Genomic DNA, 56564 nt, shown 5'->3' on the forward strand with positions numbered 1-56564 from the left:
AAATAAATAAAAATCTTTTTTAAAAAAATAGAAATAAAAAAAAGTTAAAATCTACTTGTAAATACCAAAATAAAAACTAGCAAGTTCAAATCAAGGTTTAATTTAGTGTCATTTAGAGTTATTTTTGGCACATACTTCTATTCTTACATCGTAGAGGAAGTTACAACTTTTAATAGCACATAAATGTACATAGGTATCAGCCTGGCAGAACAAAAAAAGTAGCATATACTTGAAAAAAATCAGAATCTCATATATCCTTTTGGACCAAATGGCAACTACATGTGGACACACATACATACACAAGTCAAGTACTGGTACATCAGTGGTACCAAAACACCTTTAACTATCAGATTGGTAGCTTAACTTCAGATTGGTAGCTTTAAGCAACTTTAAAGTTTCAGCTCCTTCAAAATTTCCCAAAGAGTTTCTGCACTCTTTTTCAAAAGGGCCGCCTCTGCAGGGATCAGCTTCACCTTAATGAGGTGTGTGATACCATTCTCTGCCCAGGTACAAGGGACACTAAGGGAATACTTCCTCATTTATTCCATAAAGGTCCTGAAAGTAAAAACTTAAAAATGATTCCTTTTTATTTCTCATTTATACAAAGGTCTACATTACAAGAAAGAGCACTTGCTGGATGAATGAGTATTTAATAGATCTGTACTATGAACTGTGGCAGAAAAATAGACCACCAAGACAATATAAAATTGACAGACAATAATTCATCAGCTGTCTTTCCACATGGGCCCCAGCCTCTTGCCATGTGTGCTGGGACTCTTCCCTCCTTACCCCCAAACCACTTTGGAATTTCTAGTTATTCCCAATGACAAGTCCATTGTGCTTTCATCTCTCCCATTCAGACTAAGGACCTTATTCAGTCTCCACTTTCCCCTCCCAGAAGACTAACTGCTGATACTTCTGTGACTAGGTGCTTCTATCTTAGGTCTCTGTCAAACATAATTGGGACTGTTGGAGAACTCAGAATGTAGCAAGACCTACCCACAGTGATTCCTAATGTTAATAGATGTTTGTAGAGTTAAAGATGCAAGAAGGCTGGCTTCTATCTAATTGATTGTGATAAATACCACACCAAACCAGGGCAAAGGTCCACAAAGACAGGCCCCTCCATCTGCCTCACCCCCACCTCCATCCCTGTCTCTCTCCCTTTAGCAGCAACGAAGAGCAGGCTTTTTAGGAAGAGGTACTTTGACAAGAGCAACCTCAAAAATTGCGCCTCATAAATGTCCTTTTACCTCTATGTGAAGTTAATGTTAAATTTTTCAAACAAACATGCTAACCTTACTTAAAGTAGAAACTGGATGTACTCTCCTGAAATTCTTCAAACTAATTTCCATCATCAGCTACTGACAGGGCAACACCTGTCAGTAGCTGATGACGGAAATTATATCCTTTCATTTTAAGCATCTCATAGCCATTGTGGAGTTAGAAGAAATCACAAACATAAATTTAGAAGAAACTTGTCACTGAACATCCATTGTGTGGGAACCTATTTGACAGTATCACAAAACTGAAATGTTTCCATCAATAATTTCTCCTAGAAGTTTCTTACAGGGTTTGGTTGGTTACTTAAAATTATGAGGGTAAGTACAGAGATCTGGAAATTAATATGAAATCAGTTTTACTACTACGAGTAAAGTCTATACAGCAACAGTTTAAGAGATACCGTCAGTCACCAGTAAGTGCCACTTACGTGCTCAGCAATGAGAGAGACACACTCATACTTCACTGTTTGAGAATGTATAATCTGATGAATATGATCACACAATAAAAGAAGGGCTACTGAAAGAGAAATACAAGAAATGTTAACATATTTGAGGGACCTAATCTCAGCCCTCTGGTAGAATTCAGGACTCACTTCCAAGATACTGCAAATGCAAAAAACTGACATCTCACCTGGCCACTACTCTCTAAACACGCTTCCACTGCTCGGGATCTTTGTCTGTTCCTATGACTGAGTTCAGATCCTTCAGAGGGACCCCAGCAATGTTCACACAGGAACAAAGAAGAAGGTAACAAAAAACCTGTTTATTGGTATTATATAACAGGATTTTTTTTTTTTAAACCTTAGGAAAACTGTTACAGTTGCCCTGAGTGGTTTTCAACTTGGATTGCTGAACAGAACTATGAAAAAATTCAGATGACCAAGTGCCACCTCATATCTGCTGAATCAAAGTTTCTAGGGATGGGGCCCACAATTCTAGTATCTTGACAGAGATTTCTTCAAACAAGAGAGTGACAGTTTTGAACTTTGAGCTGTTGATGTTTTAACTTTTATCACTTCAAATCCTTTTCCATAGCCAGGGTTTATATTAGGTGGATGTCAAAGGTTCTTAGAAGAAACTGAGAAAAAAAGGACTGCTATGACCACATTACCCCTCTTCTTCTCTTTAATATTTTTTCAATTAATATGAGGAATTCATGCTACTCTTCTGAACTAGACTGGCCCAAATTAAATATAAACTACATCATGTTACTTAGTGCTGTAATTATTTTAACCACACATATAGAATTATAGTAACATTCTGTTTTTTCACATTTGTGTTAGATTATTGTAAAAGTAATAACCGTCCCAAAAATTAAAACACTAATAATAGGACCTAAAGGGCAATAAAAGTCCTTTCTCTCCACCCAGAAGATATCCTACTTCATGATTAAATAGTCATATGATCAATACAGTCCAGACATGTTCCAGAGTATGAACGGCTCAAAGGCGCTTTAAGGCTTACTGCTGATTCTCCCCTCCCTCCAGGGGTCGGCCCATCACAGCCGTCAGAGTGGATTCCAAGCCTCTGCCCAAGCAGGAAACGAAAGCGGGCTGTGTCCAGGCTACGGCCACTCCCCACCACACGGCTCTTGGGAAATGCACTCAACTTCCAGCCTGTGTAACTTAAGATATCCCACTAAGAAGAAGAAAATTCGTATCAGAAACTTCTCATCCAAAATGCCTTTTAAAAGATCTAAATTAAAACTGGTCAATCTGATGGGCTTTTTATTTTCTGGCGGTGAGAGACATGGTTCCCTACCTAACTCCAGCCGTACCACAATTCCAACAGTATCTGCCCATAGAAATAATGTAAAACTTCTTTGTTGCTACTCTGCATAGTCTATTTTGCAGAAACACAGGTTTTAACTCCATCAAAAATTTGAGAAACATGAATAAATGGATAACCCCTTATCAAGTCTTTGAAATAATTTTTCTCAGAGAGTACCTATTTAGAGCACTGAAGCTTAAGTGGGAACAGAAACAAGTAAAGATAGAATGTAACTGTCACACAAAACACAATCAGGCAAGGGAAAAAATTTCAGCATAGTCTGCTGTTTTAGGTATGTGAACTATTTAAACAGCATTAGCTTTATTAGGATTTTGTTCTTACTGAATTTAAAAAGTAGTAACTGTTAGCCTAAAGAAGGGCAGTGTAGCTGTAGTAATAGCAAACAAAACAATTTCCAACAACAAAAAAGCATAAATAGGGATAAACCAAAATACCATGTGATATGAAACAATCCTATAATATATAATAATTATAAACTTAGGTGCAGCTAAGATAGCCTCAAAATATATGAAGAAAAATTGGAAATTGCAAGGTATATTTGATTCATAATCATAGTGGACAATTACAACATAGCTTTATCAGAATTTATATAGATCAGAAAAAATTAAAAATTAGTAATTTAGTAAAACTAAACAACAAAATGTCAGTGAATAAATATACAAAGATCATCATACCCAGTATAAACCATTTTTCCCCACAAACATAAGGAACATTTACACTTTGTATTGACTAGGTCAGAAAGTAAGCATTACTCAGTGGACTTCAAAGAGCTAAAGTTTATCAAGCCACATTTCTCTGATTCAACTGAGCTAAGTTAGAATCAACCACAAATTTTTAAATTTTCCAAAGCAAAAAAAAAAATACTGTTAAATCACTCACTGAATTAAAGAGAAAATAAAACTAGGAATTAAAAATATTTAGAACAGAATGACAAGGTACCACAAAACCCAAAAAAAGTGGTACTCACTGGTAAATGTATATTCTTAAATGCATTTTTAAAAACAAAGTTTAAAAATAACAAAGACTTATTGATCATAAAGTAAAAGAGAGTAAAGGTAAGAGTAGAAGGTAGTAAGATAAAAAAAAATAGTATCAGTAAAATAGAAAGCTAATTTGTAGGGAAAAGGAAACTGATAGATTAGAAAACTAGCAAAACTGGGGGGTTAAAAGGCTGCATCCCAAACAAATAATATTAGAAAATAGGAGAGGAAACCATAGATACAGTAAAAGTTTAAAAAGTCATAAAATATGAAACATGCCAGTACATTTAAAAACTTGGATGAAATGGACTTCAGAAAACTTCCTAAAATGACTTATGAATGGAAAATTTGAATAAATGTATACATACATAAGCTATCAAAAATCCCTTCACCATTTCAAACTTTTTATTAAGTTTGTAAATGATTATTTTTATTGTTCAAGTACAGTTGTCTCCGTTTTCCCCCGACTACGCCCCTCCCCGCCCATGCCCCGACCCTACCCCCCTTCGGTTTTGTTCCCGTGTCCTTCATACGTGCTCCGTGACAGCCCCTCCCCTTCTTTCCCATGTTATTCTCCTCCCCCGTTCCCTCTGGTCACCTTCAGTTTGTTCTTTATTTCAATGTATCTGGTTATATTTTTCTTGCTTGTTTGTTTTGTTGATTAGGTTCCACTTATAGGTGAGATCATATGGTATTTTTCTTTTAACTCCTGGCTTATTTTGCTTAGCATAACGCTCTCCAGTTCCATCCATGCTGTTGTGAAGGGTAGGAGTTCATTCTTTCTTTGTGCCACATAGTATTCCATTGTGTAAATGTACCACAGTTTTTTGATCCACTCATTTACTGATGGGCACTTAGGTTGCTTCCAGCACTTGGCTATTATAAACTGTGCTTCTATGAACATTGTGGTGCACAGGTTCTTTTGCATTGGTGTTTCAGGATTCTTAGGGTATAATCTCAGCAGTGGAATTGCTAGGTCAAAAGGCAGTTCTATTTTTAGTTTTCTGAGGAAATTCCATACTGTTTTCCACAGTATGGCATTTCAAACGTTTACAGATGAGTTTTATCAAAACTTAAAGAACAGTTCATTCTTATACAACCTATATTATTATAGGAAAAAGATTTTGGTGGGGATAGTAAAACTCTGATACCAAAACTGAGCAAAAATAGCATGAAAAATAATAAACCCATGTCACTTATTTACATAGATGTACAAGTACTACATACTACAAGTACTACATACTTGTACATCTTGTATTATATTAGCAAATATAATTAAGTGGGGTTTTTGAAAAATAACTTCATGATATAGAAATGCAAAGACGGTTCAATGTCACGTGAGATTTAAAGAAAAAGATGATTGTTTGAATTTTAGAAAAATCTAATAAAATTTCAAACCCATTTAAGGTTTTAAGAAATAAACTCAACAATCTAGGAAAAGAAGGACACTTCCATAACCTCAAAATAGTATCAAAATTCAAAACAAATATACATAATGAAGAAAAATTAGGATTTTCATTACAGTCAGGAGACAAAGATGCCCACTGTCTCCACTTAATAATCGTGCTGGAGAGATCCTAGTTAATACAGCAGAACAGCTGAAAGATAAAGGTCTTAAGAGTAGACAAAATTTCTTATTGGGGATGATAGGATTGTCCAATAAAATGCTTTACAACCTACAAACTTTAAAGAATGGAAAAAAAAAAAGAACAGAGACTTGTAGGACACCAGTAAATACACCAACATATTCATTGTAGTAACTAAAAGGAAAAAAAGTAACTAAAAGAGAGAAAGGAGCAGAAAAATTATTTGAAGAAATAATGGCTAAAACTTCCCAAATGTGAAAAATATTAACCTACAGAGTCAAGAAATGTAAGGAGCTCCAAAGGAGATAAGATCAAAGAGATTCTCACTTAGATACATCAAAAGCCAAAGAGAAAATAGTGGAAACAGCAAGAGAAAACAGACACCGCATTCAAGGGAACCCAAGTAAATTTAGAGCTGACTTCTAATCTGAAGCGATGGAGGTTAGAGGACAGTGGAATGACATTCAAAGAAAGGGGAGAGAAACTCAACAATCATATACACAGCCAATCTTATTGCAGAATGAAGGCAAAGTAAGACATTCCCAAGTAAACAAATACAGAACTTTACTGCTACATTCAGACCTGCCTTACAAAAAGGTCTTTGAAAAAAGTTCTGCATTTAAGGAAGTGACATGATGCTGCAATTCAAATTGACATAAAGATATGAAAAATCTCTGGTAATAGTGATTAAGTAACAACTATAAAAAAGTATGATTTATATGTACATATAATTTTATAATATGTACTTTATATATAAATTGTAAGTACTATAAATGTAATTTATATATATAAATGTATATATACACACACACATGCACACCTCCTTTATTTAAACACAGCTGCATAGAGATATAAGGTATTTAATAACAACCCTGAGGAGAAAGAAAGGCAAGAAGCTAGAGTACAGCAAAGAAGTGACACCAGACTAACTCAAATCTAGACAAAGACAGAATACCAGAATTTAAAAACAAGGTTAACAAAAAAAACCCAAAAACTTTATAAACATATTTTTTTCCTCCTTTATTCTCTTAGCTTCTACAAATGACAACCTGATAATGTAACCCCAAGAACAACCATTTAAACACTCAAAAAATATACTTAAATTACTTAAGGAATTAAAATGGTATTCAATACTTTAGAAAATATCCCTTTAATGCCAAAAAAAAGTAAAAGAGGAAAAAAGGAACAAAAACACCGTAAGACATATAGAAACAGCAGATGGCATGCACAGATCCAAACGTATCAATAAGAACAGAATAAACTATGCAAAAGACAGATTTTCAAACTGGACAAAACAAAATCTAACTCTATTGCTCTGTAGAAAGGACACGTTCTAGATTTAAAAAGTTATAAATAGGTTGAAAGTAAAAGGGTGGAAAATGATACATCATAAAAACAACAACCACAAGGGAACCTGAGTAGCTCTAATTATCAGGCAAAATTTAACACAAAGTTATTAGAAACAAACAGGGATATTTTGTAATAAAGAGTTAATTCATCAGGAAGACATAACAATTATATACCTCGGCCCTAAAATACATGAAGCAAAAACTAAAGGTAGAAGTAGAAAATTTAATAATAATAACTGAAAACCAACACCATGCCATGGCTGGTGTGGCTCAGTTGGTTCAGCATCGGCCTGTAAACCAACAGTTCGCAGGTTTGATTCCTTCCTAGTCAGGGCACGTGCCTGGTTTGCAGGTTTGGTCCCAGGTGGGGTGTACACCAGAGGCAACTGATCAATGTTTCTCTCACACTGATGTTTCTCTCCCTCTCTCCCTCCCTTCTCCTCTAAAACCAATAAATATAAATTAAAAAAAAAAGAAACCACCACACTCTTTGATTATGGATAGAACTACTACTTAGATAATCAGCAAGCATACAGAAGATTTGAACAATATTATCAACCAATTAGAGTTAGGTGGAATCTTACAGAACATCCAACGACAGAAAATACATTATCAGGTGTGCGTGGAATGTTTTCCTTAATTTTTTTTTTAATCCTTACCAGAGGATATGTTTTTATTGACTCTAGAGAGAGAAAAAGGGAGAGAGAGAAACATCAATGTGAGAGAGAAATATTGATTGGCTGCCTCCCGTATGTGCCCCAACCAGGGGCTGAAACTGCAACTGTTTTTGGTGCACGGGACAACGCTCCAGCTGAGCCAGAGACGGAATGTTTTCCATGATAGACCATCTGTGAAACAACAAAATATATCTAATGTAAATCATAACAAAGCATAGTCTCACAACCACAACAGAACGAAATGAGAAATAACAACATAAGGAAATCTGAGATATTCACAAATACTTGAAAATTAGAGCATTCCCCTAAGCCAGCGATTTTCCACTGGCATGCTGCAAATAGCCAGACTGGTAAGCCGCAAAAAATTTTAAAACATGCATATCTGACTTTTAGTCAGGGGCACTGATCTCTTTTTCCTTAGACTGTCAAAAAAAGACACCAACAAAACAATAGCCGTCTGTGTGAATGAAATCAAAATTACACTTATTTTTTGTCAGATCAGCAAATAATACATTTTTTGGTGTGCTGCAGAATTTTAGTAATTATTTTATGAGTGTCATGAGATCAAAAGATTGAAAATTGCTGCCTTAAGTAACCAAGGGGGTCACACAGAGGCAGAGGCAGAGGCTCGGGCACAATCAAGGCCTGGCTCTACCTTAACCCGCCCTGCTGGCTGGAGGTGCAATGGACATTATACTGCTTTACAAAAGGTGCCGAAGACTGCCTTCAATCCATAAATATTTTATAAAATTATGAAACAAAATTTAAATAATTTTAATATCAAAATTAAAATGAATAAACATAATCATGTAGTCTTGGCCTACCCATGGAGAAAAACTATCCCAAATGATCTTAAAATACGGTGATTGGACTGAATATCCCCGCCTAGATTTCCAAGTTCCAAATTCGGTCAGCTACCTGTCTGACATTGCCTCTTGAATATCTTTTCAAATTGTCTCAAATTTAACATGTCCCAAGTGGAAACCTTGGTTTTTCTCCCCTAAACACAACACCCCCTCCTACTTCCCTCACAGACTCCCACCCCCTTGAAAGCGTCCTAACCCAGGGAAATGGAACCACCATCCAATCAGTTGTTCAAGGTGAGAAAATCTAAAAGTCATTTTTATTCCTCCCTGCCCCTCACTCACACAATCTATCAGTAGTCCTGAATATTTTATCGCCAAAGTGTATCTTGAATTTGTCTACTTTGCGTTTCAGCAATGAAAAGTCTGGTACAATTTTGGAGGGTCAGGCAATAAACTATAGTGTTACTTTCACTTCTGTACCCATAGAAATCTGAAAAATGGCTCAGTTAGGATTTTAGAATGTAAACCTTGAAAGTCACATGATTAAACAAATTATCTTTTCATACACACCAGTGTTAAAAAAAAATCTTCATTATAAGCAACCCAAGTGCCCATCAATAGGCAAGTGGATAAAAGAGCTATAGTATACAATGGTATATTACTCAGCTACAATAAAGAATGAAATCTTAATTTTTTGCAAAAGCATGGACAGACCTAGAGGGTATTATACTAAGTGAAATAAGTCAGGCAAAAAAGACAAATACCATATGGTTTCACTTATATGTGGAATCTAAAGAACAAAATAAACAAGCAAAATAGAAATAGACTCATAGATACAGAAAACAGACTGACAGTCAACAGAAGGGAGGAGGTTTGCGGGGCTGGGTCAAAAAGGTGAAGGGCTTAGGAAACAGAAATCGTCAGTTGCCGGACAGTCACAGAGACGGAAACTACAGCATAGGGAATAGAGTCAACAGTACAGTAATAACTGCGTATGGGGCCAGGTGGGTACTTGAAATATTGGGAGGACCGCTCTGTAAAGTACATGATTATCTACTATGCTATACATTTGAAACTAATACAGAATAATACTGAATGTAGGGGAAAAAACCTAAGGAATTTCCCCACACACAAAAAAATCTTCTTTATGGTACATACACATTGATTACAACTGTGCAAAATACATCTACATTAAAAACACAGGAAAAGATCCTGGTTACATTGGTAGTTTAAAATTTAATATTCACTTTTTTCCTACCAAGTTACTAAAACCACGACCAACCCCCCCCGCCAAAAAAAAAAGAAAACAAAAACTATTCACTGAACAGTTAAAGCTCACTTGGATGGGAAACAATAATCAGTTTGCAGAGAGGACTGTATTGGATAATACTGGGAATCACTGACTTGAATAGGGACACCTCGCGATGGACTAAATCCAGGAGTGTTTCTCCTTTTATCTGGCATGCATCTGTTGTGATGATCACAACATTGGAGTTTGCAGTGAAAAGGTAATCTGGGGGAAGATTTGATTAGAAAACAGATTATGGGAGGAAATATCTTACATTTAAGTACCCATTTCCTGTTCAGTTCAATCACCACACTATATTTACTAAGGAGTGGGCTATGCTAGATCTTCTACTATGCTCATAGCACTCTTTGAATTTCAGGAAATCAGTATTAAGTTTTCCTTGTACATTTTTTAAGTCTCCTAACATATACCTTTTGTGCTTTATAGAGTTATAGGTCAAATGTACCTAAGACTGATGAACGAGAATGTTTACTTAGAGACAGACGCGGTGAAAAGACCCTCAAACAGGGAGATCTTAGTTCATTCATTTGTTCAAATAATTATCTCCTGGGTGCCTAGTAAATAAAGTACAGTAGTTAAGAGCTTCAGCTTTTGAGTCAAATAAAACTGGGTTCAAATCCTTACTCCATCACTTTTATTTAATCTCAGTTTGCAGATGCATCATCTGTCAAACAGTTGTGCTGAGAAATGAATAACATGTAAAGTGCTTAGCTCAGTGTCTAGCATAAAGTGGATAATCAGTTAATCATAACTGTCATGAAAACAATTATTACTGCTGTTCCTAGGAACTTATCAGTGTAGTAAGAAATGTCGTAAACAAATGCAGTACAAGCTAATGAAATCTGAACATGCTATGAGAGTACAGAGTAGGGAACAACTAGCTTTTCAAGAACTGGGGAAGTCTTTATAAAAGGAAATCAAGACATGCTATCTTAGATATTCATGTAGTATTAGAGTATTTATAGTATTTAATTATGACATTAACCTTTGCTAGAAACAATGTTTGGTATTTGCATGAAAGGGCTGCCATATTGAAGATCCATTGTCTCACCCATCAATTTGCCTTCATCAGCATCCACAAAGGCAAGTTCATCACTCAAGCCCTAAAAGATATTAGCTAGGGGTGGGGAGGCAACTCTTGATTCATTGGAGAATAAAAAAAATTCTTATTAGAAGACATAGTAAATCTGTTCAACCTTTCTTCATGATATAAAAGTCAGAAAAGAAGTACAAGTAAGAAAGAGGAACGTTTCAGTTCCTAATTAGGAAAACAAAACCAGAACAGTCTCTGAAGGTAGTGGACATCTCCTCAGTTTAAGCTGAGGCTGCATAGTGACCAATCGTAAAACAGGGATTCTGTAGGAGAAATCTCTCATCAGACTATGAGCTCCTTGAAAATGGGCAATTTTATTCATCTCCACTCATCCAAGGATTGGCATCTACCTGGCACAGAGGAGCTCAATAAAGGTTTTCTGAAAAAAGTGGATTAAAATATAAGGTCCCTTCCAACTCCAAAATTTTATAGTTGTGTAATCAAGCAATGTTACCTGCAAAAACTAGTCCAATAATATACCTTTCTAGCAAGCTACTTTATATGTACGAAAGAAGGGAAAATAGTATATTTGTATTTGCAAAAGAAACACTAGAGGATTCCACACAAGAAACTAATTTAATGGTGGACTAAGGCAGCTGCTGAGGGAAAGGGTGGATGGAAACTGGACAACAGAGTGACTTCTCCATGTACAGCTTTTTATGTTTTATTTTTTAACCATGTGGATGTATTATTTTTTAAACAAATGTTTTAAATAACTACATATTCTTTAATCTATATATTAAATTTTTTACTAAAAATGAGTTTGTGTTAGTATTTAGAAATATTCAAATAGCTATAATTTAAGTGCATGTCCAACTTAATATTATTGGATCTTTTTACTTTATTCTAATTAATGGAAATCCAAAGCCAAGCACTTTAAAGTTTAAACTAGATTATAACTGATTAGCCTAGAAGTCTAAGCTGCATCACAAGGAAAAGGCTGTTGCATACAAGATGGCAATGCTTTCTGGGTACTCTGAATTATTCACAGAGATTGCAGTAATATGGAACAGAATTAAGCAGTATTGATAATATTATCTTTGAAAGATTGTTTTAAAGATGTAATTTAACCCTGGTAAAAACGAGCACACCTAGCATCCGGACCTCGGTTTATAACACAATTCCTCAATAAAAAGAACTACAGCTCCTTGGGAAAAAGGCTGATTTAAGACTGGAGCAGAAAATATACAAGATGAAGAAGCCAAAACATCTTACAGTGCCAGAAACTAAAGAAGTGCACAAAACAAAACCCTGCATTAATGGGGTATGTCAAAGAGACACATGAGCCAACTGAATGAGCTATGAATGGTTCAAGCTGGAACAATTTGAGATGGAAAATAAATATGAATTGTATTATAACCCAAAATATAAAAATAAAATCCATGAGTTCATACTGATATTAATAAATGATTGGATTAGTCCTGGCTGGTGTGGCTCAGTTGGTTGCAGTGCTGTCCTGTAAACTACAAAATCACAGGTTCACTATCTGATCAGGGCACATATCTAGGTTGCGGGTTCAGTCCCTAGTCACGGCATATGCAGGAGGCAACTGATCAATGTTACTCTCTCACATTAATGTTTTTCACCCTCTTTTTCTCCCTCCCTTCCCCTCTCTCTAAAATCAACAAGCATGTCCTCAGGCGAGGGATAAATACATAAATGCACACATAAATACAAAGAAAGATAAAGAAAGCAAGGAAGAAATGAAGGGAGGGAGGAAGGGAGGGACCGACAAATCTCCCATGCTGAAGAATCCCAAATAATTTATGTAGCTACTCCAGCCTCAAGGAGAGGAAGCATAACTCCCCACTCTTTAAGTGTGGGCTGGACTTCCTTCCAAAGAACATAATACGGGAAGGGGAAAAAAACAAAGACTAACTTTACAGTAGAGAAACCTAACACTACCTCAGCCAGATGAGTGAGGTCAACATCAACCATGAGCAAGCATGTTGACCATACACATACTCTGGATATGATGTGATGAAAACAGCACTTTACCTTTGTGTCTTCCTTCCAAAAATCCATAACCCCAGTATAACCATGAAGAAAACACAAGAAAAAATTCTAGTGGAGGGGCATTCTACAAAATTACCAGTATTCCTCACAACTATCAAAGCCATCAAGAACAAGGAACATCTAACAACCTGCCACAATCTAGAGGAGCCAAAGGAGACAGGACAACTAAAGGTACTGTGGCGTCCTAGCTGGGAACCTAGCACAGAAAAAAGTCACTGGATAAAAACTAAGGAAATCTGAGTGACGTATGGGCTTCAGTTAAAGATAATGCATTAATATTGCTCATTAATTGTGACCAATATACCATCCTAAGGTATGATGTTAACTGGATATGACGTATAGACAGAACTCTCTGTATTATCTATTCAATTTTGGGGTAAATCTAAATAAAATTTTTCTGAAAAATAAAGTCTATTAAAAATGTATCTGAATTCAATCTCTCTGGACCCTCCTTCCTTATTTATAAAAATGAAAATGGGTAGAATACCCATTCTCTTTGCTATCCAGTGTTTTTTCCCTTTTAACATGCATTTGGCTTTTAGCAGTTCTTTCATTTAGCTAAGTGTCTACTCTAGTAGGCACTGTTCTAGGCACTAGATACAACACTGAATGAAATAACAATTCATGGATAGCATACTATAGTGATAGAAGTTTATGTATTAATTATGATATGTAATTCAGTAACTTTCAAAGACATTACTGTTCTTTAGTAGGTTAGCACCATAAACTTCTGCCACTAAATTACTAAACAATTCCTATGAAGAATTCCTTCTTCTTCAGCAAGGAGCTTTTAAGATTTCATAAACTCCTTGAACAAAAGAAATTACAAAGTCAGTCACAGGAGAGGGAGAGACTAAGGTAAGCCTTAACGGGGGGCTTTGTAGAAAGACTGTGCACCACATTTTCTAGGATATATACAATGCTATAGTTTGCAACATCATAAAATTCAACCTCTAGGAGCTTGTGGCTATTATCTTTAGGGTTAGAGCTCTATCCCCCTCAGAAAGGCCCTTCAAAACAGAGATGATAAATACTATATGTACATATTATCTGTATACTTATCTGTTCATACAACTTGAGATAGTCTTTTTTCTCTATAAAACATATCTAATAATTACTTTTGTGGCTTATATTAATGTACATAAAGCATATTGGAGGAAAACGGGGACAATTGTAACTGAACAATAAAAAAATTTAAAAGCATATTGTTATCATTATTATTGACGTTGAAAACAAATGTACTGGTTTTCATGTATGAGTATTCATCCACATTGATAAAAAGCATTAGTTCATAGGACAAAGATGAGTCGTGGAGAATTCATATGATTACCACGGGCAGCACTTGACAACAGCTGATGTGCCCTAAAGATACTGTCACCTCTGAGTGAAACCCAGTGCCAATCCTTTAGGTCCAATAAGTCATGCCAAGACTAAAGGCTACAGCTTGAAGAAACTTTCTAGATATTCCACTGAAAAAGCAAAGCATAGCTCGTAGTTTATTTTGATTTACTAAACCATTATGGGTTCCGATGAGGGTTAATATTCTTAGAAAGGTTCAGAATCTTCTTAGTTCTGTGTCTAGCCATTGAATTGGGAGCTAACTTTATCAACTACATCAATACTAAGAACTTCTAAACACTAAAATCAACCTAACATGAACAAGGAATGAAAGGAAATAAAGATATAGACCAAGAAATGGGAGAGAGACTTTTATAGGAAAGACTATGGTGTTTGGCACTAGTAGGACTGCCAGCACAGCTGAAATTTTTTTCTGCCACCTATTTCTCCAGTTTTTCAAATTATTTGTGAGCTGAGTTTCTTAGTCAAGCAAATGAGTGAAAGTCAAATGTCAACATGCTTTCACGCAGATGCTTTTAACACATGTAATACCATCACTACTAGATAAAAGCATTAGAAAGAGCAGCCCACTCTGGGCAGAGAGCTTAAAAATGGCACCTGTTCCTCCGGATTAAGCCAGATAGGGCTCCCACTCAACCCTTGAACTGGACACAACCTGCACAACCATATGCTGTGCCTCCAACCGGGAAACCGTGGTTAATCACATAACTTACTTTAATAAGATGCTGATTGCACAGGCCATACAAACCGATCCAGTGCCTATAATGGAGATTTTATTGTGATGAATGGCCTCCTCTGAAGTGAAATTTATAAGTTCACGCTTGACAGTCGCTATCTTGGAAACCTAAGTGAGAAAAAACTGCAAAGCCACTTCCAGGTTAGGAACGGGTCTGCAGAGAACTTCTGGGCGCCTGTGGGGAAGGAGATGCTTCACACACACTTGGAATAACAAGGGTTGACTGTCAAAGCCGGGTAGTTTCTGGCCAGCAGTCCAGCACCCAGGAGGCAAGCCAGGAGGAGGGGGAAGGTGTGGAAAGTCAGGAGGGCATGAAGGAAGGAAAAGGGGCTGCTCCACCGAAGATGAGCCTACAGCCAGGACAGCCCCTCCTCGCCTCCCAGCCTGGCTCTCCCCCTCCCCCAGCTGTCAGTGCCAGAGCGGAGCCCAGAGTCCACGGGCCCAGGGCCAAGCACATCCAGCTGCGAGGTACCTCTGGCCACGCTTACACAGGTCAAGGGCCAGCATCCCTGAGTGGGGCGTGTGCCACCAGGAAGGGAGCCAGAGCCATCCCTGGGCAAAAGAAGTTCGCTCCCGCCATGTGCACCCTCCGGCTTGTCCGCAGGACTCCCGCTGCCCAGCTCATGGCCACTCACGTGAGAAGCAGAGGACGGGAGTGAAGGAAAGCTAGTTGAGGTCCCAGGAGGAGGAACCGTTGACTGAACAGGCCGCGCCCTGCTCGTGCGGCCTCGTGGGGCCCAGCACACCTGGAGCAGGCACGAGGCTGGACACGGGACTCAAGCACTGCGACTGCGCCTGCTGCCTATCGCCTGCACGCAATTGGCAGGTTGAGGTTACTTGCAGCTGGCAGTGTTCAAAAAGGCTCCTAGGGTTCCAGTGGCAGGAGGTGCAGCAGGCACATTGACCTATGGGGCCTCTGCTATCAAAAGGAGGGCTGCTTTCCTAGAACCCATCTACAGAGGAGCCCAAGAACCGTGTTTGGATGTATCTAATAAGGGCTTTTGACACCTCATTGGGAATTCTTCACTGGGGCTGTAGGAGGAAGAGGCCTCAGGGCTACATTTTCCCACCAACAATGTGAACTGAAGTAGAAAAAATAAAAAATTTAAAACCCTCTGTGCAACAGGAATTTTTAAATGAGATATGAAACCCTAAGAATTTGATCATTACAGTGTTGATAACCATTTCTACAAATGGAAGGGAAAATCAATTCATTATCTAAGTATAGAATCCAAAATTCCCCTCCCATCCCTAAGTCTAAAATAAACCAAGATATCCACATCCCTTCTCCTGCCTTGTTCTACCTAATTAACTGTTTTCTAACTAATTTGTGAATTGTAATACATAATACACATCTGACAAATTATTTTATAAAATGTAGGGCCGCGTTCCTCAACCTTTTTTTAAACTCTCTTTCCCTCAAGAGCTTTTTAAGGCATTTTCCCCAAGTCATTCTATCCTCCCCACTTTATAAAATTAATTATTAAAATTTTTCAGGTAAGGGTGAACTTCACAGAGTAAAACCCTTGTGATATCTAAGATTTTCACACACACACATTTTTTCCACCATCTTGGGGGTCATTCTGCCACCACTGAGAAAACATGATGTAGAGCAGTTGTACTTCCTAGAATAATCACTGTAGAAACTGTAACTAGGCTTTTCAATCTCTGCCAGGATTTCCTAAAATGAATTATAATTTGGTGTACAAAAGGGGCTTTTTAAAAAATTTATGTATTTAGAGAGAAGAAAAGGGAGGGAGAGAAAGGGAGACATTGATGTGTAAGAGAAACATCAATCAGTTGCCTCTTGCACACCCCCAACTGGGCACCTGGCCTACAACCCAGGCGCCTGCCCTGACTTGGAATGGGACTGGCAACCCTTGGTTTGCAGGATGATGCCCAACCCACTGAGACACACCAATCAGGGCAAGAGCGGCTTTTTAAAGAAGGCAAAATTCACAGAAGATTCCCCTTTCCCATATTTTGTGCATTCAAGGAAAGTATTTTTTAAAAAAAGGGAAAAAGAACAAAACAGGAAACTAATCATGTTCAGTAGGTAACTAGAATGAGGACTATTACAACAGCAAAAATAAGAGTGTGTGAACTGTGACTCTCATCAAATGGATGCACCTGCACTAGAGCCATACGGGTCCTCAGGGCTGGCATATCTGCCTTCTAATTTTTCCCACTAGTCTAGTTTAATTTGTAAGTTACTTTGGTCCTGATTTCTTAGCTTTTGTTCCATTGATATTTCCTATACCTGCCTTAACTTTTAGGGGAATCAAGGAAATATATGTGTTATGTATGTACATATATTTGTATACATAAATCAAAAGAAGCACATTCACTCCTACCTTGGACACAAAAAGGGAGCTACCAATTGACTATTATCAAGCATTCATTAATAATCAATAAGGTGATATACCTTAAATACTCACTGTGAGATACTTGAGGGCAGAAATCATGTCATATAGACCTTACAACCATAACACAGCAAGAATAGTAGTATTTTATTGAATGAATTGGAAAGAAATGTAATCCAGATTTCCAAATTGAAAGTTGGAAGTCAGAGGTTCCAGGTTTCACATTAGTCTGAGTTAATCACACAAACCAAGACAAATTTCCTTCTATTTATTTTCCACAATGCATTATTTTCACTTATATCTGATGGTCCAACCTCCTTGTATTTCAACAGAGACATCAAATCAACAATTTAAATTTATATGAATTGGTATAATACTTGCAGTGTTGAAGATATTTCATTTATATTTTTTACATGAAAAAATATTTATATTTTTCTTCTGATATACATGGTCTTGAAAATAAGTAGTTATTAAAGATTGTATGTAGACACATGAAACTAACAAAGTAGTATAAAGTGAATAGGTTGGTTCCCTAAGGGAAGAAAGCACAAGATGAAATTTCAATACTAGAAAAAGTAGTAGTTGTTTTGTGAGAAAAATCTTAAGTCCTATATTGTAATGGATTGTTACATATATTCTACTAAACCTGAAGACAACTCTTATATTTGTACAAGTTATCATTGTATCATTAGCATAGTATCTTTGCCATTATTAGCATCATTAGCATAGAGCTCTAAGAAATTTATAGAAGAGGAGAAATCTCTCTACCATGTCCTTTACTAGCCCTGAGAGACGGGAAGTATGCTGTAGGTCTTCAATGTCTTGGTTTGTTTGGGGTTTTTTTCAGATTAGATGAAAATACTTTAAAAAGGTAAAATATACAGTTTGTTATTTTCTTTTCTATAAAACAGTGGAACATTAAAAGGCTTTAAAATACCAGGTCTTTTTGGATATTCCAAAGTGTGTTGGCACTCTTCTTGAAAAGGACCTCCTCCTCAGAATTCAAGTTAACTTTCACAATATCTGAGATACCATTTTGCCCCAAGATACAAGGGACACTGAGGAATATTTCTTCTTTTATTCCATATAAGCCCTAAAAGGCAAAATTAGATTACTGTTCAGTGTCCTGATATGGGAAAGCAGCTATGCAAGAGAGCTTCAGAGTAAGAATGTACTAGTCAGACTGTGGAGCACAAGAATCACCCAGGGTGGTTAAGTGATTTGTCGATGATACCAAGAGCATCATGTCCTATGACCACGTGGAATTTGTGTTCGGTAACATGAAAAACGTGAGAGAGGCCTCAAAGGGACCAAGAAAAGCACTGTCTACTTGACCCCTTCCTGGGTCATCCTTCCATCTAAGGGAAGGGATGCCATGCACTCCTTCATGATGCCATTTTATCTGATAAAGAACTGTCAGATCAAGCAGTCTGTGTGTGGTATAAACTACATCAAGAGAACAGTGAATCTGGAAGCAGGAAGTGGCTGAGAAGGTTCTGTTTGGTTTGGATAACGGATGCCACAGGCGGCTTCGCAAGTCTCCAGAGGAGAAGCCTCCAATGGAGCCTATGGGTGTGGGTACTCTCTCAGACCTTGCAGAGCCCCCACCAGTTGCCAACAGAAGGTACCCCTGCCCTTCTCGCTACCTCTAGCAATTGCCCCCACCTTACCTCTATCCTGAACCTTCCATAATGTACAGGATCCATGAAATAGGGGCAGTCATGGCTGCTGCCCTTTCCTGGGCCTATTGAAACTCTGGTCAACAGCCCTAAAATTCCCTCCACTCCTATACCTGAATTCAAGGCCATAGAAGCAGCTGCCAGAGAGAGTCTATTAAAACCTGCACGACCCACACAATGCCTCCATGCCCATAAATAAGCCTCTGCTTCCTCCCTACTAGCCCTAGAAAGTAAGAAAACCCAGTAAATCCCCGATATCTCCCTGCTTCTTACCATTCATTGTTCTTTCCTAACCCACCCCTTGGGGTTGAGTTTAGGGTCCGAGGAGGTGAGATCTTGTCCTTCCTCCAGGTCTGATTATAAGCAGTCACCAGGCACTAGCATTCAGGGAAGGGAGAAGCCCCTTGCCGCTGGAGTGGTGCCTCCCCGCGTCCCCCAATAGCTCAGAGCCCACAGGCACTGCTCAGCCAAGCTTCCCTCTCACCATCTCTGGGGCTCTTCTCAGGAGTTCAAGATAAACCCCTGGTTCCTGTCCTGCTCTAGGCACCCACAGAGGGACTCTGAGGCCACTTCCTCCACTGAAGTCAGCTCCCTCATTTTGGTAGCCACTTTATAGTCAACCTCATGAGCTCCATCAGAGCGATGACATGTCTTCCTGTAAGGGCCCCCTGCCAGGCTGTACTCACAATTCACTCCCCTCTGGTCAGTGCCGATAGCCATGGAAGGCCACTGCCCCACCAGACTGTCAGCCCACATTCCATTCCCAGCCAGGCACCAGCTCCAGTAAAACTCACCTTCCCTTCCTTTCCCTTTCCTTGGTCTTTCTATTGCCACCTCTGTGTAACTTCTGAAGTTTTAAAATGAGCTTCCAGAGGTCGGGTGATAGCAGGAAGATGGCGCTGTGGCTGGGGAAGACCTCTGCTACCCTGCCAGTGTTCCAGGAATTTGTTTTATTCTACTTTCTCTGTCACTCTTCCTTCTAGAAGGGGGTTCTCCAAGTAGCACTGGACAATTCATGTCCATCCCATGGTGCCATTTGGGGGACTACTGGGTGGGCTGAAAACAAGGGCCCCGACTCCTGGGGCCTGGCCTGGCCCCGTGTGTTGACCATGACCTGCTGCCACATCCCGCTCCCCTCTTCCTTTCAGTGGCCTGACCCTGCTTGCTTTCCCCTTCACCGTGCACTCCCTTTGGCTCCCTTTGCTCTCTGTATTTCAACTGGCCTTTTTTCCACATCCTCAAGTCTTCTCTCTCTGTATCTACCTCAGAACATCTTGCACATGCATTTCCTCTGCTTGGAATATCAGTCCAGCATTCCAAATTAACTCCTACTTGCCCTGGATGGTGTGGCTTAGTGGGTTGAGCACAGGCCCAGGAATCGAAAGGTCACTGGTCTGATTCCCAATCAGGGCACATGCCTGGGTCTGTGGGCCAGGACCCCAGTTGGGGGGTGTGCAAGAGGCAACCAGTCAATGTATCTCTCACACATTGATGTTTCTCTCACTCTCTCCCTCCCTCTCTCTCTAAAAATAAATAAATAAAATCTTTTAAAAACTGCTACTCATTACTTGGATTAGGCTACATTTTACTTCCTCAGGAAGACTTCCCTAAACACCACCCATGCCTCCTTCTCAGAGCAGTTAAATTCTATTCTTGTATACTCTTAGCATTTTTTAGTTTTTCATCATAGCACTAAGCATAATATGTTACTATGTATTTTCTTTGCAATTGTTTTTATTTTTGGTTTTACAGATTTATTTTCAAAGGGCAAAAACACTTAGACAATTTAAATACAAGTCTAAACAGAATTACTCTGTCAATGTAGGCAGTAATGCCAAAATGTGTTCTTCTGTATATTCCAAATCTTCTATCCGTGGAGAAAAGGAATCTGCTACTTTATTCATACACATCCTTCTTATCTACAATGTAATCTACAATTTCTTGTGGACACACCAACTTCTCCACATCCATATCAGGAATTTCAAACCCAAACTCGTCCTCCATGGCCATGATAATCTCCGCTTGGCCAAACAGTCTAAACCCAGGTCTTTCGTAAAATGGGAATTTACCAAGAGCTTATCTGGGTCAATCTTGTCACACAGTTTCAAGACATAAAGAACATGGCCCCCAATGCCCTCTAATGTCAGAGAGGGCGTGTCACTATATGGGTGGCATAGCTGTGTAACTGCCTGGTAACTGCAAGAGCATCAGGGCTGGAACCCGGGGCCTCATCTGGGTCCCCGTGGGGCACAGCAAGATGCTGAGGACAGCAGCCAGCATGGGAACCTGGGGCAATGACCCCAAGGCCACAGGCAGTCAGTGGACACAGGAGCAAAAGACACGAGCCGCCATGGCTACGCCGACCCAGGCTGCATCTGTAATTGTTTTATTAGGTCCATTTTTTCATTAACTTATACGATGTCAGGGTCTGTCTTTTTGTTCAAAATTATATACTTAACATCCTGCATAATGCTCAGAACATAGTAAGGACTCGAGAACTATTAAAGATGATAAATAAAGATCAATTTAAGCCTACCTTAACCATAGTGGAAACTGGATGTACTCTCCTAAGATTTTTCAAAATTGATCCTACCAGATCTGTCGCAGATAGGCCAATAGCCCAAGAGGTATACCCCTTCAGCTTGATAATCTCATAGGCACTACAGTTGCAGAAGGTAAAAAAAACAAACAAATGAGGAGTCAACTTAGAAAAGATATTGCAAGCATTCATTTTGAAGCAATTTAGATGTCAAGGCCACTCCATTAAAATTTTCTCAGAGATTTCTTCAAGAAATTATTTATAAATAAGCTATACAGGTTTCTTATTTTATTGATTATGCTATTACAGCTGTCCTGATATTTTCCCCTTTGTCTCCTCTCCACCCAGCACCTCGACTCCCTCAAGCAATCCCCACACCACTGTTTATATCCACAGGTTATGTGTTTAAGTTCTTTGGCTACTCCATTTCCTATACTGTACTTCACACCTCCATAGCTATTTTGCACTTCTTAATACCCTCAGCTCTTCACCCATTCACCATGGTCCCTCCCATCTGGCAACTATCAAAACACTCTCTATATGCATGATTCCATCTCTGTTTTTCTTGTTTGCTTAATTTCTTTTTTAGATTCAATTGTGAATAGATTTGTATTTTCTGCCATTTTACTGTTCATAGTTTCAATCTTCTTTTTCTTAAATAAGTCCCTTTAACATTTCATATAATAATGGTTTGGTGATGATGAACCCCTTTAGTTTTTCTTGTCTGGGAAGCTCTTTATCTGCTCTTCAATTTTAAATGATAGCTTTGTATGGGGCACAGCAATCTTGGCTGGAGGTCCCTGCTTTTCATGACTTTGAATATTTCTTGCCAATTCCCTCTAGCCTGCGAAGTTTATTTTGAGAAATCAGCTGACAGTCTAATGGGAATTCTTCTGTAGGTAACTAACTTCTTTTCTCTTGTTGCTTTTAATATTCTCTCTTTATCTTTAACCTTTGGCATTTTAATTATGATGTGTCTTGGAGTGGGCCTCTTTGCATCCACCTTGTCTGAGAGCCTCTGTGCTTCCTGGACTTGCATGTCTATTGCATGTTCTAGTCACTTGATGAACAAAGTTCTAGGTGCTGTTTTAAGCATTTTACATATACTAACTCATTTACTTTTCTAACAGGCCTCTAAGTTGGGCTCTATTATTAGCCCCATTTTAAAAACTTGCAAACTGAGCTTTTAAATTTTTAAATAACTTCCCAATATCACACCACTAATAAATGGTGAAGCCACAATTAAGACCTGGGCAACCTGGCTCCAAAGTCCATGCTCATAATCATTTGGTAAATTACCCTCTAAGTCTAACACACATGTGCTTCTTTTAAAGCACATTTTCTTTGTGAAAAATGCCCCCGAAATAAAGCTATACATAATATAAGTCTGAATGCAAGGATTTTCACAAGGTTAGAATTATTTCTCTTACAAAACACAAAGATCAACTATATTTTTTTCTGTGACCTTTGTTCTTATGACTAATTATTAATGCATTAAGAAAATGAATGAATACTTTACCTCTGAATAACTTGTCGATGGATATTTTTCCAATGATCCTTCTCTGAATCAGTTCCTAATTTAGGATCTAGAGTCTTCAGAGCAACACCAGCAACATTCACCCCACTCCATAAGGGCACTAAAAGAAATATGTCTCAGAATGAATTCTTCTTCTTAGTAAAGTATGAGTTGTTTGAGTTTAGTAATTTTTTGGTTTTATTTTATTGTTTATGCGATTACAGTTGTCCCAGCTTTCTCCCCCCTTCACCTCCCTCTACTAAGCCCCGCCCCACAACTCCCTCAGGCAATCCCCACAGTGCTGTCCATACCCACAGAACATGCATATATGTTCTTTGGCTACGCTGTTCCCAATGCTGTACTTTGATCTCCATGAGTGTTCTATAACAACCAATTTGTACTTCTTAATCCCTTCACCTCTTTCACCTGTCCCGCTGACCCTCTCCCGTCTGGCAACCATGAAAACATTCTCTGTATCTATGATTCTGTTTCTGTTCTGCTTGTATATTTAGTTTTTAGGAATCAATTGTTGATAGATATGTATTTATTGTCATTTTATTGTTCATGTTTTTTATCTTATTCTTAAAGAATACCCTTAACATTTCACATAATACGGGTTTGGTGATGATGAACTCCTTTAACTGCTTCTTGTCTGAGAAGCTCTTTTTCTGTCTTTTGATTCTAAAAAATAGCTTTGCTGGGTAGAATAATCTTAATTGTAGTTTCTTGCTCCCAATCAATTTGAAAAATTCTTGCCACTCCTTTCTAGCCTGCAAAGTTTCTTTTGAGAAATCAACTGTTATATATAAATATACTTATAATTGGAATTAGTGAAAAAGCAAATTAAGAATTGGAAGTTGTCATTTAAAACAGCCTTCTAATAAAGTTGTTTTAAAGCTGACAAAAAAAAGTCTTATGAGGGCTCCCTTGTAGGTAACTAACTGCTCTTCTCTTGATGCTTTTTTTTAATTATGATGAGCACTGGCTGGTGTGGCTCAGTGGATGGAGTGCCAGCAAGCGTACCAAAGGTTGCCACTTTGATTCCTGTCAGGGCATATGCCTGGGTTATGGGCCAGGTCCCCAGTTTGGGGAGTGTGAGAGGCAATGGATTGATGTTTCTCTCACGTATCAGTGTTTCTTTCCTGCTCTTTGTCCCTCCCTTCCTCTAAAAATAAATAAATAAATTTTTTTAATTATGATGTGTCTTGGTGTGAGACTCTTTGGGTTCATCTTGTTTGGGACTCTATGTGATACTGGACTGGCACATCTACTACCTTCACCAAGTTAGAAAAGTTTTCTGTCATTACTTTTTCAAAAGGGTTTCCAATTTTTTGCTCTCTTTTTCTTCTGGCACACCCATCATGTGAATGATAGTATGCTGGAAGTTGTCCCAGAGGCTCTTTACATGACCTTCATTTTTTTGGACTCTTTTTTTCCTTCTTGCTGTTCTGACTGGTTGTTTCTTGCTTCCATATATTCCAAATCACTGATTTGATTCTCAGCTTTATCCACTCTACTCTTGATTCCCTCTAATTGTTCTTTACTTCAATTAGTGTATCCTTCATTTCTGATTGGTTTTCTTGATGCTGTTGAGGTCTTCACTAATTTCCATAAGCATCCTTATAACCACTGTTTTGAATGCTACATCTAATAGATAGCTTGTCTCTATTTTATTTAGTTCTTTTTCTGGATTTTTTTTTTTTTTGTTCTTTCATTTGGGCCTTATTTGTCTCCTCATTTTGGCAGCCTCCCTGTGTTTGTTTCTATGTTTTAGGTAGAGCTATTACATCTCCCAGGCTTGGTAGAGTGGCCTAATGTAGTAGGTGTCCTGTAGATCCAGTGGCACAGCCTCCCTTATTACCCAAGCTGGATATTCAAGGGGGGCCTACCATATGGCTGTGTACACCCTCCTGATATAGTAGAGCCTTGACTGCTGTTGGTATGTCCAAGGTCAGCCACCAACTGAGTTCTCTCCCAGGCCTTACAGCATAAGTGCAAAGTGATCTTAAGATGGCTACTACTTGTGCTGGGCTTGGAGGTGCCCAGGCAAGACCTAGCTGTGAACCAAAGCCAGCTGCTGCTAGTGCCAGGCCGGGGACAACTTAGCAAGAGGTATGGGGCATGCTAGGACCAGACGCTGCTTGTGTGAGAGAATCTGGGAAAATCTGAAGCATGGGCCAGGACAAGCCATATGTATGGAAAAGCCAATGGAAACCGCTTGGGTGGGCCCTAAAGTTGGGTGGGGCAGGCCTGAGTAGGGCAAACAGTAATAGTTAAATTGATGGAGTCCCATATACGGTGCCTGCCTGCCATCTCTGTGGCTCTGTCGGGGGGAGGGCTCAGAAAAGGAACAATGGCCTCTGCCAGCACTTCTGTCTGGGAAAAAGCTGCCCTCCAGCTCTCAACCTGGTGCCAGACAATTCATTTCCTCCCCATATGTCTTTGATGCCTTTCAATCTGCTACCATCATGCAGGGACTCAGAGGGAATGAGTCTAAGTAAGTCTCTGCATGGGCCCTTTAAGAGGAATTGCATGAGGAACTCCCTGAGAGAGGGAGACAAACACTGATGTGCGAAAGAAACATTTATCAATTGCCTCTGATGGGCCCCCAACTGGGGACCTGGCCCACAACGCAGGGGTGTGCCCTGACAGGGAAATGAACCAGTGAACTTTCAGTCCACATGCTGGTGCTCAATCTACTGTGTCACACCAGCGAGGGCCAATTCCAGTAAGTTTTTAATGAACTAAGACTACTACCTTATACCATATATAAAAATAAGTTTCAAATGAACAAAAAAGGGAAATGAAATATAATGTGTTAGAGAAGTATGTAGTAAAATTTATTTATAATTATGTGATATGGGAGACATTTTAAAGCAAGGTACAAGTACAGAATCCACAAAGAAAAGAATGGTTAAAAACATAAAATATTACAAGCAATGAGAGAGAAGAGCAAAAAATTAACACCATACTTCTCAACGAAAACATAGAACTGCGGGGAATAACTGTCAATCTAGAATCTCATATCCAATTAAGTTGTCGTTCAAGAATGAGGTGAAATCCCTGGTCAGGTAGCTCAGTTGGCTAGAGTATTGTCCCAATAAGCCAAGATTTGGGTTCAATTCCTGGTCAGGACACATACAAAAATGAACCAATGAATGCACAAATAAAGGAGAACAAGAAATCAGTATTTTTCTTGCTCTCTCTAATTCTTCAATTCTCTCTCTCCCTCCTTCCCTCTAAAATCAATAAATAAAAATATGAAAAAAAGAACATGTGAGGCTAAAACACTTTCATATAAGCAATACTGACAGGATATACTTTAGGAAGAAAGAAATGAAGGAGTTACATGCAAAAAATAAAGACAAGCAATAAAATTGGCAAATATATTCATCAATCAAAACAGTAGCATTGCTCTGCCTGGTGTTGCTCAGTGGGTTGAGTGCCATCCTGTAGACTGAAATGTTGCTGGTTCAATTCCTGGTCAGGGCACATGCATGGGTTGTGGGTCAGGTCCCCAGTTGTGGGGCATGAAAGAGCCAACTGATCAATGTTTCTCTCACACCTCAATGTTTCTCTCCCTCTCCCTCTCCTTCCTTTCCCCTCTCTCTAAAATATACATAAAATCCTTTAAAAATACAGTTGTATTGACTACCCAATAATGATTATAAAAAAGAGATGAACTAGAAAAGTGGTTAATAGTTGCATATATGACAGAAAGAGGGTGATCAAACTTAAAGCATTCCAAGGTCTTTGTATTGTTCCAAAGAAGAATAAAGACACTAATTATTTTGAGGTCAAGTATGAATACTAAAAATTTATAGGTAACCATTTACCAAGTTATTGTATAATGCAAAGTAATGAAGGAAATTAAAGAAAGTTTAATTGATTCAACAGAAAAAGACAAAAGAAACAAAAGAAATCTCACTGAAAATAATGGTTATATATTCAAATTAATAGCAATCAGAATACACTGCTTTGTTTTTAAAAAATGGAATATTACATATGAAAAATTAAAACATCTAGGAAAATTAATGACTTTTGGGAGAAAGAGCTGAGTTAAGACAATGACACAAGCTGACAGATCAAATTAAGTATTTGTCTAAGTCATAGCAGAAGTATTTATTATACTATAATGGTTGTAGTAAAAAAATGAAAAATGAGAAGGGCTCTTTAAATGCTTTGAATAAACAAACGAATGACCAAGTTACTGGCCTCTGTTCTCAACAGACTTATTGCCACTGTGCAAAGAAGATTTACACATATGACACAGAAAACACTGTAAGAAGTACAGAGTTCTAATTGTGCTGCCAAGCTTAAATGTGTAAGTTCAAAAAAGAAAAAGGCTGGTGTGGCCTAACTAATGGTTTAAATTACATATAATATAAATTTATTTATATGAAAAGTCTGAAATAAACAAACCTATAGAGTAAAAAAGTAGATGAGTGCTTGCTTGGAGCTTGGGTAGGGGTGAGTTCAGGAGCAGAAGTTTCTGGGGTGATGAAATAGATAGTGGTGATGACTGTACAACTCTGTGAATATGCTAAAAACCAGTGAATATATAATTTAAATAGGTGAATTTTATGGTATATGAATCATACCTTAATAATGCTGTGAAAAAAATAACAACAGGCCCTGGCTGGGTAGCTCAGTTGGTTAGAGTATAGTCCCAACAAGCCAAGGTTGCAGGTTCGATCCCTGGTTAGGGTACGTACAAGAAGCAACCAAATGTATGAGTAAGAGGAATAACAAATCAATGTTTCCCATTCTCCCCCTTCTTCTCTTTCCCTAAAATTGATAAATTTAAAAAAAATTTAAAGAATAAATGAAAGTGCTCTGGAAAAACACTCATAAGAGACACATTCACTAACTTTAATTTCTGTTATTATTTTTTTATCCTCACTCAAGGACATTTTTTTTCATTGCTTTTAGAGAGAGAAGGGAGAGAAACAACAATGTAAGAGAGAAGCATTGATTTGTTGCCTCCTGTTGATACCCAGGATGGGGATCCTATATGCCCAGACCCAGGATTGTATGAGTCCAGAGCAGGGATAGTACGTGCCCACATCCAAACCAGATATCAAACCCGCAACCTAGGTATGTGCCCTGAACAGGAAGTGAACCTGCAAACTTTCAGTTATGTAATGATGCTCCAACCAACTGAGACCCACCAGCCAGGGCAAAGAAACACTCACTGACTTTTAAAACAGCTATCTGCTCTATGCACAATTTTATGAGTGGTAATTAAATCAATGGTGCAAAAGACTGAAGGTAACAGAATAAAATAGTGATACCAGGAAAATACTGATAAAACAAAAGTTACAGAGAGACATTAATATCAGGGAAAAAACAGACTAAAGAAAACAAGCATCATTACAGATAAGAAGTATAATTACATAATACGAATAGGTTTATACTTACCACTAGAATCACCATGTTCTCCAATAATCCAACCATGGCAGCTAGTGGGATGGACACCCAACTTGTCTCCAATTAGGTAACGGAAACGGGCAGAGTCTAGATTACAACCACTTCCAATTATGCGAGTGGCAGGTAACCCACTTAGTTTCCAGACCACATATGTCAAAATATCCACTAGAAGGAACAATTTCTTATTAGAAAAAAAGTTTACAATAACTTCTTTTACAATTTGCTTTTCTGAATAGATAAATCAATTGTCTTAGAGTCAAATATAGATTTATTACAGAGTTTGAGGTGAAGCAAATCAATAAAGAAATATTCATAATCTCTTATGTAGGTTTTAGAAGTTTAAATTATTAACTATCAGAATTTTTTTAATTCTCTTTTGAGATAATATATGTGCCTCTGTATATTTAATAACCAGTCAGTTAATTCCACTTCCTTAAGATTGCCTAGATTTTTCTTCTCTATCACCACAGCCTCTTCTAAACTATCAGCATCTCCTACCTAGACTAAGACCACATGCATAGCTAGGGCAATGTGCAGCGCTGTTCAAGCTCAGGAAAAACATGACAAGATCCTAAGCTTAAGCTCTGCCTGCCCTTGGGGCTCTGTGCAAGCAGGAAGAGAAGGGCACATTTATAAATCGGCTGGCCAAGTGTTGAAGGCATGCTCCAGCGTGGGTGTCCATGCACACTGAGCCCCCCAGCAAAGACTAGGAGATACTTTTGGTTCCACATTTAAAGTAAGTTCTGTCTAGGGCTGCCAGTCAAGATGGTGACACAGGCAAACATGGGTCACCCCTTTGCACAACCACATAAAAATTACAACTAAAATATAGAATAACCACCACTCAGAACCATCAGAAATAGAGTTGAATAGAAGTCTGACAACTATGGAATTAAAGAAACCATATCCATCCAGACTGGTGGGAGGATCGCAGATGTGGGATGGACAGATCCCACACCCGTGTGAAGTAGATAAAAATTTGGGAGGGATATCTCAGGAATGAGGAGTCCCAGTCCCACACCAGATCTCCCAACCCAGGGTTCCAGTGCCAGGAAGATAAGTCCCCACAACTTCTGGTTGCAAAGACCAGCAGGAATTGAGTCGGTGGAAGAAACTTCTGGAGCCCCAAGCAGTTCCTCTTAAAGAACCCACACATGGACTCACGTACTCAGACTCATGCCCCCTGAGCTCCAGCACTGGGGTAGCAGCTTGAAAGGCACCAGTGGCTTCCAGGGAGGAACTGAAGTGTCTGGCATCAAAGCGAGCAGAGGCCACTCTCTCTTTTCTAAACCCTCTCCCCAAGGAGCCACAGAGCCAGCAAGCTGGTGCCAAATCTGAGACTCCAGCAACCTGGCTAACTATTGGACCTGCTGCAGATCCCCAGAGACTCCACCCCATCCAACTTTTGGGCCCACCCAAGCTGCTTTACCGTATGAATGGCTGGTCTTGGCTCACACTTCCACACTTCCTAAATCCTCTCAAACAAGCAACAGCTGGCCTCAGTGAGCCCCAGGCCTGGCACTGGCAGCAGCCAGCCTAGATTCACAGCTTAGCTTCATCTGGGAATCTCCAAGCCCAGCACAAGTAGCAGTCATCTCAGGATGCTTTATAGATCATGCAGGGTGGTCCCAGGCAAAACACAGGTCGGATATGACCTTGGCCTGCACCACGGGGAAACCCCAAGGCCAGAGCACCTAGTGGACAGCTACAGACCACATCAGAGCACCACCATCCAGCCCCCGCACAGCTGATCTTCCATGCAGGGCAGAGGATGGTGGTAGGTGGTCACAGCCAATCCTTGCAGCTGATTGGCCTGGGTAAATCTCTCCTATTGATCTGCCAAAAGCAACCAAGGCCCAACTACAAAAGGAGGTTATACTCAGCCCACACAAAAGGTGCACCTTGAGTACCCAGCTTGGGTAATAGGGGAGGCTATGCCACTGGACCCTATAGGGCACCTACTACATTAGTCCATACAAGACAGAGTCAAAGCAGATCTACCTAATACATAGAAACAAATACAGGGAGGTTGCCAAAATGAATAGATAAGAAGCATGGCCCAAATGAAAGAACATGTCAAAACTCCAGAAAAAGACCTTTACGAAAGGGAGATAAGCAATCTACCAGATGCAGAATTCAAAACACTGTTTATAAGAAAGCTCAAGGAACTTTGTGAGGACTTGAAGAGCATAAAAAAGATCCAGTCAGAAACAAAGCCTATGCTAATTGAAATAAAGAACAATTTACAGGGAATCAACAGTAGATTGCAAGTAGATTTGGAAGAAGCCAAAAATCAAGTCAATGATTTGGAACATAAGGTAGGAAAAAACAACCAATCAGAACGACAAGAAGAAAAAAAATTCCAAAAAAATGAGGATAGTATAAGTAGCCTCTGGGACAACTTCAAGAGGTCCAACATTCACAACATAGGGATGCCAGAGAAGAGGAAGAGAAAGAAATTGGAAATCTATTTGAAAAAATAATGAAAGGAAACTCTCCTAATTTGGTGAAGGAAACAGACATGCCAGTCCAGGGAGCACAAGAGAGTCCCAAATAAGATGGATGCAAAGGCCCACTCCAAGACACATCATAATTAAAATGCCAAAAGTTAAAGATAAAGAGAGAATCTTAAAAGCAGCAAGAGAAAAGTTAGTTACCCACAGGGGAGTTCTCATAAGACTATGAGCTGATTTCTCAAAAGAAACATTGCAGGCTAGAAGGGAATGGCAAGAAATATTAAGTCATGAAAAGCGAGGACCTCCAGCCAAGACTGCTGTACCCCACACAAAGCTATCATTTAGAATTGGACGGCAGATAAACAGCTTCCCAGACAAGAAAAAACTAAAGGGGTTCATCACCACCAAACCATTATTATATGAAATGTGAAAAGGACTTATTTAAGAAAAAGATCAAAACCATGAACAATTAAATGGCAACAAATACATATGTATCAACAAGACAAATACCATATGATCTCACCTATAATTGGAACTTAATTAATAAAACAAACAAGTGAACAAAACAGAACCAGAGACATGAAAATAAAGAACAAACTGAGAGTGACCAGAGGGGTAAGGGGAGGGGGATTATGGGACAAAAGGAGAGGGGTCAAGTCAAGGAACATGTATATAAGTGATCTATGGACAAGGACAAAGGAGTATGGGTTGGGGAAGGATTGAATGTGGGAGAAGGAGGGTGTGCTGGGCAGGGGAGAGCAATGGGGAAAAAATGGGGAAAACTGTAATTGAACAACAAATTTTTTTTAAATGATTGAGTCTAAAAAACAAACTAAGCAAACAAGAACAGAGACAGAATCATGGGTACAAAGAGCACTTTGACGGCTGCCAGGTGGGAGAGAGGTAAGTGGGCAATGGGTGAAGAGGTGAGGCATTTAAGAAATACCAACATGTAGTTACAGGATAACCATAGGGATGTAAAGTACAGTACTGGAAATGGAGTAGCTAAAAACTTACATGCATGACCCATGGACATGAACAATGGTGGGGTGCCTGAGGGGTGTGGGGTGCTGAGTGGAGGAGGACAAAGGGAGAGAAATCAGGACAATCATAATAGCATAATCAATAAAATATAATTTGGCCCTGGCTGCCATGGCTCAAAGGGTGCCAGCCTGCAAACCAAAGGGTCGCCAGATCAATTCCCAATCAGGGCACATGCCTGCGTTACGGGCCTGGTCCACAGCTGGAGGTACGTAAGAGGCAACCATACATTGACATTTCTCTCCCTCTTTCTCCCTCCCTTCCCCTCTCTCAAAAAATAAATAAATAAAATCTTTAAAATATATATATATATATATAAAATTTAAAAAAACAAAACCAACAATGCTTCCATATACTAGCAAGATACAATTGAAAATGAAATGTAAAGAACAACTCCTTTTATAGCATCAAAAATATAAAATATTTAGGGATATGTGAGAGGATGTAAAGAAAAGGGAACAGCTTTGTACTATTGGTGGGAATGAAACTGGGACAACCACTATGAGAGACAGTTGTGAGGTTTCTCAAAAAATTAAAATAGAACCACCGTATGATCTAGCAATCACATTTCTGGGTATATATCCAAAGGAAATGAAATCAGGATCTCAGAGAGATATCTGAACTTCCATGTTCATTGCAGCATCATTCACAATAGCCAAGATATGGAAACAACCTAGGTATCTATGGATGAATGGATAGAGAAAATGTGGTATATACATATACAAAGAAATATTCAGCTACAAGAAAGAAGGAAATCCTGCTATTTGTGACTACATGGATGGACCTTGAACGCATTATGCTAAGTAAAATAAGCCTGACAGAAAAAAACAAGCATTGTATGATGTCACTTACATGTGGAATTTTAAAAAGAAAAAACAAAAACTCATAGAAACAGAGTACAATGGTGGTTGCCAGGGGCTGGGTAAGGCAAGATAATGAGACATCAGCCAAAGGATAAACTTAAACTTCTGGATGTAAGATGAGTAAATTCTGGGGATCTAATATATGGCACTGGTGACTATAGTTAATGGTATTGTATTATATATTTAAAGTTGCTAAGACAGTAAATCTTAAATGTTCTCACCACGATAAAGAAATGGTAATTACAGTCAGCCTTCCATATCTATGGGGTTCACATCTGTGGATTCAACCAACCAAATGCAGACTAAAAAGAGTTGAAAAAGAATTCCAGAAAGTTCCAAAAACCAAAACTTGAACCTGCCACACATTCAGCACTATGCTGATTATATGCAAATGAAATAATATATAGGCATACCCTGCCGTAGTCTATATGCAGATATACTCCATTTTATATAAGGGATTTGACCATCCAAGAATTTTGCTATCTAGGGGCATACCAAATCCCCTGAGAATACCAAGGGATGACTGTATATGAGGCGATGGAGGTATTAACTAACCCTACTGTGGTAATTATTTCCCAATGAAATAATTAATGTATCAAATCATCATCACACTGTAAATCTTAAACTTGTATACCATGTGGCAATTATATTTCAAATAGCTGGGAAAAAACTCATTGTATTGTATACTTTGAATGGGTACAGTTTATTATACATAAATTTTACCTCAATAAACTTCGTTTAAAAAAAAAGAAGGAATAGTATGGAAAGACCATCCTTATGCAGTTAGAGAAAAGACTCACCTGGATTTGAGACAATAAGCATCTTACAGTCAGGACTATAATGGACTAGTGCAGGAATGACTGATTTCATGATATTCACATTACGTTGAACCAGGGAAAGACGACTTTCTCCCTCCTGTTGCCGCACACCTGCTGTGATAATAACTAATTTGGAGTTTGCAGATACACTGTAATCTAAAAAGGAAACAAAAGACAATATTTGGATCAAGAATGCCATAATCACTGTGATTAATTCTTTAAAAATCTAATGACCTTGGTATTAAAGTACTCATATACCTTCATGTCTGGCATCTGGAAATTAACAGACTTTCCATGCAGTAATGTTATTTTCAAAAACCTAAAGGAAGTTTCGTCACTGTGACTTACAATTTTCACATGGCTTTAAAAAGAAGTGACAGAACCTACTATCCTTCTAGACTGACATTCTCATTTGTCATTAAGGCCCAAGGCAAAGCAAGTCAGTTCTCTGGCCGCCTAGAAACACCGTAAATTATCAGAAGCTTAGAACTCTGAAAATTATGTATCTGTTCCAGGATTTAAGAGTAAGACTGTATTTATTTCTAATTATAAAAAGACTGTATTTGAGATCACAAGCAAGTTCTTGATCCACACAAGAAAAATAAATTGCCTTCTAAATCTGATGACCAGTTGTAAAATTGTTTCACCTATTAGATCCAATGACAATATATGATGCTCACTATCCCATACTAGTCTTGTTTTAAAGTATTATAAACCTGGAAGTTATTTATCATATGGATGTCAAAAATTAAATTAAATTAAATCTCTTCTATATCCCATCTCTATTTTTTAAAATTAGTTCTATGCTCTTTTGAAAAGGAAATTTGTTCAATTTTAAAGATACTATTGCATCTTCATTGATAGACATTCTCATTTTTCTAATCCAAAATATAAATCGTAAACATTTTATGTTTTTCCTGGCCCAGTAAAAATGTTAATCAGAAAGACAATTTAGAAAGATAGCATTTCTTAGGTTAACATGTTTTACATTAATCTAAAAGACTGTCTCTTCCTTCTATCAAGTAAGATTTACAGAAGCTCTCTCTGCAGTCAGCTCATTCTTGCTCAAAGACCTTGAGATTACCTTCCATAAACTCTCACCTAACCAGAGAAATCCCAAGTAATACCTCAGTCTCTGCCTGTGTCTCTCTTTCCTCAACCTCTCTTTCCCTCTCCTCTTCCCAACTCTAATTTTAGAGGATACACAGACAAAAACACTTGCAACTTCTCCAGAGTCATCTCGCCACAGTTCAAATTGATTATTTGAAATATTACATCCAGCAACTCAATTAAATTGTATACCAAAGTAAAATATCAAGTCTTCATAATCTGCCTTCAAATTATCTTACTAACTTTGTGTCTTATTTTTATGTCAAATTTTCCAGGTGCCCTGGTTTTGTTAATGCTATCATCTCCCCAGCTGTTATTTATTTTTTCTTTTTAAAGATGACTCAGTCCTCCAAGAGACAGCAAACCGTAACAGTCTGGAGCACAGACTTAGGTCCAACTGCCTATATTTTGACTATGCCACTTCCTAGCTACATGACCCTGTAAAAGTATTTTGCCTGTTCCTCTGACTCTCAGTTCCTCATTGACAAGATCAAGCTAATCCTAGTTTTTCCTTTAGATGATTCAGTGAGTTTAATATGCATAGTATTCAGGACAGTGTGTTGTACATAGTAAATTTTCAATGAGTGTTAACAATTATTATTATTAGTCAAGTATTTCTTTAAATATCAATTCCTCTGCTAGGCATCCCCTAATCATATTATTCATAAATAGTACTCCTTACTTCACTGAATTTTTATAGCACTTGCTGCTTATAATTCTCAAATAGTCCTTATATACAGTACCTTGTTATCTTCCCATTGTAATGTCATGCTTAACCTCTAACTTGATCAAAAGATTTCATAATAACAGGTTCTGATCTCATATTCCTCCCTTTCTTCCACAAGTATTTTATCTCCTCCTGTGTTCCAAGCTCTTAAGATCTGCGTTAACTATTGTACATACATTCAGGATTGAGATATGAATAGATGTTGCAGAACTTATCAACTGAATTGGTAAAGTTTCACTTGGATGCACTGATGTTTGTTATACTTAAACTCTTCATATTTCAAAATTAGTATTTTAAAATAATTATTTTCTGAATATTAATTTTAATGTCTCAGACATTAAAAGCACATTGTTTAAATACTGTCCTTTCAAATGCAAAAAAAAAAAAGGAAAACCATAAAACTTAGTAGAGTTTTGTGATTAAATTGTTTTATGGGTATCTTTAAATTAACTGTAGTACTTAAAAGACATTGAAATGATCACTATTAGTGCACTTTATAAAAGATCCTTCGTATAAAAGATACTAAAAAAACAAACCTCAATCAGCTGAGTCAAACTCAAAGGCCTTGCCCTACAATCATAAAATTAGCAAATGAAATTCTAAGTACATTCATACTTTTTAGGTCCATATAAAATGTTTACGATGGCTCTTTCCAACAGTATGTGTTATAAGATTTTTTATTTATTTACTTTTACAGAAAAGGGAAGTGAGGCAAAAAGAGAGGGAGAAAAACATCCATGTGCTCTGAGAGAAACATTGATTGGTTGCCTCTCTCACACCCCTAACCAGGGACCTGGCCTGCAACCCAGGCATGTGCCCTGACCAAGAATTGAACCAGCAACCTTTCAGTCTGCAGGATGATGCCCAACACACTAAGCTACATCAGTCAGGGCTTTGGTAGCATTTTTAAATTAAGTGACCACTTTCCATTTCAGTCATGTTAGATAAGAGGGCTTCTAGTAGAAAGTACATCTGTTGAATGAAATTACCTAAGAGTGTACTGTACACTTTAGTGCAAGATAAAATAATTATTTTGCCTAATTCCCTGAGGCTTCTTAGTTGGTCAAGACATGACGCTAAAGCTAATGGGAGACCAAGCTTGCCATTTCCTGTTCTATAGCCTCACACTATACCTTGAACATTGATCCTGTATAAGCCCAAAAAGAAAACCAGGTTAAAAAGTATACATAAATATATCAACAGTATTCAAAACTAGTCAAGACTGCATATACCATGGAAAAATCTTTAAGATGGAATGATAAATTTAAAAAGCATTTATAGCCCTGGCCAATGTGGTTCAGTTGTTAGGGTACTGTTCCACAAAACAAAGGTCATGGGTTCAATTCCTGCTCAGGGCAGGTGCCTGGGTCACAGGTTCAGTCCCCAGTTGGGGCATATGCAGGAGGCAACCAAATGATGTTTCTCATATCGATACTTCTCTCCCTCTCTTTCTTCCTCCCTTCCCCTCTCTATAGAATCAGTAAAAGAAAAATAAATTCAATTAAATTAAAAAATAAAAAAGCCCTGGCAGGTGAGGCTCAGTAGATTGACTAATGGCCTGCAAATCAAAGGGTCACTGATTCAATTCCCAGTCAAGGCACATGCCTGGGTTGCAGGCCAGGTTCCCAGCTGGGGGCATGCAAGAGGTAACCACACATGAATGTTTCTTTCCCTCTCTTTCTTTCCCCTCTCTCTAAGAATAAATTTTAAAAATATTAAAAAAACAATAAAAAGCATGTACACATCAGTTACTTAAGAAACAAAGAAAATACACAAAACTACTAGAAGAGATTTTAAACTTTTTATATGTTTTTGTATTCACCAAACTTTGTCCAATGAGAATGTAATGCTCTTTTCAAAAGAAAAATAAACTAATCTATAAATTATAGGTCTTAATAATAATGGTGCTATTTTTAATTCTATATTTACAGATATCAGCATGGTAAAATTCATTGCTTTTTTTAAGGCTCTGAAAATAACTTTATATAATTAAAATTAACCTTTTCCAGAGATAATCTTTGAAGTATTAAAGAAAAGACTGCCATGCTGGAGATCCATCGTTTCTCCCTTCAATTTGTCTTCTGCAACATCAATAAGTGCAAGTTCATCAGTCAAATCCTAAAACATATGAAAGTTATAAATAAAATATTCTGGAAAATGTTCCTATTGCCATTTTAGGACAGTGAGAAAAATTTTTGTGTGGCTACTTTATAATCAAAGGAGAGTTATATTTTTCATAGAAAAAGATGATATAAAAATAAGAATTTTGGACTCCTTGTCAAGATGGAGGCATAGGTAGATAGAGGGGGAACTCCCCGACAAAGGAATTATCTTCTGGAAGGCTGTCCCCTGGTAGTACAGGCTTCCCCTCCTAAATGAGTGTTCTAGGAACCCATCTGTATCAGTGTACCAGCTGGCATTAGTGTGAAAGGCCGCGTTTGGCTTCAATGAATTGTTTTTGAAGACCCTTCCAACCTCTTTACCCATTTCATGATGGGTGATCTACAAGGACACCTACCCACACACACTATGCTGAGTGTTCAGCAGTTTTGACCAAAAATAGCATGACCCCTGTGTCCCACCCTCCCTATTCACCCAATCTCACCCCAAGCAACCTCTTTTTATTTCCCCAGATAAAAAAAATCCTCAGAAGGGAACATTTTGCTGATGTGGAAGAGGTGAAACAAAAAACGACAGAAGTACCCAAAGGCATCAAAATCAACAAGTTCAAACAGTGTTGTGAACATTGGAAAAAATGTCTTGATAGGTGTATTGCATCAGAGAGTACTCTGAAGGTGACTGAAGTTTAAACATGTAAGAATATACAATTTTTTATAATACATTCCAGGGGGGGTTTTTGGTCCCCCCTCATACAGAATCAAATGATTTTTGACAAGGGTTCCAAGGCCATTCAATTGCAACAGTCTTTTCAACAAATAGTATATTTATATGCAAAAGAATGAAGTTGGAGCATTTATTTTACACCATATACAAAGTTAACTCAAAATGTATCAAAGATCTAATGTAAGACCTAAAACTATAAAACTCTTAGAAGAAAAAAAAAGGGAAAAAGTTTCATGACATTGAATTTGGCAATGATTTTTGGGTAGGACATCAAAAGCACAGGGAACAAAAGTAAAAATGATAAATTAAACTACATTAAAATAACAAACTTTTGTACATCAAAGGACACAATCAACAGAGTAAAAGGAAACCCAGGGAATGGGAGAAAATATTTGAAAATTAGGTATCTAATAAGCAGCTAGTATCTAGATATAAAAAGAACTCCTGCAACTCTGCAACAAATAGCTTGATTTTAGGATGAGGAAATGACTTAAATAGACATTTCTCCAAAGAAGATATAGAAATGGCTAATAAGCATATGAAAAGATGCTCTGGAAACAAAGGAAAATTAAAGAACTTCCATTGTTATTTTATCAAATATGGTACTTTTTGTTTCATAATGAGCATGTAATACTTATACAATTAAAAAAATTTTAGAATCTAATGAATAAACTGAACTAACAAGCAAAAGAGAGAGAGAAAGCAAAGATGACAGCTATGGGGGTTGGTTAGGGGGTGGAGGGATTGAGCAGAAAGGAAAAGGGACTCATGGGCATGGACAACAGTGTGGTGACTGTGGGGGAGGGGAAGTATACGGAGGATAAATGGTAATGGGGAAAAATCTGATTAAAAAAATTAATAGTTGTCCAAAAAAATTAAAGTGGAAGCCATTGGGAAATATGATTCTCACCCATTATTCCTCAAGGAAGACACTTCATGGATCATCGCAACATAAAATGTTATATTTAACAAAATGATCCAATCAATGTGCCTATAAGAAAATTTCAAATAATCTAGCAATGGTGAACTCTAAATAACTGTTTTTTAAATTGTGTCAGAATCACATGAGAGGATACATATTTGCTGTCAAAGGCTTAGCCCTGCAGCTCTGAACTCAACAACAAAACCTAAAAGTGCTTGCTTGAATTTCAGCCCCAGCGTAAGCTTACCACTGACCTTCATTAAGATACAAATAGCACAAGCCATGCCTACGGCACCAGCTCCAACAATGGTGATCTTCCGTTGGGAGATTTTATCATCCTTAATTAGATTCTCAATAAGCTGCTCCTTGACCGTTGACATTTTGAGAACCTGAGAGAGAGAATGCAATTTCAGTGGATTCGAACTCCCTAAATAAATCACTCTCACAGTTACTGATGTGCTGAATCACACGAAACAACTAAGAAACCTCCTCTTGAGTTTGCAGGAAGTTGGAGCCGGCTTGGAGGGGAGGCCAAAGAAAGAATTTCCTAGGCAAGGGGTGTGGGGAGGTGGAGCAAGGGCCAGTCTAACAGTTGTAGGGGGTTGGGGCACCAAAAGGCTTTTTGGTTTCTCCCTGCCCTCACCCACCCTTTTCACCCCGGATCAGATATTCACCAATGCTCTGCTCGGCGCCACTCAGTGCAGACCCCCTGAAAGCACAACACCCAGACTCTAAAGGTTTTTTAAAACAGTAACCCCAGAAAAGGACACCAACGGCATAACGTCCGGAAAAAAACAACAAGAGCAGCTGAGGCGCGAAGGCCGGCGACGGTTATTCTCGGAACCATCACGCCAGCACGTGGCCGCGCACGTCGGTACGCGGGCTCCGCCCCCGGCCGACCCGGCGCAGGCGCACTGGCAGATGCCTGCCGTTCTCTCGGCGTGCGCGAGGTCTCTGGGAACCTGCGGCTACACCCTCCTGACGTCCATGTGAAGAATTATAGACGGTCTTGAAGAGTGTGCACAGGCTGTTGGAGCCATGATTTATTAACTTCAGCCAGCCTAGGCCTGTGGCTTCTTTGGAGACCCCATAACCACCCGACCAGGCTCCAGACCCCTCTAGGAAAGTACATTCCTGGGAGCACCTCCTGTTCTTACGGTGGTGCCAGCTTAAAACAGCATCCTGCGGGAATTGCTTCCACTTCCTGAGATGAGATCGAAAATTGGCAACTAGTTTGGGAAGATCGTCAGTGGAGTTCAAGGGCATGCTAAGGGGACCTGGACCCCAAGGATGGAAAGAAATTTAAGTGAAATGTTGACTTGGGAGTGACCAATCTGACTTTGAGGAACATACATTTCGATGGGCTTATCACACCCTTGTCCAAACATTCGTTGGCAGGAATTTTTTAGTTTATTATTAAGCGCCTTAATTTCAGGGTCGAATGTTGAAATAGTGTTCGAATTTCTCTTGCAAAAACAGAGGGGTAGTAAAAGGAAAGGCCATGTCTAGTTTTTTAACGGTGATTTTAATTTATACAAAGAATTTATTCATAACTCACCTCCTGTCATTTTTGTTATTTGCATTTGAATCCTTTTCAAAATCTAAAGGGTAATTTATTTTCTGTATCAAAGCCTATATTGTTTTTTATTGTATTTTTTCAGTTTGTTTTTAATGTAGTTCAGATCATGCAAAAACCCTGCTTGAAACCCTTCAATAGCTTTCTATTCCACTTAAATTAACCAATTTTTACAACCTAAGAGACCTCCAAAATTTGACCTCCTTCTACCTCTGCAACTTCATCTCAAAACACTCTCATCACACTCTCCCCAGCTTTTGCCAGCTTTTTCTTGGCTCAAAACTTTTTGATGGACATGGACAACAGTGTGGTGATTGCACAGCGGGGGGTGAGGGGGAGTATAAGGGAGGAAAATGGAAAAGGAAAGAAATAACAATTTTTTAAAAAGTTTTTAAAGAGTTTTTGCTGTTCCCTATGTTGAAAAGTTCTTCCCCAGCCCTTCTCCAAGTTGACTGCTCATTTTCAGTCTTGAGCATAAATGTCACTTCCTCTAGCTTTCCTTGACCAATGTGTGAACTACCACCACCTCCCTACAAATCTTCTGTTCCTCTTCTGGCACTTTAACAACTTGCTGCCAGCCCCAAGCAAGGAGTGTCTATGATAGATGGGAGCAGCAGCTGCCGTCGGTCCTATACTACCACTTGCTTGTGTGCTTCCTTCCACAGCAACTCGGTATCTTTGTACCTCATTTACCATGAGGTTGAGAGGGAGACCCTGCTGAAAGAGATGACCTCCAAATTCGAGTTCTACACCTGATTTGTGTAAGGAGGTATCAGCTGGTAGTGACCAAACCCTGTTCTAACTGAAGACTCCTCATTCATACCTGCCCAAGGCACAGGGCCATTGGCAGAAGCTTGACATCCCCTCTGCCTGAGTAGGTTCTCTGAGGGTGATGATCCAAGGTAACCTACCATTTTGCTATATTGCAGCAATGTAAATACAGGAGTGCCAAGACTTGTCTTGCATATTCCAACATCTACCTAAGTATAGTAGGCCCTTGAAAAGAATTGGAAAGAACATGGCTCTGAAGTCTTGATAATTTTATCAACATAGCCTTTAGTGAGAGGGAAAAAAAATCTACCTACCACACACATATAGGTATAGGCCTACATGGAAGGAGGACCATGTTCTGAACATTCTATTTGCTTCCCACACTAACTGGCAACTGTGTGAGATGGAGTGAAGTCCTGCTTAATCCACTTTCCAGGATATTAAGACTAAAAGATCATATTCCATTAAAAAGACTCAGGGATCCTTGAAGAGCTGGCCTATTCCTTGCCTGGAAAAGAAAGATACAAGGTGTACCTGGAACACTTATTATGTTAGAATCTGAGCTTTACAAGATTAAATCTGAAAATTTATGAAAGATTAGTAAGTCTCTCTTAAGCATTATTTTTCAGTCATGTTGGTGTTGACTATTGCATCAAGTAATACAAAATTAATAAATGTAAATTAAAAAAAAAAGACTAAAGGTGCCTAACTTAAAAGGCTGTAGGAGTAAGTATACATTTCTTTATTGGGAAATTTAAAAGCCCTAAGATTAGATACTGGTGATAGTGCACAGCTATGTGGATCCTCAGAATTGTATGCTTTAGGAGTTAATTTTAAGGTAGTTGTATCTTAAGGCTGTCTTTGAGAACCTATAGGAAAGCAAATTCATAAGTGTTAATTGTCAAGATTACATAAGTAAGTCTTGTCCTTTTACATTTAAGACATGTAACAAAAAAAGTATAATTCTTTCCCTTACGTATCTCTCAGGAAGGAAAGTTTGGGAAAGATCCTAGAAAAGTGATGACAATAAAGTTCTAGTTAACCTCTAGAAGTATGGTTTTTAGGCCTGGATAACGGTCATAGTTATGGAAATATTTTAAGAAATCTAAAGAAAAATTTTGAGTAAACCACCAGGTCTATTTGGTTTAAAATTATTAAGTATGGTAGTCCCCCCATTTAACTACAGTTTCACTTTCCATGGCTTGTTACCCAGTCTGAAAATGTTAAATGGAAAATTCCAGAAATAAATGATTCATAGGTTTTAAATTGCATGCCATTCCAAGTAACATGATGAAATCTTGCACCATCCTGCTCCATCTCACCTGAGCCATGAATCATCCCTTTAAGTTCTTCCACGGTGTACATACTACCTACCCGTCACTTAGTAAGCCATCTGAGTTATCAGATCAACTAGTCCTGACGGGCGTGGCTCAGTTGATTGGGCATCCTCCTGCACACCGAAAGGCTGCTGGGTAGATTCCTCGTCAGGGCACATGCCTGGGTTGCAGGTTCTGTTCCGTTGGGACATGTTTGAGAGGCAACCGATCAGATGCCTCTCCCATTCTCTCTCCCTTCCTTCCCCTGTCTAGAAAAATAAAATCTTTTTTTTTTTTTTTTTAAGATTTTATTCTTTTATGTTTAGAGAGAAGGAAAGATAAAGAGAGAGAAACATCAATGTGTGGTTGCTTCTCAAAAACCCCCTCAGGACTTGGCCTGCAGCCCAGCCATGTGCCCTAGCCTGGGAATCAAACCAGCAACGCTTTTGTTCGCAGGCCAGCACTCAATCCACTGAGCCACACCAGCCAGGGCTAGAAAATCTTTTAAAAAATAAAAATAAACTATATCACAATGTTGTGCTCAAGTAACCCTTATTTGACTTACTGACATTCATTAACTTTTCAATGTAATTTTTTTGTTAATCTTCTATTGCTCTAAATTTATAAACTATTGTACCCCATATGTATGAGGAAAAAAACATAATATATATAGGGTTTAGTACTATCTGTGGTTTCAAGAATCCATTGGCGGTCTTGGAATGTATCCCCAGTGGACAAGGGGGATGGACCACTGTACCATTATGTTACTGGCCTCTAGAGCAAAGGTTCTTAAATATGTGTTCCCCTATAGTGGCAAAGTACCACTACTTATGTTCAGTTGGCAAATAATGTATTTTACACTAGTGTGTAATGTTATCTACATGAATTGTAGGGTACCAGTTATGATTAGCACTATTATCATCTTACATATAACACCTTAGGGCTTTGTATATTGAAACTATTGATTATAATGGAAATGCTACGAAAATAACCTACTCAATCTAGTCACAGCCTTAATATGTTAATTCATATTAAAGCCTGATAAATAGTAAATAGTACCAACAATAAGAAAAAATAATTTGGGGCAAAGTAATTAAACAGCAATTACAACTTTTAAAAAAAAAGGTAAATAGTACCCCTTAAAAAAAAATCATTGCAGCCCTGGCTGGTGTGTCTCAGTGGATTGGGCGCCAGTTCATGAACCAAAAAGCTGCCAGTTCAATTCCCAGTCAGGGAACGTGCCTGGGTTGCGGGCCAGGTCCCTGATTGGGGGTGTGCAAGAGGCAACCAACTGATGTTTCTCTCCTCTTTCTCCCTACTTCTCCTCTTTGAAAATAACATCTTATCAAAAAAAAAAAAAAAAAAAAGGCACACAAGCCTGTAATATAATCCCTGCTTTGCTTTCTCCCACCCGCCTGTAATCTTCCTCATGTTCCTTCCTTAATTTCAAATGCATTAAAAAAACAAATCATTGCAGAGTTGCCCAAGAATTACCTAAAAGCTCCCAATAATGTAATGAGTAGTAGCTTTACAACTTTGTATCTTAATATATTAACAGAGTAGTCACTGTTCAAGGTTTATTTGGTGTTTTAGTTGGTATGACACTTAGATAGTTGGCTGCATTATTTATATGTAGACTTTGTTTTTACATTATATGGCCATGTATAGTAATCTGATTCGTAGAGTACACAAAATAAGATCCTGAAGGACAGTTATACACAAGTCATGCAATACTGGATTTATACATTGGATCCCAGGATGTGATTGACTGGAGAGAAAAAGATCGACTAGGCACGTCGGGTAAAGGAACCACAAGTAATATAACACACAGTAAACACACATCTAGTTTGAAGGGCACCTGCAGTGTGTGCTACATTGGCAGTGGTGCCTTTGAGGAGGTGGAACTGTTTCGCACTAACCAGTTCAGGACCACACAAGGTGAGTACCACCCAGCATCAGGACGGAGATGCAGGATTTTATGAACCATTACTATTTCTATCTTCAGGAAATTGATGTTTTTAGTCATAGATCATATAAAAGGGACACTATGCACAATCTCCAACTAAAATCCTGTTGTAGCCTAGACAGTGAGGGGGTACATTAGGAGACTTTAAAACTGCAGCTCCTTCTGGATCCCCCAAAGTGTATCTGCGCTCTTCTTCAGACGGGCCTCTTCCTCAGGCGTCAGAGTCACCTTCACGACATCTGAGATTCCGTTCTGTCCCAAGATGCAAGGAACACTAAGGAAGACATCTTCTTTTATTCCATAGAGACCCTGAAGACAAAATGAAAAACAAAATGAAAATTTTGTTTTTTCAATGCATTCCGGGGTCTCCCAAGACTTTCATTCTCTACAGTTATGAAGCTTATTTGATATAGCTTAACAAGCAGAAATTCCTTTCCAGATTTTCAGGTAGGATGTAATGAGCAGTGTAAAATAAAGTCATTAAAATAGCAAGATTTCCATTCTAAAAGAAAACCTAAACTATTGCTATTATCGACAGTACTTTCTAATTTTTATTGTATAACATTTGGTCACTCTAATTTGAGTGTGATGTCCCAAAGGGGGGAAAAAATCTGTTTCTTTTATAGTCTTCTACCCATCTCAACATAACACAGTCTTTTTATGTGCTGAACACAGTGCTAGTGGATAGTCATCCTAACGCTCAACCATGTTTTTTTCAAAAAAGAAAGATGAAAGTGCATTAATTTATTTCTTAAATCAATGACAGAAGACTTAACATTAATCTAATCACTTTCTCAGAAATTTTTTAAAAAACAAACAAACAGGAAATAATGGCATTCAAGTACAAGTCAGCACTACATAGACCTACCTTGATCATGGTGGAAATTGGATGCACCCGCCTAAGATTCTTCATCATACTTTCTGCTAAATCTGCCACGGATAGTCCAATGGCCCAGGATGTGTAGCCTTTCAGTTTGATCACCTCATAAGCACTGTAGGGTGGGGAAGGGTAAGGAAAGACAAGGAAGAGCAGAAAAAAAAATAAGGAAAGAGAAACAAAGAAAAACAAAATTTTCACTGAACCTATGCTTTATAGTTAATAATGCCACAAAGTTGCATTATACACATAAAAGTAGACCTTGCCACCTATACCAGGATATTATATACAGGGATGTTCACAACAATATTGCCAGTAATAGCAAAAACCTGGCAACAAGCCCAAAGCTCTTCAACGGAAGAATGAATAAACTATGATTTACTCATACACTGAACTATTACACAGCAATCAAAACAAATAACCATAGTGGCATGCAACAAAATAGATGATTCTTTAAAATGTAATACTGAATTTAAAAAGTAAATCCAAGATTACATACAGCATGCTTACTCACGATTATCTCAAATATGTGGGGGTGGGGTGGATGCGGGGGATGGAGATGAGTGGAGGGGGCGCAGACTTTACTCATTTCCAAGCACCCGCAGACGGGTTAAGTCTGACCCAACACAACACTGCTGTTAGTTGATAACTACTGTCAGTGTTTCTTGGGTTGGGTGGTGGGTTCACAGGTTTTATTTAATTAAACAAATACAAATAAGAGTGCCTTGTCCAGACTGATCATGATCCGTTATTCAATTCTATAGATCTGAGGTCTGCACATGATCATATGATCTGTAAGTAAATAATACCACCAAGTAGAAAGCTTTCCTATTTCACCTGCAGTTATTAAGTATTTACATTTTTAATACCATTATGAATGGAGACATTGTTTAAAATGGTATAATCATCTAAATAAAAAAACTAGCTGTGTTTCTGTTCATAAAAGCTATATAAAAAGATCTTGGACTTAAATTTGTTCTTAGTAGTCTACAACATAGGCACAAAAAGATTTCTCTTTCTATAAATTGGGAATTATCATGAAAGATAGACTGTAACATTAATAATGTCTATAATTTTCAGTATCTTTCTTTTATTACTCAAAACAGCTTCATTTTTTAAATTTCGCTTTCTGACCCTGCTTGTGACGCCTTCAATACTTTTCACGACAATTTTCTGCTCCTTAATAAGGAAAGCACATTTGATCCTGTCACAGACACATTTAGGAACACATGGATCTACCACAGGCCCTGCTGACATCTTTTTGCATCTTAGACAACCTCATCAGAACTTTAGGTCTCAGAGCACAAACTCCGTGAAGTCGGCCTGGGCACACGCCACTTGCAGATTATGGTGCTTTTCTAACCTTCTTGGGTATAAAGGTAAACAATTCTGTCATCAGGGGTTCAGGACAGCCTAGTTTTGTTAGGGGCTGTATTGTAGGACAGCCTTGGATGGCATGTCACATGTTGGACCAATGTAAATGCCTGAAGACACCATGGCCAGAAACAGAGGTAATAATATCTTTACCTCGGTTTATAGTACGACCTTGAACAAGGTCTTAGAAAACAAATTGCCTCTCTAACAAAAAGTATTCAAACGCAAAAGCTATTAAACGTATAATCTTTTAAAGAAAAATAATTAAATTTAATCTTCCACATTACCTCTGAACCACCTGTTTGTGAACTTCTTTCCACTGTTCCTTGTCTGTATCAGTGCCCAGATCAGGGTGCAGAGTCTTCAGGGAGACACCGGCAACGTTCACTCCACTCCACACAGGCACTAAGAGAAATAGTACAAAATGCATTTATTTCCATGCACCAGCCTGAAGACTAGTAATTCTGGTCCATTTTTCTAATTCTCTTTTATCTGGGGAGGATTACCTCCTACTGGTAGATTCTCAAGACTACCAGTGCCTTTACTTGTAGATTTTCACTTGTTTAAATTTTATAAAACTAAGAATTCACAATATTCTAACTGATTTTCCTAACCTATTGGGATGCTTAATCCATATATATTTGAATATAAAGACAGTATAAAATCCTAAGGGGAATTATCTTGACATAAGGAACTGAGAACTCTGCACAAATTATAATACCTTTCAACTGTGATAATAATAGAATTTTTTCACCCTGTCCATTTGACTTGGCTGAACTTTTCAGGGCCCAACAGTGCAAGTCAGGTATAAACAGCTATGATATCAAATGATTGAGGTCATCTTAAGAACTATTAATATGTCCATAGTAAGAAGTAAAAGGAATTTCATTCCCCATCCTGCATGCCAGATAAGTATCATACAAGATGGCTAAAATCTTAAAAAATTCTTTGCATATAATCATACCAAAAATAAATTTCTGGAACCCCCCGCCCCCCATTCTACCTTGATGAATGGATATTTGATTTAGGCTCTTATTTAATAAAACTGTCAACTTTTACATCATCTTTTTGAAAACAAAGAAACCAAGCTATGCTTACCACTCGAGTCTCCATGCTCCCCAAGGACCCAGCCATGACAGCTTAATGGGTGAACTCCCAGCCTTTCCCCCATTAGGTAACGGAACCGGGCTGAATCCAGATTGCAACCACTTCCAATAACACGGTTTTTGGGAAAGCCACTTATCTTCCAAGCCACGTAGGTCAAGATATCCACTATGAAGAAACATTTAGGCAAAGATACTAGGTGAGTCATTACATAACGACTGGCTACTCAAGATACACGGCGGAGGCCCACCCGAGCACCGCCGCCGCCTTTGTCTACACCTCCACCATGCCTCCCTGCGCCACCTTTTACTCCCCTGTTCATGGGTGCTGCGAGGCCGTCACATGCTGCTGGCTGACCAGGGCAGGAGGTGGTAAGCAAGGAGACCTGGCTGCAGGGCTCACTCAAGGCCACCGCCTGTATGGGCAGCTCCCCAAGTTCCAGGTCGGAGACCTGACGCTGTACCAGTCCAAAGCCATTCTGTGGCACCTGAACTGCTCCCCTTGTGCTATACAGAAAGGCTCTTGGGGAAACAGCTCTGCTAGATACGGTGCATAATGGTGTGGAAGATCTTCGCTGCAATTACATCACCCTCATCTGCATTAACTACAAGGCAGGCAAGGAGAGGTATGCGAAGGAACTGCCTGGGCACTTGAAGTCTTTTGAGACCTGTCCCAGAACCAGGGGGGTCTGGCCTTCATCGTGAGCAACCAGATCTCCTTCAAGGACTACAAACTGCTGGACTCACTGCTGAATCACCAGGTCCTTGCCACTGGCTACCTGGGCTCCTTCCCTCTACTCTCAGCCTACCTGGCTCACATTAATGCCTGGCCCAAGCTCAAGGCCTTCCTGGTGCCCCCACAGCACGTGAACTTCCCTATCAATGGCCATGGGAAACAGTGAGTGAGGGGTTGTGGCACCTTCAGCAGGTGGTAGGGGCTGCCTGCCTCCTTTTCCCAAGGACCAGTAAGATACACGGCTCTGTATGGATCTTGATAATGATCATGGCCAATGTTTTTGTTTATATTTTTAAACCTCTATAATATATGTCTAATTTAGCAAAACATTAAGTGTTCAAGAAATGTAGTTTAATGAAAATAAACTGTGCATGAATTAAGAGAATAACACATTACCTATAAGCTTATCCATTATCTAAGACCTTCTTGCACAGGTAACTAATTTTAAAGTTCCAACTACATTCAGAGGCACTGTATCCCTTTTTGTGTTTTAAACTTCACTATTTTACAAAAACACAAATCCACTCCAGGAGAAAAATGAAAGAGGAGAAATAAATGTGTGTATACAGAATATAATATGTACTATTACTTTTACTCTAGCTCATCTACTGTTATGCAATTAAAAATCTCACCTGGATTGGAAACAATAAGCAACTTGCAGTGGGGACTGTATTTTACAACGTTAGGAATGATGAATTTAAAGATGTTCACGTTACGCTGGACCAAATTAAGACGGCTTTCTCCCTCTTGTTGACGCGCCCCAGCTGTGACAATAACCAGCTTGGAGTTTGCAGTCACATTATAGTCTAGACAAAAGAAAACAATAACCAGATTAAGGCTTTCAAGAGATCTTCATTACCTAGCCAGCAAAAATTTTTTTTCATAAATTTTTTTTATGGACAGTTTTATGTGGTTTGTGTAAGTGGCAGAAAAATGTCCCTAATGTAACCTCTCTCCAGACTCCGGTCTTTTAGTTTTGGAGTTTACCACTGTAGCCACTTACATGGAGGAAGAGTACATCAACACCTTTGTATTTTGGTTTTAGTCACATTGTGACTTTATATAACTACAACTGGGGGGAGCTGGTAGGAATAAAACTTGGTTCTTGTATCACATGAGATACACTGAAATTTTTTTTTCCCTACCTGAGCTCCATGCTCACACTCTTCCACACTCGAACTTTGACTTAAATACTTAATTTGTGGTCATATCAGCCCAGGAATAGGCCTTTATTAAAAAGAGCAGAGGCAGCTAGCTTTACACTTATCAAGTATATCTTGCTTCTAGGTCCCTAGGGCACAGGACAGTTAAGCCAGGGATGAAGATAAGGAAGGCAGTCACCTATCAGATAAATGGTCAATGATTTTCAAGCATCAAAACAGATACCATCTGGGTCCAAGCCCAGCATTCCTAGCTGATGCTCATTAGGGGTGAAACGGTGGAGCCAAGAATATCTGCTGAGCAGGCTCGATCACCCTGCTCTCACTGTAGTGTTAGTGTGTGAAAGAAGTAGGGAAAGTAGTTATATTTGACTTAAATATTTGAAGCATTGTGGTTCAATATGGACCTAAGGAGCTTTACAAATTACATTCTAACTCATGTGCTTTCCACATCATGGACAAGTTTGATTTACATTTAAACCTTTCACTAGAAACTGAGACATTGATATCAATAGGTACCAACGCAAAATTGTTCAAAGGCTCTCTTATCCTGTTTAGAAAAGAAATGTTTGAAAAGCTGGGATTTTGAGCCTGATAAGGAATTAAGTCTAGTATGGACTACAATAGAAACATGTTGAAACTAACCTTTGCTAGAGACAATTTTTGGTGTTCTAAGGAAAAGGCTGCCATGTTGGAGATCCATCATCTCTCCCTTTAATTTGTCTTCCATGACATCAACAAGAGCAAGTTCATCTGCCAAGTCCTAAAAGACAAAGTTTCTGGTTAAATCAAAATTGCTTCCAAAGGTAACATCTCAAAACTTTTTCAACTACCAAAAAAAATTTGCTACTTCCAAATTTTTAGATGGGCCTGCAAAATTTCTGTATTTCTGGCATAGGAACAGACCTCCATTTAAAAGCTGATACACAGATGATTCATACATAGTAAGAAGCACTGACTCTCTCTCCAACCCCATCTCCTCACAGGAATAATCTCTGAAGGAACCACACCACCTCTATGTGGAGACAGAACGCTGGATTGGCAGTAGTTAGGATAATGTCCAAGTACATAAAAAATGATCAAGTTACTCTCTCAAATTCAGTTTTACATATTGATTTTAGGTTGTCATTCATTAAATAGGTGATGTTGACCAGTATTAGGATTTGGAATTAAAAAGTGATATCCTGAACCATTCCCTGGTTATGTTTTCATATATTAATGACAGTAATACTTTTCTATACATAGACTTGTGCATTTCAAAATATTAGTGCAGCTCAGTTAGTTAGAGCATCATCCTGATATCTGAAGGTTGTGGTTTCAATCCCCCCCATTAGGAATATATACAGGAATCAACCAATGAATGCTTAAATAAGGGAAACAAAAAATCCATGCCTCTCTCTCTCTAAAAATCAATGAATAAAAATTTAAAAAATATATTAGTGAAAAATAACCTTTCACCTGGACCTATAAAGATTTGCATCTCCGACCAGGAGCACCAGTAACAGTTTAACACGAATGGGATGGGGACTGTCATAACTGAAGAAGTTGTACTATCTGAGCTGCAGATCTATCTCCAAATTACCTGCAGTATAATGAGTGGTCTGGAAGTTACTCTTACCCACATCCAAATTAGAGGGCTTCACAGAAAAAGACCATAGGTGGTATAGGAAAAACAAATAGTATCAATTTCTGAATCAGTGGGAAAAGGAGTAAGAGTTGGTATACTTTGTGGCCTTTCCTAAGAACAAAAAGATTAAGTGTTGCTCTGCAACTTCTGCACAGCTTATTTGTGCTGTCAGTCCCTTCTCGCGTCAGTCCTTTTCTGTTCAGAATCCAGAATTCATCATTTCACTGGACCTCCTGCATTCCTAGGAACTACGAATCCAAACAAAATATTTTAATATTGTAAGCTGCCTCAATTTCTGTTTTATATAAACGAGGCTTGACTACTCTATAAAGTGTTCTTTGTTCATTCACAAGTTCTTTTTTTTTTCTAATTAAACTTTAGGTGGCATAATTGGCAGCCAAACTGGTATCCAAAAAGGGGCCTGATGGAGATTGGCATGGGAGCAAGACTCTAAGATTTCCCACATTCAAAAGAATAAAAATAAAAGATAAAAACTTTAAAAAATAAAATTCTTTTTTTTCTTTTAAAGATTTCATTTATTTATTTTTGGAGAGAAGGGAATGGAGGGTGAAAGAGGGAGAAACATCAATTGGTTGTCTTAACACACTGGTAATTGGAGACCTGGCCTGCAACCCAGGCATGTGCCGTGACTGGGAATTGAACTGGCGACCTTTCTGTTCGCAGGCCAGCATTCAATCTGCTGAGCCACACCAGCCAGGGCAAGAAAATTAATTTCTAAAAAAGTAGAAACATCCATCCCCTTTACTGACAACCCCCCCCCAAAAAAAAGATTCTCCCATATTCAATGTAATTTTCTTTTTTTAAAGTATTTTTATTTATTGATTTTAGAGAGGAAAGGGGAGGAAGGTGTGGAGGTGGGGTGGGAGGGAGAGAGAGAGAAATATCAATTGGTTGCCTCTTAGTACTGCCCTGATGGGGGATAAAACCTGCAACCTAGGTATGTGCACTGACCGGGGACTGAACAAGCAACCTTTCAGTGTATAAGGCCATGCTTCAACCAACAGCCACACCAGCCAGGGCTTAATGTGATTTTCATTTTAGCATAGTATATATTATTTCACTTCAAAAATTACTTTAACGTGGCTGTTGTGGCTCAGTGGACTGAGTGCCGGCCAGTGAACTGAAGGGTTGCTGGTTCAATTCCCAGTCTCGGGCACATGCCTGGGTTGCGGGCCAGGTCCCCAGTGGGGGCCATGTGAGAGGCAACCACACACTGATGTTTCTCTCCCTCTCTTTACCCTCTAAAAATTAATAAATAAAATCTTTAAAAATAAATAAAGTTAGATATTTTTAAAAATCACTTTAAAATAATTTTAGTTTGTTTAAAGGCAGGGACGCTTTCATTTGTAGGCAATTCATGCATGTTAATACAGCACAGTGAATTAAAAAAACCGGGTTGCCAGCCTAATGGCCTTTGAGGTGTTTTTTGTTTGTTTTTTATTTGTTTTGTTCTGATACTCTTTTGGCATAGCATCATATTTCAAAAGCTTGTTTCATATAAAGTTCTTTGAATGAGTGCACGAACCTCAGTATTTGTATATGCAATGTGATAATGCAATTATGAGGGAGGGTGTGGAGGGACAGGTGGGGTCGAGTTATCATCCTTGGCTTCCAGAGCGATGGTCTCTCACTTACCTTCATTAAGATACTGATGGCACAGGCCATGCCAACAGCACCAACCCCAACGACTGTAATCTTATTCTGGGGGGTTTGTTCTTCCTTTAGGAGATTCACAATCAGCTGATCCTTGAGAGTTGCCATTTTGGACTTAGAGCCAAAAGGAATCTATAGGGGTGAAAACATACATCCTCTTTGACACTTATTAACCAGAAGCTGTTCTGAAAAACAAGCTTATTTCAATTCCTTTTGGGGTACTTGTCACGAACAATCACAAAGGATGACCAAAAAGGGCGAGGGAAAAAACCTAAAGATAGACAAAGGAGAGCTGAAGGGCCTCCTATAGGATCCGAGGTCTGGCCAGGGTCTGGGTGTGAAGAACCTCACCTTGGCATGGAAAAATAATATGGACGTTTGGGTGTAAGTATAGCTTCCTGAGGGCTCGCTCATCTTGCTTGATTGACCCGAGGCTGGGCTAGCCTTTCCTCAAACCAGATAAAAGTGAGCCGTCTACACCAGTCACCAGGTTCCTGCCAAGGCCCTCAAGTAAGGACCAGAGAGGTACGTGCGAAGAGGGCCCTTAACTGCCTCCCCGCGGAACCCTGAGGCCGGGAGGCCTCTAGTGACCTCTGCTCATGCGCGCTCACTCCTTTTCCCCCTCCCCCGAAGCAGCGGAAAATCAGACCAACTGCTGGGTCCCCAGGAGCCCTCGGGTTTTCGGGCCCGCCCAGACCCGGAAGATTAGCCGCCGCCGCCGCCACCTCCCGGCCCGCCCGCCCCCCGAACTTGTGCGCGTGCGCGTTTCAGGGCGCTGGGCATGGACACGAGTGGTCTAGAGGCCACACTGGCTGCAGAGAGGTGGGCACGGCCCCGCCCGGGAGCGGAAACGATTAGAAACTAACTTGCCCGAAAGGTCAGAGGGAGCAATCTCGGAGTCAGACTTTAGACTTCATCAGTGCTGCGAAGCACACAGGAGCCACGTGAAGCCCGGATGGCAGCCTCCCTGGCCTGGCACGCGGCCAGAGCCAGGCTTTTAAGTAACCAACCAGGAGGGAGGTGTCTGGGGTGGCTTCAGCTGTGATCCTTATTGCAAAGGCCTGAGGCCGGGTATGAGGAAATTGTGTCAGTACATGAAGTGTAGAAATAGCTTCAGAGGCCTGAGGCCTGGAATCCTAATGTTAATACTTGGAACCCTCGATTTCCAGAGCTGAGGAGGGAAAGTACCTTCGACTCTGTTACTCCAACCCTGTCCTGCATTCACTGGATCTAGTCCGCACAGCGTTCCAGTGGGCAAAAATATCCGAGAGGGCTCACAGGCAAGCAGCCCAGGGTCACCAAGCTGGAATCGGGTCTCTCCTTACAAATTACTGCTATTTCTAGACAGCCTTGTAAGGTTTCTGCAGCCTAGCAGGGGGAAGGGAGGAGTTCTTCCTGCAGAGACTTGGCTTCACCAAAACCTAAGCCCTGGACTCGAGTGCCCCCTTCAATGTGGGGACACGTGTAGAAGATCAGCCCTGCAGAAAGAGGATCTATTCCCCAACTCTGCCACCACGAACTGTGACCTTAGAGATGCCTTAACCCTCTCCCAGCTTTAGGTTCCTCCATAAGTCAAAAGCAGACGGTTCGCGATGATTCTACTCTCAGTAGACCGTCTACTGAAATTGAAATGCGAGAGGGGTGAGACACCCTTCCAGCTTCATCTTTGCACCCCCCGACGGATACATCAATAGCTGCTTAATAAATGTAATTGGCGCAAAGAGCACCCTATAATCTGCAGGCAGAGGCCGCCCACCTCTCTAGAGTCCCAGGGTTAAAATGCGACCCGGGAAGGTGGTGCTCAGCGGCTTTCCGGCTTCCAGGAACCCGCCCAGACTGCTGAGGCTTTTTTCGGCTCCACTGGGTCGGGGAACAGGACCTCGAGTTCTGCGCCGTTTCCCGAGTTCCAGCCCAGAGGTAAGCCCCACCGTTCAGACCCGTCATCTCCTTATCTTAAATGCATCCACTTGGGCTTTCCACCCCAGGTTAGGTGCGGTCACCTCCTCTGTTCTCCAGCCCACTAAGAGCAAAAGCAGAGCGCAGCGGGCTCCGTGCCCAGGCCGGTCGGGGGACACCGCCCAGGTCTCCAGACTATGCCTCTAGGAAGCAGCCCCTTCCCCCCCAAGGAGCAGGGACTGCTTGGCGGGTATCACCGGGCCAGAGGGGCCCGGGACGGCTAGCTCGTCCGCCCCATCGGGCGCAGAGCCCGGGCCCTACCGTACCGGGTGCGCAAGGTGGAGGGGTCTCGGTGGTGCGCAGCGCTGGATCCGGACTTGGCGGCAGCGGCTCCGGTACTCCGAGCCCGCACGGGAGGGGCCTTAAATAGAACGGTGGGGCTGACGTCAGTGGAGGGGGAGCTGGGCGGACGTGCGGGATCCCACGTGTGGGTCGGGCTCGGGGCGGGCTCCCAGCCGGGCGGGGCAGTGCGGAGGCCCTGGCGGCGCGCGCAACCGGGCGACCCACCGGCCGACCCAACCACGTGTGCTGGGAGCCGCCCAGAGCGATGCTGCCCTCCCGCCACAAAAGCCCTTGCTAGAGCCACCAGCTGGACTGAAGCCGACTCTCAATTTCCTCTTGCGTGAAGTGTGGTGGTTACCCTCAGAAAAGGTTTGATTTGAATGTTTACTGCAATATCTCAATGCCCAGAACATCTGGCATGAAATAATCACTCGACAACTATTTGTTGAAAGTACCTAGAACAGGATCAGCCTGTCCTTACCTAAGTCGAGTGACCTCCCAAACTTGACGGTGCTTTCCATTCTGCTGCTAAACCTTCTCGAAGTCCCAACTGAAAGTGAGGCCCCAGCCTCTCCAGTCAGCCCTTCCCACTGCCCCACCCAGCTCAGCAATTAGCGCCCCAGCCACACAGAAGAACTTGGAGCGGTATTTTGTTTTTTCGAAACATGTTATTTTACCTCCATGCCAAGCCTTTGCTTAAACTGGCCTGCCTTCCTCCTTCATATCCTCTTCAAACTGCCAGTCCCCTGGCACTCCCCTAGAACGTCCACAGGGTTGGTACCTCCCTCCTGTCTGCTTCCACCTCACAGGTCTGTGCATCCGTCAAACCCTCTGGCACTAGAGATGTGCGTGG

The 56564-nt window shown here is 39.5% G+C and overlaps 3 protein-coding genes and 2 pseudogenes across 5 annotated transcripts; 1 reads left to right on the forward strand and 4 right to left on the reverse strand.

The window, feature by feature from the left end:
* Nucleotides 1-389: 389 nt before the first annotated feature.
* On the reverse strand, nt 390-15610 carry LDHAL6A (lactate dehydrogenase A like 6A). Its single transcript, XM_054586188.1, is given in 10 exon segments — nt 390-524; nt 526-555; nt 1299-1356; nt 1358-1438; nt 1915-2042; nt 2748-2907; nt 9799-9985; nt 10767-10884; nt 14959-15093; nt 15515-15610. Coding segments are annotated over 10 exon segments (1128 nt in total).
* Nucleotides 15611-18276: 2666 nt separating this feature from the next.
* On the reverse strand, nt 18277-39673 carry LOC129080760 (L-lactate dehydrogenase C chain). 2 transcript variants are annotated; one of them, XM_054586261.1, is made up of 7 exons: nt 39548-39673; nt 37528-37645; nt 33673-33846; nt 28504-28677; nt 23086-23203; nt 21564-21687; nt 18277-18441 (listed from the first exon to the last, which is right to left on the reverse strand). In XM_054586261.1, exons 1-7 carry the CDS (start codon nt 39671-39673, stop codon nt 18277-18279), a joined length of 999 nt encoding a protein of 332 aa, XP_054442236.1. The 2 variants fall into 2 exon arrangements, with proteins under 2 accessions (XP_054442236.1, XP_054442237.1); XM_054586262.1 differs by lacking the exon at nt 33673-33846.
* On the reverse strand, nt 20879-21379 carry LOC129080761 (acyl carrier protein, mitochondrial-like; annotated as a pseudogene).
* A 4693-nt stretch (nt 39674-44366) lies between the features above and the next one.
* Nucleotides 44367-55810, reverse strand: LOC129080520 (L-lactate dehydrogenase A chain). 2 transcript variants are annotated; one of them, XM_054586013.1, is made up of 8 exons: nt 55696-55810; nt 53456-53605; nt 50818-50935; nt 49645-49818; nt 48272-48445; nt 47461-47578; nt 45791-45914; nt 44367-45231 (listed from the first exon to the last, which is right to left on the reverse strand). In XM_054586013.1, exons 2-8 carry the CDS (start codon nt 53579-53581, stop codon nt 45067-45069), a joined length of 999 nt encoding a protein of 332 aa, XP_054441988.1. In that variant the 5' UTR covers nt 53582-53605; nt 55696-55810; the 3' UTR covers nt 44367-45066. The 2 variants fall into 2 exon arrangements, with proteins under 2 accessions (XP_054441988.1, XP_054441987.1); XM_054586012.1 differs by lacking the exon at nt 55696-55810 and adding an exon at nt 53825-53902.
* On the forward strand, nt 48564-49178 carry LOC129080521 (glutathione S-transferase P-like; annotated as a pseudogene).
* Nucleotides 55811-56564: the final 754 nt, after the last annotated feature.

The sequence above is a fragment of the Pteronotus mesoamericanus genome, unplaced genomic scaffold, assembly GCF_021234165.1.
Source record: "Pteronotus mesoamericanus isolate MK-2021 breed Mesoamerican mustached bat unplaced genomic scaffold, CSHL_Meso_final contig_90, whole genome shotgun sequence".
Taxonomy (NCBI): domain Eukaryota; kingdom Metazoa; phylum Chordata; class Mammalia; order Chiroptera; family Mormoopidae; genus Pteronotus; species Pteronotus mesoamericanus.

Coding starts and splice junctions, on each gene's coding strand:
- LOC129080760 (XM_054586261.1), bottom strand. CDS start 39,673: ATGTCAACGGTCAAGGAGCAGCTTATTGAGAATCTAATTAAGGATGAT. Junction 37,646..39,547: donor CTATTTGTATCTTAATGAAG/GTCAGTGGTAAG, acceptor CATATGTTTTAG/GATTTGACTGATGAACTTGC. Junction 23,204..28,503: donor AGAACATGGTGATTCTAGTG/GTAAGTATAAAC, acceptor TATTTCTTTTAG/TGCCCTTATGGAGTGGGGTG.
- LOC129080520 (XM_054586012.1), bottom strand. CDS start 53,887: ATGAGCGAGCCCTCAGGAAGCTATACTTACACCCAAACGTCCATATTA. Junction 53,606..53,824: donor TATTATTTTTCCATGCCAAG/GTGAGGTTCTTC, acceptor TCACCCCTATAG/ATTCCTTTTGGCTCTAAGTC. Junction 45,232..45,790: donor CAATTTCCACCATGATCAAG/GTAGGTCTATGT, acceptor TTTTGTCTTCAG/GGTCTCTATGGAATAAAAGA.